Genomic DNA, 72,089 nt, shown 5'->3' with positions numbered 1-72,089 from the left:
AATGCCAATGACTCAGGTATGAATGCAGATTGTTAGTTGGTATTGTGTACTAAACAGTGTGGTATACAGTGTCATGATTTGTTACTGCACAAGCAAAGTCACACCTGTACAAATGACTTGTCATAATAGATGTATGTTTACAATTATGTCCTATCCTTTAGCTTTGAAACTCACATATTTGCTGAGTTTCTGTTTAGCTCAACCTCAATGGCAAATCACAGACAGTGTCAGAGGCAGATGGGATTTGCAGGCATCATGAACAGTAACTCATCATTCTACAGCCCTCTTAACACATAAACTCCCAAGAATCTTAAACCCCCATCAAGTTCTCCCCTCCGTGAATCTTATACCTCCAATTGCTGTCTATTATCAGGTCTCCTGAAAGACTTCTCACTTTGATAGACTGAGATCCCATATTATTTCCTAAGTTTGAGGGAGGTAGTATTGTTCTTTCCTGTGCTTACTCTTTGACGCACAAAACAAAGGTGCAAGGCTGAAATAAGACAGATTGTCTCTGAATGTGAAGTAGAGCATATCTGCTCTGGCCCCACTGACCACCCAGGCATGAACTGCCCTTAATATCTATAATACATGCCTTCTGGTAGCAGGTATAAGTATGTTACTCTGAAGCTAAACCTGTCAGTGGTTACTAGTACAGTACAGCAGGGAATTCCCACCATTACGATTGAGTGGTGTGCCTCTCTGAATGTACCTCTCTGATTATGCAAGTAGCCTGCCGTAAATTTGTGAGATTAAAATTGAGATACCTTGTTTCAGACAGGAACACTCTAGTCATCATATGATTAGCCTACTGAGTTTCCAGTATAAGGGAGGGACAGAAAAGTGTACAACGGAAATTACACCACACCTCAACCTTATGCTATGTTGAAGACATATTTTTCCATGCTCTATTGAACATCAGTAAATCTGCTTCAGATATCAAATATTGTCATACAGCACTAGAGGGCATGATTAAGATACATAAAGAATTTTAAGTGTGATCTGTTTGTATTGTGTTAAGCCCATACAGAGGTTGATGCAAGACGCTGACGCCATTCACCATGTCAGCAGGTAGGACTGGAAAATGTTTGCACACTTGCTCTAGAAGTGAGTATACATACCATTTTGTGTGAGAATAGGGTCCTGAATTGTGTTTTTTTTCTTTGATTTTTAGCCAATTAAGGATCTTCAGTAGAAGTATTGTGTGGTTGTAGCATTTAAGCCACGTTTACAAGGTTATGGACTCTCCTGAGCTTTGAGAGTGGCAACTATGTGTATGTTGCACTCCATAACTTCAATTGGACATCACTACAACAAGAATCCTGTAAAAAGCTGTGAAGCAGCGACAGCAGGAGGGATTCCTGGCCACCCAGAACATGCAAATCCTACTTTTGGTGATGGTGTTGAGAAACTGAATTATTGATTGAGAAAGGTGTTAACCCTTCTCAAGCAACAGCCACAATCTGTGTCAGGGTGAAGGGTGAACCACAAAAAGTCACTAAATTAACCTATACCTACCCTCTGGTAGCTTGACCCAAACAGTCAGGTTTCACTAAGTGGTAATGTGTAAAGTGTTTATACAGCACTCAAACAGTAATACAGTGAAAACACAACACAACACAAGAAAAATCCCACACCAATGTAGAACAATAGAGTAAAATGTAATAATTATTTGACACCGAAAAATATGCAATTTCAAAGATTTTAGGAAAGTATAGCTGTCAAAATCACAAAGTGCCACTCAGGATTATCTGCTTGTGCTAGACTGGTGAAAGTGAGAAGTTCAGGCTGACCACGACAGAGCACCGGCCGGCTACAGGGACCAGGGTAGTCTAGCTGAAAAAGATACCTTATAAACATCCGGTGTAGAGTCCAGTTTGCAGTGGAGGAAGAAATGAGAAGCAGGGAGAGCAATGCACATAGTCATTGCTGTAGAGTGAAGTGGTCGGGCGTTGTGGATGTCATCACTCTAGCGTGAAGATCCTGCCAGGTGTTGCAGATAGATGGTGCTGCACTTTCGCATTTATGGCCACCATTGGCTGTCGCTGCTTTAGCTTGAAGTGCAGATCTTGTTGGTAGTCACGTAGGCAAAGAGTCAGGTCCACCAGGGCTTCTTGGTCTTCGCAGGTGGCAAGATTTCAGCACAAACTGGCTCATTCATGTTCTTGAAGAGCCCATAACTTTAGGATTTCTCCCTTTTTCTTCTGAGGAGTGTACTCTGATGCCAAGCAAGGGCCCAGGACCTGAGTGGGAGTTCCTTGGGGATCAGGGACTCATTTTAGCAGAGGCCAGCAGGGCTCAGGCAGGTCCAGTTGCAGATCCAGACAGGTCCAGTTGCAGCAAGTTAGCTGGGCAGTTGCAAGGACGACTCTGGAGCTTGTTGCGTCCTTGTACCTCAGAAACAGGAGGTCAGCCAGCTGACTCTTGATGTCACTCTGCCTGGGATTAAGGGAGCAGGTCCAGTCTTCCTTCTCAGAGAGCAGGACAGGCCTAAAGCAGCAGGGCAGTTCTCTGCCAGCTTGGCTGTCCATTCTTTTTTAATATACCTCGATCCAGGAGTATACTGAAGAGAGGGTCTCTGGGTCTTATTTTTATACGTGGTGCCAGCTTTGAAGTGGAGAAAACATTTGGTACCCCTCACTCCCCAAAGATGGTTTTGAAATTTCCTTCCTCCCTGCCCTGGTTCCAGGATGGCTGGGGTGACAAAAGGGTAGTGTGAAGACACCTCCTTTGACATGTAAGTGGGGTTGTGCACAACTCTGCTCCTTCCATCCTTGCATGATGGCCCATCCTGCTAACACCTAGTCCCCCTTTGTGTTACTGTCGGAGGAATACACAAAGGCCACTGTCCAACTACACCTAGTCATGTGAACCAGGATACAGACTGCAGGCGCCAGATGGTAAGGACAAAAATGGGAACTTTCTAAAAGTGACATTTTCAGAACTGTGATTTAAATCCCACTTTACCATTAAAAGTAGATTTAAATCACCATTCATTTCAGTGTAAACATGACATTCCTACCTGCTCCCAATCAAACGCTATTGCTCATTAAATGTAATAAGGTAACTCAATGTTACCCTATTGGAGACAGTGGTCAAACATTAATTTAATACTTTTTCCCTACCAGGATGTGAAAACCCCAAAAGTACATGCCCAACGTTTTCAATACGCTGCACCCTGCTCGATGGGCTATTCAGGCATATATATTAAAAGGGAAGATTTAGGCCTGGTAAAAAGTTTATTTTGTTGTCACTGAGACAACCTAAGTGGGTCACACAAGAAGTGCAGCAGGCCCTAGTAGCATGTAACTTACAGGCTCAGGATCCATTTAGTACCACTTTGCTGGAAACTTATAAAAAATTAATGTGCTATTTAGGTGTAAGTCAACTTTATCATGCTTAAAGGAAGGGCACAAGTACCTTAGCACTAGTTAGCAGCTGTAAAGTCCTAAAACCACCAAAAAAAAGTTCAAACAAGAGGAATGAAGGGAAAATGTTTGAGGATGCCCCTCGTGAAAAAGGGATACGTCCAAATAATTGCAAAGGGCAGATCCCATTAAAATGTAATCTGAAGTTGCATACCATCTATATGTTCCTGGGAAGCTGAACTAGTGAGTCAGGCCTGTCAAAAGAAAGAGGTGATGTTTCATCTGGGCATAGGAGGAGGAGTCTGATCTTTGTAATGTTAAAGCAATCTAATTTTAATGTACACAGTGCTGGATATGTTTCAAACAGATTTCAGATCCCTCTTGATTTAGGTGAAGCTGATGAAACCTCACCAACATTTGATTAATTCCGAACTGAATTTGTAGCACACCTGTGCATCATTTGATATCATTGTATATTATTTTGACATTTTCATACCACTCTTATTTCTGAATTTCAATCTTGTTTATTTTGAAATAACCAGCTGCTTTAAAAAAAATACATTTGTGTCCTTGCTTTGTGCACCCCTCTTAAAATACAGTAGTTGGTGCATGTACATTTGTGTTTATGGAAATAATGGCTGATTTTGTGCTTAATACTTAAAAGCATAATTATGTTTACCTGGGTAATGAGAAAGTCATGTTGAGTCCTAAAAAGGGGGGACCCGCATTTTCACACTGTCCCTTTGAGCATCACTGGGAGGCAGTCTCGATTGCCCTGAATGCTAAGGGGAATGCTACTTTGTCTTTCACATTTTTATAGTTGATGTTATGCTATCACGACATCGGTCTCAACCTGCTCATAGAGCTCAACAACCCAAAATTCTTTAAAATGGTTAAACTAAGGCCATGGAATTCCTTGCTTTTCAGACAGGAAAGCTAAGTGAAGTGTTAAGTGTCCCTGATATACCCCGATAAACACATACCTGGATTAATACTGCTTTCCCAGATATATTTTATGACCACATTTTGTGGTGCTGAGTGTTTCTAGGCCTTGAGGTCATAGGTGATCTGGTCATGGTGATTTTCTTAGCAAGGTTTGTGGCTTTAGACTCTTCTTATGCAATCCAAAAGCATGATGCTTTAGATATCTAGTCATACGTGAGTATTTAACAAAGGCAGCTTTTTCCTAGATAGAGAATCCACACATATATTTTTGAAGACCTAGTGCCTGATTTAGAGTTTGTTGGATGGGGTTACTCTGTCGCAAACCTGATCGATATCTGTCCGCCGTGTTACAATAGCATTATACCCTATGGACATCGTAACACTGCAGACGGAATATCCATCATATTTGTGATAGAGTAACCAGTCCACCAATCTCTAAATCAGGCCCTTGATCTTTTAGGCATTAGTACTGTACATTATTGTGGTTAGCAAAATATGCAAATGAAGGACAATGCAGCAAGTGGACTTGAAATGCATGCACAGTACTAAAAACTGAGGGAAAAAACAAGCTACTCATGCTTATCTTTTAGGTTTTCACTGCAGATGATCTACATATGTAGCACTACCAAACTTTACTTCTGGTAGCTTTAACACTGGAAAGATTTAGCAAGTGGAAAAAAATGGAGAAAGCTGGTCTCCAGAATGTCAGGAGATGGGATAGTGAATGCAAACTTAACAGAAGCTTGTGATGTGCCTTTATCTTTCAAGACTTTTGGAAAGGTAGCCATGCTCAAAATTACGACTGATTTCTTGTTACATTTATCAAACGTCAACTTACTCTTAATACTAGATGTTGTTCAGGAAGAGGTAATTAAGATCCTTATATTTATGCTTATATTTATACAGTTCATGAGCCTGGCTTGGAAAAACAAATTCCACTAATACAAGGTAGTATAAGGATTTTATGAAGAGTTATTGGATCAAAGAACTCCTAGCTCAATGCACAAACATGACCAAGATTCAACATAATTTGGGTGGGCTTGTTTGGCTAATGGCATAGTCTGTAAAATATAAGGGCCAAAATTGCATGACTTCCAGTCTACATTACTTGAAGCCCTGTATTTTGTACCTATATATTGGGAAGGAGGAGAGTCCAGCACAAGGAATCAGACTGTAACTTGTCAAAGTAAAACACTGTTTCAATAACTTCAACCTGAGTTCAACACCATTCTAGCTATGGCACAGAGCAAACAGGCTTAACTAAGGAAATCATGTAAACTTTTTAGCTGTAACATAATGATTAAAATGTCAAAACAAAACATAATAAAACATATAAAAATAACATAATAAAACAAATAAAAAAATGACAACCAATTTGTAAGGACAAAGAAAAATCTAATCACTAAAATAACACCAAAACAACATAAATCCAATAATGGGAACAAAAGATATTAATTTTGATAGATTAGAAAGTAAAGCAGCAATCACTAGTCACTGTTCACAGTTCACCAGGACCTCTGTGCAACTTCAGGCCAACCATGAGGGAGCACAGGTCGGATATACCAAGCAGGTTAGTCCCTGTCAAATCCTCTAGTGGGGGAAGATTGCAGGCTGTATCCAACAAAGTCCTCTAAAAGCTGGATAGCCTCTGGGCGAAGTAGCAATGAAGCTGTGGATTTGGCAACAAAAGCTCCAAGTGGGAGAAATTCAGATTTTGTGGCTGACAAAATCCTTGCAGCGGGTGGATACTTTTCCCACCTTTGCCCATTTGCGATTTCTACCTTCAGACTTAGGCCCTCATTATGAGGTCATGAGACTGCCAGCCTCGCCATGGTGGTTTTACTGACACAGACCCGGTGGTAAGGACTGCTAACTCATGATTTGTGGGGCTCAGCAGAAGTCAAGCCTCCGCAACCCCGCCTGGCCCACCGGTGCAGTTGCACTGACATGGCCAGCAGTGTGCACCTCCAACCCGTGGCAGGCCTCAGCCTGCCAGCCGGATTACAAGGCTGTAGACCGTCAGGCTTTCCTTGGCAGTCACCCTGCCACGAAAACCCTGGTGTTACCGCACCTGGTAATAGGAATCCCCATTCCTGTCACCGGCATACACATGCACACACCCCCCACTCATCCACACACTCACAAGCACCCCCCACTCCTTCACACATGCATGGATTCACATACACACCCCTCAGCATACACATACATCCACTCAGACACCCCCACTCACTCACAAACACGCACTCAGACACCCCCATACATGCACACATGCACCCACACACACAGACGCCCTCACCCCTTTCGGACACCCACTTACCTTCTCTGTTAAGGAGGTTGTCCGGAGGGGATGGGTCCTGGTGGTCCTGCACCGCCAGCACCACCACACAAGCAGGACTCCGCCAAGCTGTATTACAGCTTGTAATACGGTGGGCTGAGTCTTGCTACTGTGGCAGTGCTGGCGATGTGACCGCCTCTTTGGAGTCGAACTTCTGTCCAGAAATGGCTGGAAGTACTCCAAAGGCTCCTAATATGGCGGGCAACAGACCGCCAGCAGTGGCGGTCTGTTGCCTGCAGCCGGCTTCGACGGTCTTCCAAAAAGACCACCAAAGATGTAATGAGTCCCTTGGTGTTTTTAGGAAGCTCAAAATCCTCCAGTGGTGTAAGGCTCAAGATGCTTTTGACAAAGTCATATTGAAATCAAGTGTCATTGCCACGAGGTCCTGCTTGTGCTCTGGAGATGTTGGAAGTCTAAACATTTTCTGACTCCCAATTTTTGAGAATTTCTGGAGCAGCTCCTCTAGATCACTTCTCAGGCTACAGTACTTAGGGGGCACAACTAACTCTAGCAGGGGTCACCAGCATGGTTCAAATCAGTTACAGTTGTTACTGGTCAGCTGGACACTTCTGGAAAGGCAGCTTGTTGTTCCCTCATAGGAGGACATCCAACTGACCCCTGCAATCCACATCTTAGTACAGGTGCAAACAGGAGAAGTTCCAGCTCTTCATGTCTCCACAAAAGTATCAAACAACAGATACTGCCCTCTTCTGTTCTTCCACTGGTCCAAGAAGTGTTTTGATGAGCTGTGACTGAGGTGCCAGGTTTATAGGCTTTACTAGCCTATGGGTGGGGTGACTCCTGGATACTTTCTAACCAACAAGAAAAAAGATTCCAAGGGGATACCATTTCTACAGTGCACTATTCTGAGGCAAATCCAACATGCAAGAATCTTTCTGCCTCAGAAAGTAGCTTCTGTGCCAGCCAAAGTTGTATTTAGGGAGATGAGTGATCCACTACTCCTCAGCTACATCAAAATGGGACCAAGTCCCACTCCCACTTGGCTGGTGCAAAGCTGACTACAGGGGGCCTACAAAGCAAAAGGCTTCTCTTCTCCAGGTCTCCCCTTGCGCCTAATTATGAATGGACAGGCCTCATTAATGTTCTTTTCAAGTTTATTTCAAAGTATTTTTATTGACTGTTTTAAAGAAACAAAAAAGATATCATCAGATGGCAATACAGGATACATATTAGAAAATGTGGGTAACATTTCTTGATTTCATGTACAGAAATGCTTAACACAATGAAGAAAAATAAGGGAAAGCATAGCATATGGGCAGGTAAATATTGTAAGTACAATAAAAACAAGTACAAAAAGTAAATCAGGACATTACAGAAATAGGAATGACAGTCCTATGGTTGACAGAGGTAGCAGATTTGTATTTGAGAAGGCAGTCATCTGATCACAGGCAAGGGAGGATGTCAAGGGAAATAGTGGTTATATCACCATTTCATTTTGGGATGGGGAATCTTATGGCAGTTTGGTATTCGCAAAATAGTTAACTAATGTCTTCCAAACAGATCTGGAATGTGGTAACCAGGGGGAGGTTTGGAGAGATATGTTATCGGCACCTTATAAGTAAGTAGTTCATTTCAACCAGGACTTAAAAGAGGTGGCAGCAGTGTTTTTCCAATTACTGAGGGAAGACTCAGAGGCCGCAGATAATAACATGTCCAACAGAGGACTATCATTATATATTTTGATCGGTGGGTCAAGAAAGTCTTGAACGAGTGAGAGAAAATCTTGTTTCAATTGGAACCCAAACAGAGTTCGTAGAAAGCTGAATGCACATTTCCAGAAATGGGAAACAGTGCTACAATCAAAGGGTAGATGCATGAGATCGCCAGTGGCTTTATTACAGTTCTAACATGTCCAGTCTGTTATTAGAGACATCTCATGTAGGCGAGATAGAGCCCAGAACATCCTATGCAGAAGACAATATTTCATTTTGGATAAAAAGTGAGTGTGATTTGTGGGAGACTACTGATTCCCAAATCAGGCCCCAGTCATTTGGGGAGATAGTCCCAAGTGTGTCCCTTCTCTAAATTGGTTATAGTGGGTAGCTGTGATTTATTTTAGGTAGTCCCTGCAATTTTTAATTAGAAATGTTTGAGTTGCCCCCAAATATAGTCTTTGAAGATGTCCATGATTTTTGGAGGGTTTATATGGGTAACATTCAGTTTATCTTTAAGTGCATCATTGCTCTTATTGGATTGTTTATGTTTCAAATATGACACTAGCATTTACCCGGCCTTGTTTGCCTCACAGAATTTTAAGCTTTTATATTTGTTTATCCAATCCCTGGCTTTTTCATTCAGAATCCTATCACATTCAGATTTTTTAATATTAAGATTGGAAAGGATTTGGGTGTCCGGATTGGAGATGTGGGAAGCCGCTAAGGTTTTAATCTCTTTCTCAAGGTCCTGGAGACTTTTATTGTGGGCCTTATTCAACTTAGATTGGAGTTCAATTAGTGAGATCCTAACCATAGCTTTGAGTGTGTCCCAAAATATAGTATGTGAAGTCTTTAAGTGTGACTTGTCTATGAAGTAATTCAGTATAGTATTTTCAATGATCTCTTTGAAGACTGCATCTCTAACTGACTCATCATTGAATCCAGATTTTACAGTGGTACCCAAAAGGGATAGGATAGCGGCTGAGTGATCAGAAACTAATCTTGGGAGGATGTCTGTTTGGTCAATCAGATATGTGTGCGCCTTAAATATCAGAAGATCATCTATTATTGAGTATGATTTGTGTGGACTGGTCAAGAAAGTGTATTCCCTGGTATCAGGATGTTGCAGTCTCCAAAAGTCATAAAAGCTAAATCGTGAGCAGAGTTTGCAGAGCGCTTTGTGGGATTTGGAGGGTTGCAATGATGATTTTGACTGTCTATCAAGAGTAAGGTCCATGGTGAGATTGAGGTCCCTGCCCATGACAATCAATCATCAGTAGGGAGTTTGCTCAAAGGATCAGTTAGCACGTGTTGGATTTCCGAGGCATCAGTGTTTGGGTCATATATGTTTAGGACATGGAAGGAGTTCTTGTTCTTAGATAGTTAAAATCCATCTTCCCTCACCATATATTATTTGTTAATCCACATATAGGCCTGAGTTTTTCTTGATCGGTGTTATCACCCCTTCTTTTCTTATTGACAGCAGAGGAACAAAGAGCAATGCTAAGCCAGTTCCATCCAAACAATGCTAACTTTTTGCAGGTAATCTTGGACTCCTGTAAAGGTTTATACAGGTAGTTCTCAATTTTTTATGCTTGATCCTTGACATTTAAGGAGATTATTTTAAAATTCACATCCAGGGGTTGTTAGCCAGAATATAGGAGCGTATAAATGATTATGAAATGTATGGTTGGAGAAAATGAGTCAAAGTTATAGTTAGAAAGGACATGTTGGGTTAGTGATCTCCACATACTATGAGGCTCTTTCTCGAATATAGTAAAGTCAGTATTTATATCTATAGGTGCATGGATAGTGGAGCTTTGACACCAAGGGATAGACATTAGCAGGAAAAGAAAGTGACTGCCAAACCAGACCATATGTCAACAGTAAAAAAGAACAACATACATAAAAACACAAATGAATATAAACAGAAAAAGAAACAAACCTGAACCCTATTCCCACACCCATCTCCCAGTAAACACACCTATAATACTGAGTGTGAGGGAGACCACAGCAGGGTGAGAACCCAGTTGCCATAGGTATGCAATACTAGACAGAACAAAAGATAAAGCACTGGATCTGCAGTCTTGGAGAGCATGATATGCAAAGTGGTTGCGGGAGCTGGGAACTGGAGTACAACTAAGGGCAACAGAGGCCCATAATTGAGGAGTACACATTTTTACAGTATAACAATTACATTACCGGCATTGAGAATGTATTGGGTGGAGAGTGAAACCTATCCCACTAATACTTCAGGATTCATTTGCTAAGAAAAGTAGATATTGCCATGCCATATGTGACAACTAACATTTGTGGGTAACTTGTAACATAGACACAGCTGGAACAAGGCTAGCACAAACTTTGCATGTTGAACATATGTGTAAAGGAACAGGTGACACCCAATAATATAGAACTTGACAATCAGATACTATAAATGTGTACCATACATATAAAGCAATGGACATTTGGTGTTGAAAAGATTGTTATACATTATGAGCATATGTGTGAGACTTTTGTGAATGCAAGGCACATATGAACTTATCTGTCATGTCAGTTAGAAGAGCAATGGCTCAGGTCAGCATATATCAGCAAAGTAGAAGAAAAGTAGAATTTGGTTCTACAAGATAACAACAGCTGAAAAGACACATAACTATGGCTTGTTTGCCGAAGGTTGGTGAGAATCCATTAAAGCACCATCCCTGTCACTTAGGAAGGTTTGCAGGTCTTTGCACCCATTGAAATGTGGTGGTTCCCATCAGCAAAGACTTAAAATTTTCCAGAACCTATAAACGAGAACTGGAGATTTGCATTCCTGAGCCTAGGTTTGACATCAAGAAAATATTTTCTAACTTCCACCGTGGACTTGGAGTAGTCTTGTGACATTAATATTTTGTGGCCATTTCACATGAAATGGTTGATTTTACACATGTGGGTTAGAATTAGTTCTGTATGTTGAAATCTCAGCAGGCGATAGACAATCTGGAATGTAATTTTCCTGTTAGTGGGTTTGAATGATTGAACATGATGAACCCTTTCTAGTTCAAAGTCTTTTTTAAAGGTTAAGCCTTTCACCCCTTGAAATCCTTCTTTCCAGGAAGGAGATACAGGAGTCTGATGAGTCCTCTGAGCCTTTAAGCACTCCAAAGATATATAAATTCCCTCTGCGATTTCTGTGTTTCAGTTCAACCATGTCTCTTTGCGGGGACTTGGTTGTGGTTTTCAGTATATGGGTATCCTTGTTTCAGAGCGTAGTGTTATCCTCCAAGAAGATGATTCGTGTTTCTGCGTCGGTCACTTTGGTGCTAATAGTGTTGATGTCAGATCTGATCGCACAGAAGTCTTGCTGCATTGCATCTGTATTGGTTTTGGTGGACTAGCTAGGTCATGCACCTCAGCAAGTTTTTTAAGGATCATATTCATGGTGTTTTTAATGTCTATTTTCCCTTTGATGGGAGTGTCAGGCAGCGGAGGTTGTGCTTTGGAGCGTTTGTGGCTTGTTTTGCCTAGGGGAAGATAATTTGTGGTAAGCGCCAGACTTTCACAGTGGATCACAGGTGCCAAGCCTCAGAGAGAATAAATGCTAGTTAGTGTGCAACTTTAGGGGGCACACTAATCTGTTTGAAGTTCAGGGAGACATTCACAAAGAATTGAGGCTCCAAGAGATTGGGTACAGTATATCAAACGTTTGGCGATTCCAATAAGGGAAATGTGAATAAAGCACTAGCATGTAGCAAGCAGCTGGTTATTTTTAGTTTGCCGTAATGAAGCCCAAAGTAGTGACTGGGGATGCCTGCTTGTGCCACTAGGGCCCCTGGAGTCCTCACAAGAACACACAAGCCAGGGAGTGATGTTGGTTTTGCAGCTCAGTTAAAATAATTCGATCACAGCATTGCCACAAATACAGACCGGATAACATAAAGAAGTGTAGGGCAATCTAAGTGTATTTTTACTGTACAACTGTAAGATCTAGCAGACAAGCATCCACATAGCGAAACAAAGAGTAATTTCTTCTTTGGTGGTTTTTAACAAAGAATTGTTTCTTCTCTAATGGTTTTTAGGATGCCTCATGGTGGGACACCATCTTAGGGTCAGGCAGAACGTGAAGAGTCTATGAGACACTGTTAATCTCCAAGAGTAACTTAGGGCCTGATTTAGATCTTGGTGATTGCACCACCAAGTCGCATCAGAGGCTGAGCTGAAGACCACCATGATGGAGTGCTCTTCCTAGCTGTCAGGCTGGTGGGTTCCTGTTGGCTGTATTTAGATGTTATGGTTGGACAGGTGGTGTTGCGGACACAGTGACCATGGAATAGAAATAAACCACACACAAATTCTACCCTTCAAATTTGTACCTGCCTGCATCACACACAACACAACACACCACATACACACCATTATCCACTGCCATTCCACCACACTATAACACCTACATGCTGCAAACTCACATACACATCCATCCATCACACAACATATACAGACTAGTGACACTGCACCCACACATGACAGAACCACAACAACCAACACCCTCATCTATACAAAAATACGCACATACAAGCACTCCTACACAAATCACAACAGTGACCGCCACACAACAACATTCACCTGAGTGTTGCACGCAGCAACATAACACACAACACACGCAACAACACCCATCCCATGTGCAAGTGGCGCTCATACTTTCACAACCACATCACCCACTACACCTCCCTCTGCTAATCACATCACACACATATATACATGTTCTATCTCACACACACAACTCAAGCACAACTTGACAGGTGCACACATTGGCACAGTTGGCAAGTGTGATTGTACCGTCATTGCGGTGCCAGCAGTCATTTGGCAATGAATACTGATGCCATAATGACAGTTGTGAATGTGTTTGAGATGTGTTGTGTACTAGTGAGTTGCCACCCGTGTCCCTGACATATGCATGGCACAGTAATTAAAAAGAAAATTTACTGTAATATGTTTATGTCTGTAGTGGTCCTGTGCTCATGTGCAGAGCCCAACTGTACACAATGTGGGTTCCCTACCTTTGTGTCCAGTGACGGGGGCATGTTTTCTCTGAGGTTCCATGGCAGCAGCAGCAGAGGGTCTTGTCTAGTCGTGTGTAGCTGGAAATGGAAGGAGAATTGGGAGTAATGGTGCGTAACCCCCTTTCCTTCCCAATCCACCAAGTAAAAATTGGAGGTCGGACCACCACTTTTTTCTTGACGGTAAGGCACATCCAAATCGGGTGGGTTAAAATCTATTGGACCTCCAACATCTAAATAATGTGGTCAGACTGCCAAAGCGGCAGGCAGGTTTGAGTCAGAAAACTGGAGGCAGGACCATTACCACCAATATCTAAATCAGGCCTTAGTTTGCGTTAGGGTCAGAGAGGCTCTAGCACTTCTAGATTGGAAGCAGGGTTGTCAGAGAATAGATCTTAACAATTTTATTCAGTTTTCAAGTTTACAATTGTTGGCACATATAGCCTCTAAGGCTAATAGAACATCAAAAAGCGTAATGAGGTTCTCACCTGTAGATAACATTTAGGAACCAATACATCGACCACACTGAATTCAAACCCTTATTTGTATTCAGGGGATTTGCCCCAGCCACTTACCCCACACTTTACTATGTTTAGAGAGACAGTCCCGCGCCTCATAGATTGGTTGTTCATGACAGTCGCACCAGTCTACTCCTCTGCACCATTGTGCAAGGGTAAGAGAGGTAGGCGATGTCCAACATGATGCAATGTCCATTTTGGCTACCATCCAGGCGGTCCCCAGGAAAATTGATTCTACTCTGGTACCCACAATACCCTCCATGACACCTAACAGAATCCCCAATGTTCACAGCGGAACCTCCAAGTATATCTATGAGATCCTTCACTACTGCCGACCAGAACCTTTGGATTGGAGGGCAAACCCAGGCCATGTGATAAAAGTCAGTGGGCGAACCCTCACATCTGGGGCGGGCAGGGTCTGGGAAGAGCCCTGCCCAATGTAGTCTAGCTAGCATGAGGTATGCCCCATAGAAGTTGTATGTTTGTGTTAGCCGTACTCGGAGGATATGGTTATGGTCTGAGGAGCCATTAAGGCGTCTCATCATTCTTCATCATCAATCGGCCAAGCCAACTTTCCCAGCACCCCTTAAGATGGGCTAGGTCACTTGGTGTGTTATTGACCAACATTTTATATATTTGAGAAACATCCCCTCTTCCTTGTGACCCCATGCGGAATTTGGATTTGAGCGGGCTATACTTGGGTAGGGAGTCTTTGTGTGAGAGGTGCGAATGTAGGGCATGATGCAGTTAAAGGTATCTGTAGAACTAGGTCTGGGAGAGTTGATATGTAGCTTGTAGATCTAGAAAGGAGTGCATTTGTGAGCCAGACCATATATCCCCGAGCTGCAGTATACCTAACAAGTCCCATCTATCAAAGCCCTTCAGTGCTGCCACCTCTCGCAGCCAACTGCCATGCCAAACAGGTGTTTGCTTGGTCAGAATGCCAGCCCAGTGGGTATGACGCAAGGCTGCTATTCATGGCAGAAATATTGTCTTGGTCACCATGACCATGTCGTTAGGAATCGTGGAGCCATAGAGAAAGTCTAGAATCATGGGAAATGTAAAGTGATTAAGTTCAAGCCTGAAAGCTAGATCCGACCAACCTCCATTGAACCGGGCATTGGTTAAAAGAGCCTAGGGCCCTTATTATGAACTTGACAGCAATCACCGCTGACCGCCGTGCTGACGGTGAACAAAAGACCGCTAGTGGCGGTGAACAGCACACCACCATATAATGATGCGAAAAAGACAAACCTCCCAAAATCTTGCAACCTCCACCCACAACCAGGGCCAAAGACGGTGGAAAGGCAGTATACCTCACCCCGCCACTGCCATGCTGACAAATCCTCCGCCCACCAAATAATGATGCACAAATCAGCTTGGCGGACAGTGAAAGTCGAACGAAAAGCACACACCTGACACATATCCACAACACTTTAAAACACACACATACACAACCCACAATCCTTTACAACACCAATAGCATGACAGATATTGACACCACAACACGCATACACTGAACTAACCATCACACAAGCCACACACACAAAAACACCACCAAAACTCATACATTGCAGACCCACCATCACAAGCCACACACCCAACCACACAACAGCACCCTCATCAACACACCTACAAAACACCACCCACAACACACACCATGGCACCCCCTAAGCACCCCTGCTTCACTGACCATGGTGAACAACTACTCAGGGTCAAGCCATGCCTATTCGGGGCACAGGTGCAGCAGACACCCTTGGACAGGAAGATGGAGCTATGGCGGAGGCTAGTCAACAAGGTCAACGCAGTGTGAAACAATCCACTCACAAGAGACGACATCAGGAATAGGTGGAACGACCTCCGGGGGAAGGTGCGTTCCATGGCATCCAGGCACGACATCACTGTACAGAAGACTGGTGATGGTCCCCCCTCCTCCCCTTGAATACACCGACTGGGAGGAGAAGGCCTTGGCTATCCTGCACCCGGAGGGCCTCACTGGACTCACTGGAGGACTGGACTCAGGTAAGCCAACTACAATACCCTAACAGTCACCACACTTGTAATGCATGTATCACCCCAACCCTCTCACTACCACCAGGACCCCATACCCTACCCAGTCCACAACACCCACACACTCATGTCCATGTCACCTGCATGCCCACAATCCCCCATACAAATCACCATCCAACCCCCTGTGCACAGTCACCAACCCATGCATGTAATCTCAGGAGCACTACAACACCCAGAATGCACCACCACCCCCTCACTAAATGGATAAAAAAGAACACAAAGGGACCCTGCATGCCACTACATGGGAATCCAACCACAAATTACTGCTGACCAGAGCTGCAATTGACAAGAATGTGCAGGACACCCACATCTCAATTCTCTCACACACAGGCACCACCACCCATACCACCCAGACGGGGACGTTAAGGAGTGCCAGTCCTCCACCTGAAGACGAAGGCCCCACCCAGAAGAGTGCAGATGGATGTCTGGACACAGAGGAAATCCTTCTGTATTAGAAAGAGTTCTAAAAGATATATTATTGTTTTGTCTTCTACTAAAACAGGATAAAATATACTTGCTTTTTAATATAAAAAAATATATATAAAAAAATATAAAAATGAAGAGTTTAAAATCAAATAAAATTCATAATAAGATGACATAGGTCGTTTTGGAGGAAGTGAAGGAAATGAAGAAATAAAGAAAAAACTGACAATGTTGGAAATTATTGCAATTAATAAAAAAATTAAAATAAAAAAAAATATTTTAGCCTTTTTCCCTCTATTTATATTTTTCTATAAGTTAAGTCATTAGTTTAATTTCTTTAATAAAATTAAAAATTACCATGATGGTGATTATTGATGATTTTAATTTTGTCACGGCATTTTATATTTAATATGGGTGGAGGATGTATATAGAATATTATATTGATTGATATTTTATGTATTTGTATATTTTTTATAGCCCTGAAGAAGTCCGTTTGGACGAAACGCGTTGGCTATGATGGATTAGATATTGTCATTGTGGATAAATAAAGAACAAAAAGTTTTCATAAGAACTCTATTGAATTATGTGATTTTTGAAGAAATGTGATAATTTTGTGATAATTTTGTGGATATCAATGGACACTTCGATGTGCTGGGTCTCCTTTTCAATAATTTTCATATATATTGATAATCAAAGTTAACAATTGTGTTTTAATTTCACATTTTATTCTCTTTATTGCAATTTCTAATGATGGTATTAGCATAAGAAAAAAACCCTACCCCTAAAACTCAGTAGTTATAATGCCACTCATGTCTCTCATACCACATACATACACACTCTCTGCCTGTAAGTGGTAGACCATTTCTCATTGGTCTCCATTGTCCTCGGTGGTGGTTAATTTTTCACACCTTGTACGTTGTATGCATGGGGGATTAATATTTTTCAGAGAGATTTTGATAGGTGGATATATTATCTATAGTAGACAGAATCATCTTACCAAGTAGACAGCCTGTTAGTAGATCTTTTGGCTAGAGATATTATATTGTTATTCCATTCTCCTCCCTTTTATGTCTATGTGAGTCATTTATAGTAGGATCTACACAATATATAGTGACATCCTTACACCTTATTTACACCAAAGTAGGTACCCTCTCTCCATCTATTGCTATCAGTGAGGCTGGTAGCCGATCACATTATGAATAGTATTAAGACCTTTGGGTTTAGCGACGATGATCTGTCCAAACTCATGGGACAATCTAGTTTAGGTATGAGCGGTGGAACAAGTTTAGAACAACCTAAAGAAAGTTGGTATAAATTGGTAGAACTTAAGAAAAAAGCTAGACGTACAGAACTACATGCGGATTTTATATTAGAATATCTGAGAGCGGGGTCATTTCCAGAACATCTCTGGTTTATTAATTTGGGATTTAAAAGTTTTTAGAGAAATGGTCACTAATGTCTAACCGACGTTCACACGATTGGATGATTCTGATAGTTGAGACAGCCAGAGAGATTGCAGAACTATTAACTAAGGAAATAAGAATATTGGAGGATGAATTAAGAACTAAGGATTCACTAGAGGAGGCAAAGAGGTGATTAGAAGAAATGATTTCAGAAGTTGAATCATTTAATACTTACCTCATTAAAAGAAAATCTGATAAAATAAGGAAAGATATTAGATGGTTCTCACAGGAACAGGCTTATCCATTTCTATAGGAGAATACAAGACAGAATGGATCAGAACAAGATCAACAGTTCTGGACCAATATAAAGATAGTTACCTTCTCGGACACCTCTGAATCGGAAGGAGAGGGGAATTCCCATCAGTTTGATCTATTTGGGAATAGGACAGGGCCCAATGAAGGTCAAAACCGTAACACTTGTTTTTTGGCCAGGAGAGGAACTTTCAGAAACCAACAAAGAGGGAATCAGAACACAGACAACTCCCAACATGTATTACAGACCACGAGGCAACAGTATGAGAGGGACTAAATGTTATCCCGGTATTTAACCTGAGCCCCTCCAAAATGGACCCAGATACTAGGACCTTGCTCATGAAAGGACTTTGCTTAATCCCGAGTACCCAGATGACTAAATTTGAACTACTGAGGGATCTTTTTGCTTTCTTTATGGATCAAATCTGTTTATTATTTTTAAAAGTATGAACATAGAAAATACAACACATCTCAGGACAGTAGATGAAGTATATCACTCCAGCAAAGTCCCATAAAGACAAACCCCCTGAACATAAAAATAAACATACAAACACTGCTTCCCCTCCAGAGTCCAAATCATCTCATTGTCTCTCCATTCCCCTACCCCTCCCCCCCAAACTACAGCCCTTCCAGATCTCCCCTCGCAGCACTCTTGCCCAAGTTCAAATCAATCGCAGAACTCTCAGATAGGCTGGACATGTCAGCTCCGTAAATTCCGAGGATAGGATCTGAAGGAATGGCTTCCATAATACACTCAAACCCCCCATTCGCTGCTGAGAGGCCAAGGTAAGCTTCTCCATAGCAAGGATAAACCAGAGTTTCTGGAGCCAAGCCACCCGTGTCGGGACCCTGTCTGTTCCCCAGAGAGCTAGAACCTGCTGCAGAGCCGCGTTAAGCACCAGGGCTATCTGCTTCCCCCTTAACGATCTTAGAGGAAAAGTAAGAGGATTGGGTAACCCCAGTATAATATACGATGGGAATCTTGGAATCTCAGTGTTAAACGCTGTATCGATATCATCCAGTATGCTTCCCCAATAGCGGTGCAGCTTGGGACTGTGCCAAAGCAAGTGCATAAGGGTGCCCGTCGCTCCGCATCCCCTCTAGCACAGGTCTGACTTAGTAGAATTCCATGAGTGGATACGCTCTGGAGTGTAATACCAATAGGAGGCCACTTTATATGCTGTCTCCGTTCCCGCTGCATTGTAGGCTGTGTGATGAGTTCTATAGAATATACTGTCCCACTCATCATCTGCAAGTTTCTTCTCCAGCTCCCTCTCCCACCTCAGCTGTCCCTTAGTCTTGGGCGGTCGCGTCTCCCCCTGCAGGAGTCGATAAAGTTCCAAAATGACACCCTTATCGTTCTTCTTTACCAACAACCACTTCTCGAATGGTGTAAGGGGCCTCTCAATTAATGCTCTATTAGCCGGCAAGAGGGCCCAGTGCCGGATCTGATAATACATCAATCTATCTGCCTCCAGCAAGCCATACATCTCTTTCATCTGCTTACAGGACAAAACCCCCTGTTCATCAAAGAGGCTTTCCACTCTCTTACAGCCCCCTTCATGCCAGCGTCGTAAACCCTCTAGATTGAGTCCTGGCTCAAAGTCAGGGTTCGCACCAATGGGAGTCATCGGGGAGGGAAACGATGTCAGGCCCGCACGACAGGCCACCGCGTCCCAAATTCGCATTGTTGCTCCCGTGACCGGGGAAGAGTAAAGTCCTCCTGCCCTGTGCCGACGTCGGAGCCAGGGCTCCTTCCAGATATGGGAGCCCGCTACCGCTTGGTCCATAAAGCACTAATGTTTCTCCGTAAGCGGGCGACTCCACTCTAAAAGAAAGCGCAGCTGCGTTGCCTGGAAATATCGCAAGAGACACGGGACCGCCAGCCCCCCTCCACTCTTAGGACGATATGAAAACCCGTCGCGAGAGACGCACGGTCGACCCTCCCAAATAAACCTCAGAACCGCCGTTTGTAGAGTAGCGATCGCCCGAGGAGGTGGGGTCAGTGGGAGCGTCTGAAACACATATAATATACGCGGTAAGATGCTCATATTGACCGCCGCCATCCTGCCTAGCCAAGACAGCTTATGCCTCCCCCACAGTTGCAGGTCTCGCTGCATCTCGTGAACCAACTTCGCATAGTTCAGACTCGCTGTCTTCTCAGCAGACGTCCCCAGCTCGATCCCCAAATAGGATAGACGTGAAGACGACCACTGAAAGGGGTATCTAGCTCTCAATTCTTGTTCATGCTCCGAATGCACCAACAGACTTAGGATCTGGGATTTCTGCATGTTCACCTTAAATCCCGAGACCTGGCTAAACTCCGCTAGTATCTCCATAAGCGCGGGCAACGAGGTCCTGGGCTCCGCAATAGTAAGGATCACATCATCTGCATAAAGGGTAATGAGATGGTGGTCCCTGACGAATTTCACACCGGAAACCAAAGGGCTGTCCCACAAACATTGCGCTAGAGGCTCCATATATAGCGCAAACAAGAGGGGGGAGAGCGGGCATTCCTGTCTAGTCCCACGCTCAACCGGAAACGGCAAGGAGAGCACGCCATGTACTCGAACCGCAGCCCTAGGGGACCGATAAGCTCATCGGATCCAGGACCTAAACCCAGGACCCAAGCCAAAACGCTCCAGCACCTGGAAGAGGTATGGCCAATGAACCCTGTCAAACGCCTTCTCAGCATCTATAGACAAAAAGAGCGATTCCCTACGAGATCGACCTATTTTATCTAGCAAATGTAGAAGCCGCTTCATGTTATCACCACATTGTCGGCTTGGAATAAAACCAGACTGATCTGGATCGATAAGACCCGGCATATAAGGGTTGAGACGACACGCAAGAATCCCGGTGAACAGCTTGGCATCAATGTTCAGGAGCAAAATTGGCCTATATGAAGCGCACTCTTCTCGGTCCTTGCCTGGTTTATGTATAACAGCAATGGTAGCGTCCAACATACTAGGCGTCAGGACACCCGTCGACTGGAAGGAATTAAAAAGCCGCACGAGGAGCGGGGCAAGCTCCGCACAGAAAGTCTTATAAAATAATGCTGTAAACCCGTCAGGGCCAGGGGACTTCCCTACCTTAAGGCGGGAGATAGCTGATATAACCTCCTCTGCTCTTATCGGCTGGTCCAACAGGGATGCCTCCCTCTCCCCAAGGGGGGTGACTGCTATGCCCTCCAGATAGGAATCTAGGGCCGTATCATCCCGTCTATCCGCCGTATACAAACCCCGGTGGAACTCCGCAAAAGCCTCTGCAATCTGGTCCCTCGTGTGGACCTCCCCTATAGAAGGTGAATGGATTAGCTTTATCGCCGCTGCCTTTCGTTGCGCTTGTAGCCGATGCGCCAAGAGCTTTCCGCATCTATTGCTCCCAATATAGTATTTATGCTTCAGTCGCACCACCGCATACTCCGCTCTATCCCAATCCAGCCGTTTCAGCTGCTGCCTCATTTTCTCCAGCTCCCGCCAAATTCTAGGTGCGCCGGTGGACTTATGGGAGCGCTCCAGTACAGCCACTTTCTGCTCCAACTTCTCCCTTATCTCTCTCCTCGCCTTATTGTCTCTTGCAGACAGTGACATTATCTGGCCCCGTATCACAGCTTTTAGAGCCTCCCACACAGTCCCCAAGGACATGCTGCCATCATCATTGAAGCTAATGTAGTCTAAGATCGCGCGCCAAAGCGACTCCACCACTGCTACACTCTGAAGCAAGGAGTCCCTAAAGCACCAGTTCGGAGTACCTACCCAACCCATATCCATGGCTAGCTCCACAGTTACCGGAGCATGATCGGTCAAGGCCCTAGGCTCAATCGTGGCCTCCCGGACTCGGGGCATAAACTTGTGTGAAGCCAGGAAAAAATCAAGCCGTGCATAAGTCCTGGACGCTTCCAAATAAAAGGAGTAATCTCAGAGCGTGGGATGTAACTTCCTCCACACATCCTCCAACCCACATTCAGCCAGCCACTGATGTCCCGCCTCAGATAACGCCCCAGCCTGCCCAAAACGTTGGGCCGAGCGGTCAAGCTCATTGTCCATCACCAGGTTAAAATCTCCGCCTACCAGAATGGCACTGTCCAGCGAGCTAAGGATCGGGGAAACCACCTGTCTCAGAAAGGCCTTCTGCTGGGCATTCGGAGCATAGAGAGAGGCGACAGTGAAAAAGAAGGGACCAAGCCTCACTCTAATAGCCAGAAATCTGCCTTGCACCTCGTGTACCTTCCTCACTATTTCCCCAGCAAAGGTCCTTGAAAGCAATATTGCCACCCCATCATGCTTCGTGGCCGCCGAAGACCAAAGCTGTCTAGGGAACCACCGTGAACGCATGCAAAATGTGTCCCTGTGCAGCAGGTGCGTCTCCTGCAATAAACAAATATGACTCCCAGATTTCTCTAACCTCGATAATATTGCCAGTCGCTTGGTCGGGCTGTTAAGCCCACGGACATTCAAACTTAAGCACTTAACTGTCATACATCTCAGGGAGAAGCTTGCCAAGGGGGGAAGGAGCACCACGAAGACGCCCAGGCCCAGAGCAGGACCTCAACCACTCCAGGTCACGCGGCCACACCATTGTAATCCATAAACACCAGACCCGCAGGGAAGCATGCCAACATATAACTATAACGCACAACAGGTGCTCAAAGCAAAAAAGTCCTCTCACACACATCACCAAGAGGAAAAGTCACAGCAGGGCCGTAGGACCACACAGACTCGGTCACCGAGTCCATCGACTCCGCCGCCCAGGCCTCGCTGTAAGGGCCCATATCTCGCAAAAAGCAGCCCACAGCCGACCAGTAGCTCCTCGTCTCTCACCGCCTAATTACTTGTCCTGGCTGCCACACTGCTCACTGCCGATTGACGCTCCGAGATCTGCTCCGACACAGTAGGGCGCCGCTGGTTCCTCCGTCTCTCCTTCCACCACCAACGTGGGCGAGTCCTGTCGGTAGGCCCCAGCTTCATATCCGGGCCCAGGGTGTCTCCCTCCAGCCCCAGTATCTTGGTCGCCTCCGATAAAGGTTTCACCTGGCGAAGCTGCTCCTCCCAACGGAAGACAAGGCGAAATGGGTGGCCCCACGAGTACGACACCGCATGAGCTCGTAAGTGCTCTGTAATAGGTTTAAGCTCACGCCGCCGCTGCAGAGTCCGGATCGAGAGGTCCTGATATAATTGGAGCTGATGGCCTCTAAAATGGACCTGCGGGAGGTTGCCCGTTTGGTGCAAGATGCTCTCCTTCAGTGCAAAGTTGTGAACACACGCCAAGATGTCCGGCGGGCGATCCCCAGTTCCCCCGAATCGGCCCACACGATGGACTCTGTCTAGGATGATCTCCCGAAATTCCTCTGGGTCGAGGATAGAGCGGAACAACACCACCACAAAATCTCCAATGTCCTCCTTCTCAGCCCTGGTCGGAACCCCTCTAATGCGGATGTTATGTCTGTGCGACCGATTCTCCAGGTCTTCTACGCCATCTGAAGGGAGTCCTGCTGCTCCCGCAAGCGGAGAACCTCCTGCTGCAGGTCCGCCACCTCTTCCCCACGGGCTGTTTCCCCATCTTCAACCTGCGCCACCCGCTCAGCTAGGGTGGTAAGTTCGACCCGTAATTCCTTAACCTCCTGAGATACGTCTCTGCGGAGTTCCTGCAAGTCGCTGCGGAGAGCTTCAAACAGGGAGGTAAGGAAAGCCTTCTTAACAGGGGCCGCCTCGTCTTCTGCTGTCTCCCCCCTTGCCTCAGGGGACCTCACGGGCGGCAGCTCCTCAGGGCCCCCTCCTGGGGCTGGACGTCCCCCAGTCAGCATGTCTCTCACCGACCGGTCCCGCTTGATCTTGGAGGTCGCCATCCCCCCGCCGTTTAACTGTGGAGACACTGGAACCTCAGCCGGACCTCTGCACGGCGCTACCGGGGGCCGTGTTCTTCTGGCCAGTGGCCAGTGCCAGTGGCCGGCGACCTTTCACACCAAAAGAGGCCCCGCGGCCTTCACCACCAAGCAGACCATCTCAGTTTAAATAATATGATGTCTCCGCGGGCCGGTCGCACCGCCGACCAGTAGCCAGTCTCTCTCCGTGCCCCCAAACTCCGCCTGCGCAGTGCCCCGCAGCCCAGGCACAGCTCTGCCTGCTCACTGTCGTCCCCAGGGCCTCTCTCCAGTAGGCCCACCAGGGGTATGCCGCCGCTCTCAATTTCGACACTCTGCACCGCGTTGGCCCCCGCCGCCGGCTCTTCTCACCAGAGGGTCACGGCCTTCACGAGGTGCGCGGTTCGCCCAGCCAACGGATCACCGGGCTCCAGGCCTGCACCACGGCGAGGATCACAGCCCTCCTCCTTCGATGGTCGCGGCTCCGGCTCAGGATGCGCCGCTTCCGTGCGCGGCGGTCCGGCCGTGGGCGACTTCAATCCGCCTAGGTGCCTCTGGGTCCCGAAACGTCAGGCACCCCAGCCGGGCCCTACGGGCCCCCAGCTCGGGAGTCCCAGGCAAATTTAGAGGCCCGGGCGGCGGAGCTCAGACCAACGCGTCCGCTCACGCCGCCATCTTGGCCATGCCCTCTTTTTGCTTTCTTTAGACGTATCAGACTCCAGAAATTTTTTGAGGGAAGACCAAATAGTATGAACAGTAATTTATTGGGATTGAAACCAGTATCTGCTTTTATACCCAGTCTAGATGTGGTCCCCAAGGTAAAAATCTTTGAAAGGGTTGTTCTTGACTAAACATGTAACATGGTGAAATCTATACTGAAACCACAATATAATTTGTCTAGGACGAGTATAAGGCACTTTGTGAACTACAAAAACATAAACAGGTTACTGTTAAACCTTGTGACAAAGGGGGAGGCATTGTCCTCCTTGATAGAGATAGCTACAAACACAAGATGCAGTTGATGCTGGATATTCCAGAACATTATAGCAGGGGTAAAACCAACTGGGAAATTCTGACTAGACGTAAAATCCAAACAATTTGCCAGGAGGCGTTGACAGAAGGCCACATCTGTGACCAAGAATATGAATATTCGATCCTCAATGAACCAGGACCGTGGTTATATATGGGGTGCCTAAAATTCATAAAAATGAGGTAGATCCCCCCTTTCGCCCGATAGTATCAACAGTGGGTCGATTACAGAACATGTGGAAAATGTCCTTAAACAGAGAGTAACAAATCTTCCAGCATATGTTAAAGATGGTACACCGTTTGACTCAGACTCTCAAATTCTAGTGACCATGGATAAATAGGCGCTCTACACAAATATCCCTCAGAAGTAAGCCTTAGAAGCAGTTTCTCGTACATTTGATGAGGAGGGTATGACAGACTATTTAAGATTTGTAATGAAAGGTCTTAAGATCGTACTCGAAGAAAATTACTTTGAGTTTGACTGCAATATTTATCACCAAAAGAAAGGAGTCAGGATGGGGACATCTTGTACCTCAAGTGTAGCAAATATATACACGGGCTTGTTTGAAGAGACCCATATATATAATGAGATAGCGCCCTTGTATGAAAATGTCTCATAATGGTCCAGATATATAGATGACATCTTCTTTATTTGGTCAGGACATGAAGAACAACTTAATGAATTCTGTGCCTGGATTAATGCTTGTGACACTAACCTTAAATTCACCATCCATAAAAGTATTGAAAGAGTGGAGTTTTTGTACATCTGGATAGGACATAAGAACCATGCTAAAGAGGTGTCGCTGTATGTTAACCCATGGCTATGAATACCATACTACATTTTGACAGTTTTCACCCTAGATTCCAGAAACAAGGTATGCCTTTTGGTCAATTCCTACGGATTCGCAGAAATTGCATGAACTTAGAGGACTATGATAAACATGGAAATGTACTGCAGCAGACGTTGCTGATGAGAAGCTACCCAAAACGACTAGTACGGGGGTCCTATAAAAGAGTGAAATAATTTAACAGAGAAAGCATGTTTGAAGGAAAAAATAAAAATATGACAGAACAGGTGATATGTGTAGTACAGCATTCCAATTTAAATTAGAAAATTAGAAAAATTATTGGGACACATTGGCATATACTGAATACCAATCAAGACTTGTCTCTACTTGAAAAACCACTGTTTGTGTTAAAAAAGAATTAAAATATCCGTCACAGGCTAGTCAGATCCGCCATGCCCACAGGCTGGGACATTTGTCAAAAATCCATCATGGGACAACATCCCATTAGGGGCAATCATAAATGTGGGACGTGTAATGCCTGCTCATGGGCCATGGTATCAGATACCCTGATATGGAGACAAAAAGAATTTAAGCTTGATGAAATGAATAATTGTAGAACATCCAATTGTGTTTATCTGATTTGTTGCCTTTGCAGACAAGGATATGTCGGAGAGACTGGGTGAGAATTATGAACTAGAATTTCTGAACATAAGTCCAATATTCAAAACAAAAGGGAAGAAGCTCCCTTGGTACAGCATTGGGAGTTTACTGGACACCAAGAAGATGACCTTAGGTGAACAATTTTGGAAAAAACTTTAAAACACCTGCACTAATGACAGTAACAAAATCCGGAAAAACTGAGAAGTATCTTGGATCTTTACTTTGGATACTTTTGAGAATGGTCTGAATGAATACATAACATGGGAGAGTGAGATAAATTAAAACATTTAGAGATCCCTTATCGGTACTTATACATGTACCCAAGAGTGTCAGTGGGATGGTTGCATCCCCACTGGAACAATCCTTTTATACGGTGTTGATTTATGCCCAGATCGGCATTTTTCAATTATTTTCAACCAACCCTTAGACATCGTTATGGCAAACTTTATTTCATAGTGTAATTTGAAGGTCAACTTCTGATGCACTGTACGCATACTATGTTGATATAGTTTGGTGCCCTCCTTATACAGCTTGCTGTTTACGCTTTTGAAGCTATTATATTATGTGATATTTCCATTCTCATATTTAGAATATCTCTGTTAAATGTATCTTATGGATACGTTTTGGAGAACTTTTTCTCTCTCTAGATGTTTTTTGTCCCAGTAGAGAAAGGCTGGACACCTGTTTTTCTCCTTATATCTAGAGAGAGCAGGGTGAGCTTCTACATACATCTTTCCCATATTAGGAAGATGACTGCTGGAATGTGGCGCCCTTTTAGTGTGGTTCGAAGGTATATAATAAATTAGCATTGCACAATTAGAATATATTAGCGTTATGGATGATCCAGTCCTTACATGCTGGTCATATGAGGTTGAAACAACAAGTAATTACATGGCGTTTAAAAGACAACATGTTTTATTTATTTCAATTGTCGAATTATACAATAGACAGTCAAGCATAGCATTTTGCCTTAGTACCAGTAATGCACTCGATTGGTATATCCCCTGAGAGCAGTCCGCTATATGATGGTGGTTAGATTTGCATTGAGTATGGATATCAAGCTCTTCCGGCCTAAATTATACGTCATGTCGTTACGGGCCTAATCAACGTAAATGATACTTTTAAACGCGACCTCGAACGGCAGAAAAAACTCCAGTGAAATGGAGGACAGTGCAGCAAGATAAGTCCTAAAGGTAAGCCACTGTATGGCCGCTAGAATACTGATCACGACTGACCGGTCTTTGTGCCATTGATTTACCATGGCTAGGTGCAAACAGTGAATGTGCCCGCTTATATGACCTGGAGTTACAGGGACTAGAGATGTCCGCTATGGGATCCAAGTTTTGAAATCTTTAAGCATGTTGGTATTATTTTTAATTTACAGATCTATTGCATCCGTGGCAGCAAACTAGACCATAAGGTACCTGCATATATAAAAAGGGAATGTCAGGAATGAGCTGACACATGAAATTAAGGTTGTTTAACCCAGTGACTGATAAATTAGCTGTGAAGTAATATGCCAGGCTCTATATGAGGCACTAATAGTGTTTTTGTGTCTTGCAGATTCTCTACTTCGCTTTAGTTCCTGGCGAACCCAGGCAACTTGTAAACCATTGAGAAAGCACATATAGCCCCTATTGGGATGTATATATATAATTGGAGATGGGAAGTGATAGAAAAACTTCCTAAAATTCAGAAGTACAAGGTAATTGCTATTACCTATTGACTTATGGAAATTGTGGGAGAATGCTTTTAGTAGCCACAGATAGTGTGCTGGAATAAGGTGACATTGTATATATTAATGTGTCACTATGGCATACAACCACCTTAATTCAATATGGTGATGGTCTCTGTCTATACACTGGTTTAACTTTCAGGTGTGTATTTAGTTTATGTTTGTATTAATCAAAGCTAGGTATTTGTCTTGTGAACTTCATAGAAGTTTATGTCTATTTCTATTTTTTGGCAATGATTATAAATATGACCTTATCTAGCAGGATTGATGTGAGCCATAATCCGTCCCCAAAGACTTGCTAAATTGGAACCACACTGATGAAGGTGGCCCCCTAACAGGAGTGACACCGAAACGTGCGTAGGCACTGTGTTCCACTATACATCCAACCAATTGTTCTCTATGGGAAGTGTGTGTTATCATTAACACAATTTAAGTCTCTTGCCTATGCTGGTCTTATGTTTTCTAACTATTTAAATTTTTGCACTTTCTATTGTATCTTGAACATGTTACAATCCATACTTTGATTGAGAATGGTGAAATCTATGTACCATAATTTGTAATATAAGAATCTGTATCATATGCATATTAGAGTTTATGGTGATTTAGGAGGAACCCCTTAAAGGGTCTAGTTTTGTTTTTTGTGTAAGGTTTTTTTACTATATGGGCTTTAGAACAGTGAGTCTGGGTGTGTATGTATGTGGTATGAGAGACATGAGTGGCATTATCCACTACTGAGTTTTAGGGGTAGGGAGTTTTTCTTATGCGTATACCATCATTAGAAATTGCAATAAAGAAAATAAAATTTGAAATTAAAATACAATTGTTAACTTTGATTATCAATATATATGAAAATTAATAAAGAATATGACAACCTTTGATTACTTTCAAATGTATTATTATTAATATAATGAAGATGAATATTTCATGCATATCAGGCAAATGAAAGCCTAGATTTGCGAGACAAATACACGATTCAAAAGAAAAAATGTATCAGTTACTACTATTAATCAATTCATAATATAGAGAAGGAATAGTAGCTACAACTTACTTTCATATGCGATTTTTCCCTGAAAGAGCTACTATATTCTGTCAGGGGCCCTGTGGTTTTTCAGACCTCGCCATGCTCACCCACATGCACTGCACCCTCAGTCACTGCTGCTGCCCCCATTCTTGCAGTCACCACAACAGCTGACATCCAGTCATCCACGCCAGGCACCACACCTGCACTCACCATGACTACATTCACAGACATTTACAGCACACTCACCAGACCTGCAGACACCCACACAACATCCATATACACTGGCAGCATGTCTTCTTCCACTGTGTCCACCCTCCTTCCAAAACAGTCAAACACCCACACTCATCCACACCACACACATCCACCATACATAAGAATACTAAACATGCACCTGAATCCATGTCCAGCACACCTACACCTTGTACCACCACTCCCTCAACCTCCACCCCCAGACCTGGCTCCAAAACCTCTCCAACTGCACCTAAGAATCTTTTCCTCTCTCGTGTTGACCTGTTTAAACCCACTGGCCCACCCCGTCTTGTCCCAAAATGGTCTTGTGTCCCGGCCCAGTCCACTCCCCACTCCTTCCTCTTCAAACCCCTTCCCATTCCCTTGCACCTTCCCTAGGGAGGAGGAAGCCCCATGTTGCCACTCTGCTACCCTCCGGTCCAGGCCCACTCCCCCTCCTTCCAATGGCAAGCCCAAACCCTCTCCACCTCCTAAACCTAAGCCCAAGACCCCCCCCCCTTCAAAACCCGATTCATCACCCTGCCACCCCTGTCCCTGAGATGCCTGACTGCCCCATAAATGCCCCTTCTCAGTGGAGTTTCCTTTGCCAATCGTCGGAGTCAAGAGTAGCCAATATTTGCCCTTCTGAGACTTGTACATATGGTCTGGCCTATGACCTTGTTTGTACATTTAATTTTAATCCAGTTGGAGTAAATTTGAGTGCCCAGCAGTCCTCTTGGCACAGCATTGACCCGTTGTGCAGCATTTCACTGTGGGGGTGTGGTGTGCACAGGCGTGTGCATTGGTGCAGGCATTTGTTGGCTTATGTTTGGTAAGTTCATCTTGTTATGGTATGTATGGCTTGGGATGGTGGGAGGGGTTGGGAGTGTGTTGCAGTGTGGGTGGAGTGGGTGTTTGTTTAACTGTGCCATTTCCTCCCATGTGTACTAGGCTGCAGTACTTACCTTCGTTGTCTTTATCATCGGTCACGGTCCTAGAGTAATATGGCATGGAGGAGCACTGGGATTATTTCCAACTCTCGCTCTGTCAGCGTGTTCTGTGTGCCTCCGGTGAGTGTTTCCCTTTATATGGGTTGTTTCCGCCAAGGTTTGTGTGATGGTGGTTCCTGCCCCGGAACTGATGGCAGTGTGGTGTTTCATTATTTGGTGGGCGGGTAGGGCCTTTCCGACGGCTGAAGATGGCCTATGTACTGCCATTTGATAAGTTTTGTTTTGACCAATGACTTTGTGTTTCACCACTGCGCATATTAGTTGCTCAATGTTCACCAGTAGCACATGGTATGTTTTGTTCAGTTGAGCCGCCTATGGGCTTTGACATGGCATTAGCCATTACTTTCTGTATTCAGTTGAGCCGCCTATGGGCTTTGACATTGCATTAGCCATTACATTCTGTATTCTGCCTATTGGCTTTGACATGCTGTATCCAGTCTAGCTGCCTATTGGCTTTGACATGATATCATATATTACATTTTGTATTCAGCTTAACTGCCTATTGGCTTTGACATGATCTTATACATTGCATTTTGTATTCAGCTCAGCTGCCTATTGGCTTTGACATGATATTATACATTGCATTTTATATTCAGCTCAGCTGCCTATGGGCTTTGACATGATATAAGACATTGCGTTTTGTATTCAGCTTAGATGCTTATTGGCTTTGACATGACACTAGACATTGCATTTGATATTTAGGTTAGCTGCCTATTGCCTTTAACGTGGAGTTAGACATTGCAGTTGAGAATCCAAGCTGTATTTTTCCAAGCTGTGTTTTTGCACCAGAGAACCAAGATGTTTTTCTCACAGTAGACTAGACATGATAAGAGAGAGTACATGGGTGTTGTTTTTTCTTCGCTTGAGCTTGGGAACAGGAGTAGTCTTGGAGACCTGGCCAGTCTCCAAAAGGCTTGCTCAGTTTCCCAGGTCTGAGAGGAGGGGGCACACCTTTGTAACGAATGTAACAGGCTGCAGAGAGTCAGATTCGAATCTGCCGGACCTCGTGCTGGAGCTTGGCGCAGGCTGCCAGCAATCCCGTGTGGGTAGATGAATCTCTCTTTCTCGCGGCTGACAGGGGTCATCAGCTTGCAGACCTTAGAAAGATGAAGCTGTAGATAGTTCCCACACGGTGAAGTATTTGTTTTGCTTTGCATTCAATATCTTATAAATATAACCTGCTGTGTATATTGCAAACTGATATATTTTGTTTGATTAACGCGGACTTGAAAGCTACTAATTCGTCATTCATAAATATTGTGGTTGGGGAAGAATTAACAACAATAAAAGTCTTCTTTGACCTCACAAGTGCATTTCTAGTGTGTTATGTTAGTGCTTAGAAACTAGATAAGAGGAAAGCACTACAGCCTACCCCAGGAATACCAAAATGGTGGTGGGTGGATGGCCCGCTGCCTTTTTCTCATGTGCTTCTTTATTTTGCGGTCCGTACCGCCAGCCTGTTGGCGGTAGTTACTGCCACCGCCAGTGGTGCGGTGTTTACAGCCATGTTCATAATGACCACCTAGATCTTACTTGACAAAGAGAGCGCAATCATGTCCTTAATTCCTTGCATGATCGCGCTTAGGTCTGTCTACCATTCTGTTTCTTGGTGTGCGGCCACACCGGAGAGTCACAGTTTTAGTAGAAAAAACTGCAGGTAAGCTCTGTTAATACTCACAGTGGGCAGGTTCGCTGGCTGTACTCGGGTTTTCCATTATGGGTTCCGTCTTTTGTCATTCATGGGGTGATATGGAGACTGTGATTTTGCCAGTTTGCACACTGCATCGGCAGGAGCAAAAGGATCAAGCTGCCATTCATCCCTCCATGCAAGCCACACCCCAGGTCCCTTTCAAGTTAATGAAGCTCCTTTGCAATCCTCAGCAGTAATTTCTGAGCTTCTATCTGTCACACACCTCACACCAAGGTCTTTCTGTGATAAGGCCTAAGCCAGTGTTTCTGTCCTGGAGACTCAGGCAGGTAAAGTGTAACTTTTTACAAGTCACATTCCCTAAGTATCACAATCTGTTTACAGCCTGTGGAAATCCGTTTGTATCTACCAAGTTCTAAATCAGGCCATGACAATTCATTTGAAATGTGATAGAAACATCATTGAAATTTTTGAACCGCAAAATGGCAAGCTCAAAAGTATCTTTTAACCTTAGTAACAACACCATGCTTTGATGGAGAATTACAGGCTGTGAAAAAGATATTGACCCAGAAAAGTCAGAGAACTCATGTTTCATGACACATCATGCAGGGTGAATGAAACTTTAAGGGATGAAAAATTTAATTGGGAGCAGCAACTTCAGGCCCAAGAGCTGTCACAGGATTACCTATCAGGGGTAATTGCAAGAAAAGACTATAAAGATTTTTGGAGCATGGTGATAAAGGAAACCAACCATTGTAGTGTTAATCAGGAAAGAAGTACCCCTGGGCTTTTTGATTAAGACACTGTATGACCTGCAAAACATAAATGTTACAAAATAGCAAATGTAATATGTAGGCTTGATTTTAGCTTTCAAAAAGGCATTTCTTACGTTTCTAACTGTATAAACCAGCCTTTGTTTGATTCTGTATAAGCTTGTCCTACATCAGAATAAGGTGCAGGGTAACACAGAGCACTGAAAATAAACTCTGTTTGCATGTTAACTAAAATACACTCCACAATGGGCATATTTTGAATGTGTGTAATCACTTTTGTGACTGCAAAGCATTGTTCTAGTAATAGCCAGCAATGGTTTTATTTAGATTCTCATGAGTGTATAAAGAATTAGGGAAGTGATGGGGTGAGATCATCTTGCACTTTAAGTGCAAACTTAGCACAATTGAAAGAGGACTGTTCTGGAGTGAGAGATTGAATGGATTGGGGAAGGTAATTTATGTGGGATCATCTAATGTTTTGAGAAGCCGTGGTGCAAGGGTGCCTGTGTTGCATGCAGAAATGTTTTTGTGCAGGAAGGGAAACCTGCAGAGTAGAAGCCAGTACACACATGTTGGGAGTGGGGAATGACATCACACTGAAAAAATCAAAATGATTAAAAGCATTACAGAAATGAAATATAACGCAGACAGCAACCTTATGGAAAGGCAGCAACCATATTGAAATAATCAAATCCTAAATACATAGACTCATAGCATTTTTGCAATCATTTTTTTTATATGGTTTGTATTGTGACACAATTGTCCTGTGGGTTGCATAATACTGCTATTATCCTGTATCTTGCCCCACTCGGATGAGTTGTCACTAATTACAAAGTCTCAGCATATTTGAAACAATAGCCAGATTTGCATTGGTGGTTATATCCACAGGTTAGAAAATGCCAAATTGAAACAACATAAGTCTGCTCTATCTAAAATTCTCCCAGTGCAAGGTGCTACAAGATAATTGCATCAGGGGCTTAATGTTAGACCAGAAATCATATCAGGGACCACATTTCATCCAAATTATTTAAACCATTAGCAGCTGAATTAAACCTCTCGATCATTTCAGCCTCTGCTTTCACCAGGTAGGAATTGAACCACACGTGGGACTGTATTGTACCTCAAAAATGACTGACCAATTCAAATCATCTTCAGAGTAACTCATTGTTTTGTAGTAGACAACCAATGATGCCCCCTGGGCAAGACATTTAATCCAAGACCTGTGATGGAGGATATGTGTCTTGTAGGTTGTGTTGTTTGGCTTATATATCCTCCAGAAAGAACTAGGTGGATTTGTTTTAGTGACAAAGGTTGCTTTATTGCCAGTGATACATATGTTTATCACTTTGTATTGTGAAGAAGCAATTCAAACAACCAAGAAAGAAAATGCCCACCGAGCCCTAGGTATAGTCAATCACCACACCACCTTTCCTCACACCTCCCCACTCTCGGTGGTCATATGTTTATGAAAGAATAACTGTATCTTGTTTAGCCATGTCCCTCCAGGGACATGACAGGAACAATGGCCTTTAGGAATCCTCTGTCTGCTCCTGTTGTCCGCTGCTTCCCCTCCTGCCCGTCATCCTGGGGTCCTGCGTCTTCTATCTCGCTTCTTCTATCGTCCTCTGGTCCTGCGTCTTCTCCATCTCGCTTCCCGAACTCCTCCTCTTCTTTTCCGTGTCTGTTACATTGTTCTTCTGGGCTCCTGTGTCGTCTTAGCCAGTGGTGTTTTTCAGGTCGACTTGCTTCCCCTTTTGACCTGATGTTCCCCAGAAGCAATCGTGCCAGACGGAGATTGGATGTTCCAATGTTCCCCAGGGTACGGACTGGTGTCGTTGGTTTGGCCTGAAATGTTGCTCCATGCCTGCATCGTCACAGTGATTCTGTTACAATACCTTATCACAATGGCATTTTACACAATACACATTGTTCTTAATATTACAGTTGGAAAATTTGGTTGTGTTATGTTCAATACTATTAAGTATTATTTGTTTTGCATCACTGGTAAATCTACAGGCTAAACAATTTTGACACCTGAAATTCCCTACTATTGGTGGTAAACCCAAACAACTCTGAAATATCACTCATTTTCTGCCAGTCCCGTTCTCTCTGACTAGATGGTGGCGTGAGTTCTTTAGTTTCTTGAGGGAGAACAATGGTTTGGGAATATCAAAATCTGATATGATATTCCAATTTTTCTGGATAATACGTTTCACACGTGTCAATGAGTTATTGGTAGTTTCATCTTTGGGCAACAAACGTGTTTCACGGGAAGTATAACAGGCTCTTTGAAAACATGCTTTTACCAGCTTTTTTGGGGAGCCTCGGGCAATAAATTTGCCGACTAAGATGTTTGGATTCCTAAAGTAATTATGCTTTTTCTTACAATTCCACCTAATATGGAGGAACTGACCAAATGGCAGATTTTTTTTAAGAGTCCTCAGGTGACCTCTTGAAAAATTTTAAGAGAGTGTTTTGGTCTGTAAGTTTGGGATAAATGTTAACTACCAGCTTGCTTTCATGTGGTTCAATCCATAGGTTGAGGAAGTTGATTTTTTCCGAGTCATATTTCATAGTGAATCACAAGTCCTCGGTAATCTTGTTGAGCCATTCATGGAATCTGACATGGTTCCTCATTAGGTGTTTGGCGGCCCCTCCACAGGACCCCCAAACTCACAGGGGGGACACCACCAACATGATGGAGCAGACAGTGCGCATTCCAACAGTGCTGGGCAGTGGGGCCCCCATCACTTGATCTCTGTCACCCTTTTCATTGCGGTGTCCCCGCCATGAAAAGGCTGGCAGACAACAAGGTTGTAATCAGCCAGGCAGCACAAAGTTTAGGGCCGTGCTGGCTGACTACAACTAAGACCGCCATTGCCCTGTCAGGATCTGTGATCCTGGCGGGGACGGCGGTCTTTAGGTGGGTCCGCCTGACTATCCTGTAATGTGGCGGTTGGACAGCCACAGCTGCGGCGGTCCAATAGCCACCACAAGGCCTCGTACTGAGGCTGTAAATCTGTAAATCTGTGTGTGGTCCATATCAAATAATAAAAAAAATCATCAATATCAAGATACCAATTTTAATGAATGATCTAGATGGGTTATCAGTACCATAAATCCACTTTAAAAAAAAAAATGAAATTAAAAGGTTGACCAGTTCTGTGGAAAGCTATAGCCCATCGCTAAACCTTTAATATGTAGAAAAAGGTCATTTTTAAAAGAGAAAAAACATTTTTAGGCTCATAGAGGCTAGTTCTGATAGAAATTCTGTAGGGGCTTATGTGGTTGTGTTCTTAAATTTATCACCTCTGTGATCAAAGAAATACCTAAAGCTTGCATTTTTCTTGATTCCTCTTTGTGAGTCTAGTTAGTATCTTTTTTGCATTCAGAGCCCTCATTTGATGTACAATCCCACAGGGATATAGAAATGTACAATCATAGAAGGATATAAAGAGAGTCCTTAATTTTTTCTCAGACACTCAGGAACGATATGAAGAGTTAAGCTTGTCCCTATGATTCAGTGCTGGTAAAGTAAATTGATGACCTAATGATTTTAGCAAACACAAGAAAAACTGACTTGATAAAATTGCTTTAATAAATTATTTGGCAGAAAGTGGGCAAAAACTATATCCTGCTAAGTTGCAATACTGTCAAAAATAAGTCATTTATATGAGACACCAAATCAAAAAAGGAGTGAGCAAAGTGTACAAGGCATTTCTACTATTTTTAGAAATAACCCATGAGTGACACAGAGAGAAGTGAGGATGTTTTTGAGAAAGGTGGATTCCAAACTTTTCCCTGATTACAAAAACTTCTACAAAGTTTGACTGACAATGATAAAGGGACTCAGAGGATGAATGCATGCAAGCCTTCTTTGAGTTAAGACACAATTTGTGTCAGATGCCTGCCCTAGGAATGCACATTTACAAGAAAGAGTTTTATTTATTCTTTCAGAATGAGAAGGATGCACACCATCTGTGTTAGCTTAGCAGCATGGTATCCTCCTGTTTTAGTCACACAGGTTGCTTTATTGTCACTGATACAGGTATTTGTCACTTTGTATTATGCAACACTGAATTCAGTAGCCACCACTCTGCCTAGCTCCATGAAAAACATTGCAAAAGCATAGTTGGTAACTGTACAGGGTGAGGCCCATTGAGATGGAGTACCCAATCATTGTGCTTGTTCCACATTTAGTAAAGACATTGCTAACTTGCACCAGGCACTCAGCAGCTCATAAATAGTTGATTGGCTAAGTATGAGCAACAGAAAAGTTTTCCACTACCTCCAATACACCTATGTCCACTGGTAGTCCAGGCCACAATCTTGAGCAGGTTTAATTATGGAAACTCAATATTTCTGGGTTCTCCTGATTTCCTGTCAAAATGCATGTATAGGATCCAGACTACTGCAACAAGATTGACATTGGCCCTCCCTTGTCATTCTTCAGCTTCTAATGCCTTGGACAATCTGCACTGACTTGCTGTCCACAAAAGTATTACTTTTAAAAGACTCTGGTGGTCCTTACAACCCTGGCGGACAGTGTTAAAGCGGTGGTAAGACCGCCAACAGGCCGGCGGTAAAAAATGTGGAATTATGACCGTGGTGGAAACCGCCAACAAAGACAGCCACTTTGACACTCCGACCGCCACAGCGGTACAGACAAACAGCGCGGCGGTCGCCGCCAACAGACAGGCAGAGGACAATGTACCGCCCACAGTATCACAACCTACCAATCCGACACCTTTTCCGGGGCAGATTCACCGCGGATAAAAACACGGCAGAAACAGAAATTTAGAATGGAAAACACTCACCTCTACACAATCCACGAGCCGCAACTCCATATTCTCCCTGCGATAGTCTTCCTGCTCCTATATGAGGATCATCAACGCCGGCGGTGAAGACCACAGTGAGTACTGCACCTACGACATAGGGGAGGGGGGAGACAAAAACACAGGGACACACACAATCAACATCCCAACCCCCACCCCGACCCTCACCCACAACAACACACACACCAATGCATAGCTATACATTACAGTAACACCCCCCAACCTCCCCGGAAGAATGCAAAGACAAAAGGAAATTAGTGGAACCATTGTAATATATTAAAATCAAGTAGGCAAAAAAATATATATATATACACCATAAACAAAATATACACCACGATTAGTAGTGCAGGTATTGCACCATTCATAGTCCGTGGACCACTGGGCCCAAAATGCATGGGCGAAGCCCACACACGAGTTACCCGATCAAAACGGAGAGAACACTGCAGGGGCATCAGATCGAAATACAACAGGCACCTCAGGGGGAAGGGAAGGGGGGGCACCTCAGCCGGATGAGTGCACCACGCCAGATCCACGAGGGGGCTCCATGCCCATTGATGTATCCTGGCGAGTGCAGAGCCACAGTCTCTCAAGTCTCTGCAGTGGGTGGTTTGCCCACTGTACCATCCTGGGAAGTGCAAAGCCACAGTCTCTCAAGTCTCTGCAGTGGGTGGTTTGCCCACTGTACTATCCTGGGGAGTGCAAAGCCACAGTCTCTCAAGTCTCTGCAGTGGGTGGGTTGCCCACTGTACCATCCTGGGGAGTGCAAAGCCACAGTCTCTCAAGTCTCTGCAGTGGGTGGGTTGCCCACTGTACCATCCTGGAGAGTGCAAAGCCACAGTCTCTCAAGTCTCTGCAGTGGGTGGTTTACCCACTGTACCATCCTGGGGAGTGCAAAGCCACAGTCTCTCAAGTGGATAACAGTCTCCACTGGTTCTGGAGGGGGCCTTGTGCCCAGAGTGCTTCATCCTGCCAAGGACTGAGGTAGTGGATGTATCTCTCCACTGGTTCTGGAGGGGGCTTTGTGCCCAGAGTGCTTCATCCTGTGCAGGACAGACGGAGTGGATGCCTTTCTACACTGGTTCTGGAGGGGACTTTGTGCCCAGAGTGCTTCATCCTGCCAAGGACTGAGGTAGTGGATGTATCTCTCCACTGGTTCTGGAGGGGGCTTTGTGCCCAGAGTGCTTAACACACCCCGTGACAGTTCCAGTAGCGTCACTGCCCCTGCCGCAAATGGGCTAGCGGTGCATTCCATGGCGGTCTTTGCCCTGTTCAGCGGTCCCTGGCCTGTTCAACGGTGCTTGAGTTGCCAGTGTCAGACCTGTTCAGTGGTGCATTCCATGGCGGTCTTTGCCCTGTTCAGCGGTCCCTGGCCTGTTCAGCGGTGATTGAGTTGCCAGTGTCAGACCTGTTCAGCGGTGCATTCCATGGCGGTCTTTGCCCTGTTCAGCGGTCCCTGCCCTGTTCAGCGGTCCTTGACAAGGCGGTCCTTCATTGCCCAGCAGGGCTGTTGCTGGCGGTCCTTCATGGATCAGCTGGGCTGTGGCTGGCGGTGGCCTCCTTTCCAGTGACGATGGGGCTGGCCTCCTGGCCAGTGACGATGGGGCTGGCCTCCTGGCCAGTGACGATAGGGCTGGCCTCCTGGGCAGTGACTCTGGCGGTGGCCTCCTGGCCAGTGACGATGGGGCTGGCGGTGGCCTCCTGGGCAGCGGGGATGATGGCGGTCTTCTCCGCCGTGCTGATCCTCCCAGACTTTGGAGATTTCTTCTGCCCCTTCCCCACCTTTGGAGGAGTCACAGCTGAGTCGACACTCCCCCCGGGACCCTTGTGAGCGGCTTTGCTGGCTGGAGTCTTCCCCCTCTCCCGCCGGGCACTGTCCAACTTCTGGTGCTTCACAGGGGGGGACTGGCTGTGCTGTGGCTCCGTGTCACACTGGCTGTCCTGGTGGCCGGTGCACTCCACATACCTGTGACAACAGGCACCACTGGTCCCGGAGATTTTTTGGCTGAGGTGCTGGTTGTAGGAAGTGCAACGTTTGGGGATCTGGGTGCAGGTGTATGGGCTGGAGGCTGTTGTGAGGTGGATGGCTGTTGGGTGGGTGGGTGCCTTCGTTTGTGTATCTTGGGAGGGGGCGTCACAGACACACTGGGAGAGGACACAGGGGACGTGGAAATGGTAGTGGGGGTGGTGACTGCACGTGAGCGGGGTGTGGTGGTGGGTGTTCTGGTGCGGGACGTAGTGGCTGTAGTGGTAGTGCATGCATGTGTGAGTGTAGACGAGACTGGGAGGGAGGAGGGAGACGAGGAGGAGGGGGACACAGTGGAGCCAGTGGATGTTGGTGTGTCTGTATTTGTGTGATGCTTGCATGAGTGCCTGTGGGATGTGTGGTGCTTATGTTTGCCTGAGCTTCCCTTGTGTGATGAGGTGTGTGCAGGCTGGTCTGATGGTGTGCTTGGGATAGGCTGGGGTACAGGGGATTGGGTCTGGGTGGAGAAAGTTGGAAGGGAGAGGCAAGATACAGGGACAATGGCTGCCATCAGTGCTGAGGCCAGAGTTTGCAGGGTTCGATGAAGGGCAGCCTGATCAGAATGAATGCCCTCCAGGAATGCATTTGTGTGTTGCAATTCCCTTTCTACATCCTGGATGGCATTCAAAATGGTAGACTGCCCAACAGTGAGGGACCTGAGGAGGTCAATGGCCTCCTCACTGAGGGCAGCAGAGGTGACAGGGCAGGGGCTGAGGTGCCTGGGGCGAAGGTGATGCCCACCCTCCTGGGTGAGCGGGTACGGGGCGAAGGCTGTGGGGCTGCTGGGAGGGCGGTGCTGGTAGGGGGGGTGGCGGCTGTACCTGTAGAAGTGGGGGGCACAGATTTTGCCGCCACCACAAGGGAGCTCCCATCGGAGGACGAGTCCGTGTCGCTGGTTGCAGATCCTGTGACCGCCGCGGTGCTCCCCTCGCCCTCCGTCCCACTGGTGTATTCTGAGTCTGTGGTGTGGCCCTCCATGGCCATGTGGGATGCAGCTCCCTCGTGCTCCGGTGCCACTGTACCTTCGCCGGATGATGCTGATGCACACAAGAACAGGGAGACCACAAAAAGGGGGGGGCGACAGAAGAAAGACAGGTTGAGTGCATGGCTTACCACTACCGTTGGCAGGCAATACAGACACAGCAGCCCCCTGCACTACGTCGCGCTGTTGGGCTCTACAGATGCAATTCCTGGGATATGGCCTACATGGCTATGGACGACATCTGCACACATAGATGACACAGGGGCATGAATACCTGTACTTGGCACTCTACAGAGTTGGGGTGGGGTGCCACATGGCCTGCATTACGGAGGGGCCTAGCCTACGGAACTCGCCCTGGCCTAGGGAAACCCACAGGCCTCCTCCCCCACCCAGACACCTTCACTGCACGCAAAGTCCGCTGAATGATGTTGTACTCACCCCCTTGTGTCTGCTGTGATGCCCTCAATCGCCCATCCAACTCAGGGTAGGCCACCGCCAGGATCCGGAACATCAGGGGGGTCATGGTGCGACGGGCACCCCTCCCACGTTGGGAGGCCATCCCCAGCTGAGCCTCCGCCGTCTTCTTGCTCCAGCGGTGAATGTCCTCCCATCGTTTTCGGCAGTGGGTGCTCCATCTGTGGCGGACCGCCATTGTCCGGACGTCCTTGGCGATGGCACGCCAAATATCCTTCTTCTGGTGGGCGCTGACCTACATGACATGTACAGGGGAAGAAGAGAAATCATTACCAACTGCACCGTCTAAGTGAGTGGCCCACATCCCTACCCTTGCCATGTGGCACATGCATTCACAGTCCTTCATGCACGCAGAACTTTGCCCCCTTCATTCTTACAACCAGCCCTCTCCACACAGGCATAGCCCATACAACGTGCTCCCTGTGTACTTACCTGTTGGTCTGGAGGACTGTAGAGTAGCGTCTACTGGGGGTGGACCTCGTCGACGAGCTTCTCCAACTCCTCTGCAGTGAAGGCAGGGGCCCTTTTCCCAGACGCACGAGCCATTGTCTCTTCCAGACCGAGGTCACAGCAGCACTTGCAGTGTAGGTCGTCTCCTGTCCAAGATCAGGTATCGAGTGATTGAACAGATAGAAAATGGCGGTCACGTCCACGGCGGTGCGTACCATCACCGCCGGCGTACATTGTCATTGGCTCCTGGGACCCATAGGGTCCAATGTTAACCAATGCAGCATTGCGCCGCAGTCTTCGACCGCCTACCGCGGCGGTGTACAACGCCAGTGCAGTTACCTCATATCCCATTGTCCCAGTTTCGAGGTCAGGCAGCCGCCATTTCAGGGGCCCACATGGCCTAATTACCAACTGCGTCACACATACCTAGGCCTTGTCTCAATTCACAAATACAGGCCACATTTTGTGTATGAATGGTGTTCTGTGTAGACTGTGGGTACATACCTCTGAGTTGTTTCACTCTGTGGTCGCTGTTGTCCTTCCTAGGCACCGTCCGCTGGGACATGTGAGGAGATGGCGGAATCCTCTGGTGTACTGACCACTGGTGGACCTGTCGACAATGGAGGAAAGAAGTTTGATCATCACCTACAGGTTTGACCGTGCCACAATCCAGGAACTGTGTGCCCAGTTGGAGCCAGACCTGATGTCAGCAATCCGCCATCCCACAGGAATCCCCCCTCAAGTGCAGGTGCTATCAGTGATCCATTTCCTGGCAAGTGGGTAATTTCAAACAACAGTGGCCATGGCATCAGGGATGTCCCAGCCTATGTTTTTGTAATGTGTTGCCCAGAGTGTTGTCTGCCCTGCTGAAACACATGCGGAGCTACATAGTTTTCCCTCAGGTGGAGGATTTGCCTACAGTGAAAGGTGACTTCTATGCCCTTGGACATATCCCCAACATCATAGGTGCCATTGATGGGACCCATGTAGCTCTGCCCCCCCCACAGGAGTGAACAGGTGTACAGGAACCAGAAGAGTTATCATTCGATGAATGTACAGATGGTTTGTTTGGCAGACCAGTACATCTCCCAGGTAAATGCTATGTTCCCTGGCTCTGTGCATGACGCCTACATCCTGCGGAATAGCAGCATCCCTTATGTGATGGGTCAACTCCAGAGGCACCGGGTGTGGCTATTAGGGGACTCTGGTTACCCCAACCTGTCATGGCTACGACCCCAGTGAGGAATCCCAGGACCAGGGCAGAGGAATGCTACAATGAGGCCCATGGGCGGACTAGGAGGGTGATCGAACCACCTTTGGCCTCCTGAAGGCCAGGTTCAGGTGCCTGCATATGACATGTGGATCCCTATTCTACTCACCAAAGAAGGTGTGCCAGATCCTTGTGGCCTGCTGTATGCTTCACAACTTGGCTTTGCGACGACAGGTGCCTTTTCTGCAGGAGGATGGTCCAGATGTTGGTGTTGTGGCAGCTGTGGAGCCTGTGGACAGTGATGAGGAGGAAGCAGAGGAAGAAGACATTGACAACAGTGACTCAGTTATCCAGCAATATTTCCAGTGACACACAGGTGAGAATACATTCCAGCCTACTACAAGTACTATAACACTTCTACCTCTATCCTGTTTGTTGATTTCAACCAGTATATGGTCACTGAGTTGTACATTTCCCTTACGGTTTTACAGGTGTCGTTTCCAACATGTGTCATTCGCTTAGATTCCTCATGGACTTGAGATGTGTGACATAGGTATGTTGACATTACATTTGAAAACACATTTTGTCACTGTCATTGCTAATACACATTTTCGAAAGCACAGACTGACTCCAGATTGTTTTGCGCTTCAAGGGTGTTTATTGAAGTGCTCAATATTGGAGGGGGGTTGTAAAATGGTGAGGGATGATGGTGGAGGAATGTCCATGGCAGAGTCCAGTCTCACAGGTGCATTGCCCATATGGGCATAGGAAGTGGAGCTGTGGCAGTTCCAATATGGACAGGTTTACAAAGTGGGACAGTGGTTTGACAATTAGGGTGGGCTCATTTCTTGGTGGGGGTCTTGGCATCGTGCTCTGTCTTGTTCCTGGATCTCAGGGACCGTTTGCGCTGTGGTTCTCCGTCTGCAGGGGGTGGGGTGCTGTTGTGGTGGTCCTGTGGCGGTGCCTCCTGTCCACTAGCGCCGGCGGAGGTGGTGGGCAGTTCATCGTCCATGCTAGTGTCAGGGGCCCCTTGGAGTGCCACAGTGTCCCTCCTGGTGTTAAGTATTTCCTTCAGCACCCCTACGATGGTGCCCAGGGCGGAGCTGATGGTTGTGAGTTCCTCCCTGAACCCCAAATACTGTGCCTCCTGCATGCGCTGGGTCTCCTGAAACTTGGCCAGGACCGTTGCCATCGTCTCCTGGGAGTAGTGGTATGCTTCCATGATGGAGGAGATGGCCTCGTGGAGAGTGGGTTCCCTTGGCCTGTCCGCCCCCTGTTGCACGGCAGCCCTCCCACTTCCCCTGTGTTCCTGTGCCTCCGTCCCCTGGACCGTGTGCCCACTGCCACTGCCCCCAGGTCCCTGTTGTTGTTGGGGTGGTGGGTTATCCTGGGTTCCCTGTAGTGGTGGACACACAGCTGATTGACGTGTCCTGGGGACGGAGGTATGGGCCCGCTGGGTGGGTGCTGTGCTGGTGTTACCAGAGGGTGGAAGGTCTGTGGTGGCCTGTGCCTGTGTGAGGGGAACTGACTGTCCCGAGGCCCACAATGGTCCGGGCTGGTCATCTGGATCCAGTTGGACAGAGCTGCTGTCATCACTGTGGGCCTCTTCTGTGGGTGGGGTGGAGATGTCTGGACCCTCCTGTCTGGTGACGTTGGGTAGTGGTCCTGCAGGGGTGTAAAAGCATGATTATTGCATCTGTGTGTGTCATGGTGTGCAATGAGTGGGTGACTGTGTACCCCAGTGCTAGCATTCCTATGTGGGGGCTTGTGTGATGATGGTTGAGGGGGGTGTTATGGGTATGTCCAGTGGGCATACTTTAGTGATGGGTGTTCATGCTTTGTTGTGTCATGCAGGGCTTGGTGTTGGGATGTGTGGTTTGTGATGCTGGGATATTTGTGAGGAGTTGGGGTGCTGGGGGTGAGGGTGGGGTATGTGATAGCATGCATGTTGTTAGTTGTGGGGGAGGAGGTGGGGGTCCGCCGCCAGTCCGCTGTACCGCCAGGTGGTGTCTGGAGACCACGGAATGCACCTTCCCCCGTAGGTCCTTCCACCTCTTCCTGATGTCGTCCCGATTTCTTGGGTGCTGTCCCACTGCGTTGACCCTGTCAACTATTCTTTGCCATAGCTCCATCTTCCTAGCTATGGAGGTGTGCTCCAAATAGCTGTGGCTCTACCCGTACGATTTCCTCCACCATGACCCTAAGCCCCTCCTCCGAGAACCTGGGGTGTCTTTGGCGTGCCATGGGGTGGTGTGGGTGGTGTGTGGGTTGGTGTGTGTTGTGATGTGTGGGGGTTATTTAGTGGTGTGTTGTGTGAGGTGCGTGGATGTTATTTGGGTGATGGTGTTGTGTGCCTGTGGATGCTAGTTTGTGGATGGTGGTGTCTCTCTCTGGCTTTCTCTCTGTAATATTGGTAGTAGGGGTTTGTGGGTGATGTGGGTGTGTTTTATATTGTATTGGGTGTGTGGGAGTGGTGTGTGTATGTGTATCAGGTGTGTGTATTTCAAATTGTCCAATGTGGTGGTGTTTTGGAAATGTGTGTGTATTTTGAGCGCGGCGGTGTGTACCGCCAATGGAATACCGCGGTTGAAAGACCGCTGCGTGGATTCGTGGGTCGTGATAGCATGGACGTATTTTTATTGGCGTGACGGTGGAGGTTTTGTTTTCGCCAGTTTATCACTGACCTTTGGTGTGGCGGACTTGTGTGGGTGTCTGGATTTTGTCGGATTTAGACATGTGGGTCGTAATAGCTGTGGCGGATTTCCGCGGCTGCGGCGGTGTGTTGGCGGTCTTCTGCACGGCGGTAAGTGGCTTTTACCGCCAATGTTGTAATGACCCCCTCTGGGCCTAATTATGACTTAGGTGGACGAAAAAGCCAATCCGCTGAAGTCTCTATGGGTAGGTTACCCCAAGTGTGGTAGCCTTCTAGTCTGGCCCATTAGGGGTTTCCTGCTGGGTCAGCCGGCGGAAAGCGAGTTTCCGCCTGCTGGCCCAGCAGGAAACAGCCTACAGCATCGTCTCCGGCTCGTAATAAAGACGGTGACAATGCTGTAGTGCGTAAGGTACAGCAGCTCCTGTCAAAATGTTCACTGTCTGCAAATCAGACATTGAACATTGCGACTGGGCTGGCCAAGGGGGCACCTGCGGTGCTACCACCATGAAACCACTGACAGAGAAGGAAGTCGTAATCCCCAAGGCAGCGCTGCTTGCTGCGCTGTCCTGCTAGATTAGGACCGCCAGCACCACCACATCATTGTGCAGATGAAAAGTGGTGGTGCTGGCCGTCCAACTGCAACGGTACTGAGGCGGTTGTAATGTGGCTTTCGGACCACCACATTGGCAGCGGTCCGACCACCACTGCGACCTTGGCGGTCTTTGGACTACCAGGGTCGTAACAAGGCCCTCTGTGGTGTCTACAAGGCAATTCATCAGGTAAAGTCAAATGTAAATTTATCTCTAATCTTCCCAGACTCATGTTGCATTCTTCTGATACCAATCTACTAATTGTACCAAAGTGTAATCACACATGCGGAGGGGTAAGATCTTTCTCAGTTAAAGCCTGTAGTCTTTGTAACAATCTTCCATTCCCCTTCGTCCTATCACATAAGAAGTCTTTGAAGACTTGAGGCCTCATTTACAAGAATCTGATGCATTGATGCGTCACATTTCTTGTGCCTGACGCAAATGCCCTAACGATGCCATGGATGCACTGTACACAATACAAGTGCAAGTTTTCACTGATGCATCAAAAATTCTGACGCATCTGTTGGTGCTAAAGTGATGCATTGCTAGAGTTGTCTAATAAAATGGATGCAACTTCAGCAATGCATCAGAACACAGAGGAGAGTCCGATTTTAAAAACCCTGTGTCAGTCCTTACGCCTCGTCTGAGCAAGGGTAAGCATTTTGACGCAGTCAAGTCGCAGAGTGACCCAGTGAAAAGTTGTAAATTTATTTGTGTCAGTGCTGCCTGGCTGTTAACATGGGAACTCCTACTCTGCATACTTTATACCTGATACAATGTGCATAATGTGATGTAGGCCTCTACAAACTGATGCATTGTTGTTTTATACTCCTTAATCATGTGTAGGTCTGGTTCAGTTTGACATTAAGATGTTATTAGCAGCAGGACCCTTTTCTAGGAAGCAGCAGCGCTTTACAAATGGATAAATAAAAAGGTAAATAAAAACAAAATAGGTCTTGGCAGCAGGGAATATTTAAATTGGATGTTGTAAACCCCTGAATTCTGTTACAATCTTGCCTGTGCCAAAAGGGAATGAGGAGATGAAGCAGACGATGATCATCATGATTGTATTAATGTGACAGACTTATGTAACAAACCAAGACCATACATTCATGATGTACCACTTGAGTTGGCTGATATTTTTTTTATTTGTGAATGGTTCTTGTCTGAGAGTCCATCATGGAAACCTTTGAGCAGCACATACAGTCTGCACAATGACACATAATTTTGAGGCATAGTTCTTGTGGAATGTAGTTTAAACACAAGTAGCACAATTAATTGTGATTACAAGAGCATGCTGTGTAGCCAACAAATTGAGTGTTACAATCTACCCAAATAGCAAATATGGCTTCGGAGGGGTCCATGACATTGGGCAGTTGTGGTCACAAAGGGGTTTTATGATCATCTGGCCCTCCTATTAAAAATGGACCCCAAATTCTAGATTTACTTTCTTTCCTTCAAATGCTGAAGAACATTGCTGTTCCACACACGAGTAGAGATGACAAAGTCTCATTGGGCAATAACTTTGCTGATGAAGTTGCAAAGTACTGTGCTCTTGTATGTGGTGCATCAGAGATAAAAGAAAATTCTGAAACAATATAGAGTAAAATAAACAACCTTTTGTCGATGTCATTTCAAATATTTGAAGAATTGAAAGATTTGTAGAGTGTATGAAGATGAAAGAAAACATTGGGAAAAAGCAGGATGTTATCAAGACAACAGATAGGAGGGTTGCTTTGCCAGATTCACATATATATATATATATATATATATATATATATATATATATATATATATATATATATATATATATATATATATGTTCTGAAAAAAATACAGTTTTTCCACCCAAAAATTTACTAAGTGTCTTTTTTGACATTTGCATATTAAGGGGATTAGCTATCTCAAGTAGATACTGTAATCCATGCAGAGAAGGGACATAACTGATGTAAGATGAAAAACATGAACATATAAGCATTGGGAATGGTGCTTAGTGAGAAATGTATCACTCAGCACTAGTAGAAGTATTACACACTTTTTATGTACATAAATCATTCCATTTGTCCCAGTCTGGTTGATTCCTCTGGGGCACTGTGTCGAGTTTTTCATGCACTAATGGGAGTAATATATGCAGTTCTGAAGGCCTCCTATAGCACATCAAAGCAAACTCTGAATGCCGCCTTGAGTGTATTGGCTTCACTTTCTAAATCTCCTTAGGAAAGCAGTTCCCAGCTTTGAAGGGCACTTCCAGTGCATTGGGCCAATGTGTGACTACCACCATCATCGTACTGTGCCAGTTTTGGAAGCCTGGCTTTATGTCATGGGATGTAGCCCTGGTGCACTTCAAGTTCCATGCTGGGAAGTTTTTACTTTACTGCCTGGTTGTTTTGAAGCCATAACTATCCCTGTTTATCCCATTTGTGTCAATCCCAGAGCTGCTACAACCCTAAGCTCATTTGTCTTTTTGTTATATCTCTCAATGCATTCTGCATTTGCCATCTCATGCCTTGTCTTTACAGGCTTTCTCCCCTCCCGCATTTTCATCCCTGATGCCCTTTCCCCAAACTTTACCTTGCCACTCACTTTATAATGTTGGCTGCTTTTGGGGCTATGCTACTAATACGATGTGCAAAGCTCAGTATTTGGTACCATTTTGATGGCCTTGTCCTTCTCAAAGGGAGTGCTCCTTCTTAAAATCCTCATCCTTTTTAAAATGTGCAATTCCTGGTACTTTCGCCCCTCTTTTCCACTGACCAGTGCACCCCTCTCTCTACCTTACATCCATGTGCATAAGAATTTCCATATCACACATATACCTCTTTTACAGACAGAGGGGGTCATTATGACCCAGACGGTCGGTGTTATAGTGGCGGTAGTACTGCCAACAGGCTAGCAAAAGCCAAACTGCCAATGTACCACACCGACCGCCACGGCTGTAACGACTGCTGGGCTGGAGACTGCAGTCTCCAGCCTGGCGGCCATCACTAGTCCACCCACGGTAATATGACCCCACCCACCGCCATGGTTTCGGTGGCTTTTTTACCACCACGAAAACCATGGCGGTAGGCTCTGTCAGTGTCAGGGGATTCCTTCCCTGGTGCTGATAGGGGTCTCCCCTTCTCCCTCCCCAGAGTCCTCCCCACCATCCCTCTCCCCCTTCCATCCCCCCGACATACACACACCTACACACACAGACATACAGACGCAAACACACACGTATACCCACATTCACCCCCGCATGCAGACATCCATGCACACACACATCCACACACACTGACATACATACAAGCACACACGCATTCACACATCATAACATACATGCACACTCACATCCATTCATACACACATGCATTCCACATGCACCACACCCGCATGCACGCACACAGACACAAACACACACACGACATCCCCCACCACCCTCCTCTGTCGGAGCACCCGCCCTACCTGCTTGCAGGGGGTCCTCCGGCAGGAGACGGGACGCGGAGCTGCTGCCAGCAGCAGCGTTTGCCAGCAGAACACCGCCAGGCCGTATCATGGCCGTCCGCTGCCATGACCGTAGTTGGATTTCCGCCAGCCTTCTGGCGAAATTACAGCTACGGTCGTTATATAGTGGTCGGCTGGTAGCCACGGGGACGGTATCTTGGCAGCCGTCGCCAAGGCGGTAGGCGGCAGTTGCCGCCTATCTCATAATGAGGGCCATAGATACTACAGAAACACTATGGTGTCACACCAGCCTCATTGCAGAAAGTGATGGCTTTTGGCCAACCACGCACCAGACACTCACCATAGCTGAGACGTGAAAATGGTACTACGTGTAGTTCTATGGCTGACCCAAACACCTAATACCTTGTCCATCTGTCCATTTCTCATTTGGAAAGGCTGGTAACTCTACCTGGTGTTCCTTCAATTTCTTTCATCAATAAATGAGAAACTCTCCCAATTAAGCAAGGTAAAGTTTGGATTGCTCAGATCAGCGACTTCAATATTCAACAGAGCAAAGTGTGGAGAACAAAACACATATGCCAACAATGCCCTATCCCAACAGTATTAACCGCTATGAGACAACAAACATATACATGCAACAGACCACATTAGACAAGATGCTTTCCACATAACCAGTAAAGCTCAGACAAGGCTCATCAAGTGGCTCGAAACAGTATTTTTCTCTAACATATGCCACATACAAATATCCAACAGAACACCTAGACAAAACAGCTTGCATACTTTCAGCATAGCAGAGAAATGCCAAACAACTGGCCATCACTAATCACAGAAACACTTCCAATCAGGATCAACTAGAGTGCAAAATAAACAGAACTCCTAGCATGCATACAAAAACAGCTGAGATATGTCATTTTAGAGTGAAAGCTGTGCCTTCTGAATTTAGTTCATGAGGTCCCCATATGCCTTTGAAGATTCCCCATTTCTGTGGATATCTTGGGTCTTCTGGCCCTTTCATCAAGTGGCTCCACATATAGATTAGATGGTAAGGTGTGATGATGGAAATGTTATGTACAACAGAAGGATCAGTAGTAGCAATGGACAGAGTATTTCAGATTTTGATGGACCGTGATCTGTTTGATAACTGTGACTTGACCAAATTGAGCATGTTTCCTCCAATACCGATTCTGTAATTTAAGGGTTTTAGGAGCATGTCACGATGAATAGCAATGAAGACTGCTAATAATTGAAGAAGGACAAAGTGGAATTGTTTTAATCAAAGAGCGATCTTGAGTGTTATCAACAACTTAGAAGATGGAGGTTGTGGTGCTATGTTCAGAATGGAAGCAAGATTGGGGTTCTCCTGAAAGCTAGGATTTGTTAGCACAATTAATTAATTCATTGGTGGCACATTGTTCAAGAACCCTAGAAAGAAAAGGTCTGTTTTGATTCTGTGGTTACTGAGCACTTCACTGTTGAGATTAGGTTTCATGAGGTGATGGCAAACATATCTAACCTTAAAACACTTGTCAAATAACTTTGATTTAGAGTGGAATTTATATTCTGAATCCTTAAGGTGCAGAGAATATCTGAATGTTCTTTGGTCAGAGAAACAAGATGGGTTAAGTCAAAAAGCAATATGACTTATTGCTAAAATTGTTTTTTTAGCATATTTGTGATAATTGGGATCAAGACCAACCATGATATGTTCAGAACTTTTTTAGTGGACTAGGTTCTCCCTCTTTCAGAGGGGAGATTATTTTGACTATTTCAACTATGACTGTCTTAATGTTTTTTTGAGAAATGGAACTTGGATTCTATAGGGGAAAGGTCTGTAGGACTCTGTTGATTGGCTCTGTAGTATTGGGATTGATCTCTGGAGTGTTCAGGTAATCTTCTTGGCCTCATTTTGAGGAAGGAGCATTACACATGGTATAGAGTTTGCTTGCAAGTCTTTCTGTATGATTAAAGTTGGAAGAAATGGGGAGTAGTAGATTTTTTCTGTCTCCTCTGCAGGCACAAGAAATGTGCACTTATTTTTTGCATACTTGTTTGAATAAATTGTCAGTTTTGCCACCTTCTTAAGTTTAGTGGTGGTGGAAGCAAGCCTGGCCATAGTGTGGGATCTCCATATTGTATGTCTCAAGAGTGGAAATGATAGCATTGGGCTATAGCAGTGATTTCACATACATTTTAGAGCCTTATTGCCAATGCAGGGAGTTATTCTAGCAATACCTACCACACAGCATGAACAACCACCCTCTCAACAACACCACAGTAATACAGAGATTCAACTTCTATCATCACTGGAAGACATAGCTACAACTGTCTCAGGGGCACATAGGGATGCACCACCTACCACTGTAAGGCGACACAGTACTACTAACCAATACGGAAACACCTTAGGGACCTCAACAACTTATATTCAAAAAGTATCAGCCTTGACAGTTTGCAAATTAAATATTTTTCTTCTAAGGCAAGATTTGCACCTACCTCAAATTACAGGAATTAGAAGCAGACTGAGATGCTCATCTCACACCATTTTGCTACAAAATTAATTTGGTCTTCTCTTACTTAGGACAAGCTAATCTGGAAGAGGACAGATAGTACATCCACTTTCTGATTGACTCATCCAAAGTGACACCATTCTGTGTAATTTTGCCTTCCAGATCCACAATACCGAGAAGAGGTAAATTTGGAAGTTACATGGACTAATGTTGAGGCAGGGAAGGGCTCAGGACTGCCCACGTGTTCTATAGTGAAGTGGCAAGTACAAATGGAGACCATGTGAGCTGAAAAGAGGGTGAGAGGGTGTGTCTCTTGTTCTGTTCTGCTCTGTAGTGTTTTTAATCGAGATGTAAATATGAGGACCATGTGGATAACAAACAGTCACAGAGTATGAGCTAGGATTCCTTCTTGGTTCTATAGTGTTAGTTATTGAGAAGTAAAGCTCTGGTTTGAAGCTAGAGACCATGTGGTTAAATAAGAATAATTAAGATTTAAATCTGTCACTCTTCTATTGTCTAGTTTATCAAGTTAGGAGAAGAGCTTGGGACCAATTAGACTTCCAGACAGTGGTAAGGGATGGACTTGGCGCTCCTTTGTGTCAATAAAGTATTGCCACATGACAGGTAAAACTGAAGCCCACAAGGACCAAGAGGCAGCAGTAGTGAATAGAACCAGTAGCACAGGACTGCTCTGTAATGCTAGAAGCGAGGGGTAAACCTGGACTGTGTGTTACAATGAGAGCATGTGATTAGCAGGGATCCTTCCATGCTCTGAAATAGTCTTTCTTTACACTGAGCCTAAAAAGTTAGTGTGTCAGAGAGAGTTTACCGTTGTTTGTACACTGCGAAATCAATGGTCCCTAGGCACTTTGTTGAAATGTTGGTGTCTGTGAAAGGTGATATAGACTGCACTGTGAAGAGAAATGCATTGCATTGTCAACTTTCTCTTTTCCTCTTACCCTCACACCCTATTCAGCTCATTGTGTAACCCTGCATCTGCACTACTGCCACTTTTCACAAGCAGCTTCACAACCTTATACACTCCTCCAATTTCAGGGTTCTGTATCTTACAACTCACCATTCAACCTTATCTCAGGCCACAGCCTACCTTTTGACTATGTGCCCATGCCCTCCCTTCTTCTTCTATCTCCTTGGTTCCCTAACCTAGTTCCCTAACCCGCAACCCCACTCACCAAGCCCACCCTGGGCTAGAGCCAAAGCAGTCTCACTCTTTGGATGCCATCCATTCCCCTGTGCCTTCCTTTGTCTTTCTACAGAAGGTGCCACATTCCTGATGCGTCATTGAAATAGGGGAACAAGGACACTGCAGCTAAACTGCATACTCTTCAATGAGAAATCCATTAACACTAACAGTCACAACATATTTGACCTACTATACGAATCAGCACATGACCTCATTCTCATCATAGAAATGTGGCCTAATAGGACTTCTGGACTCACATGACATGAAGCCACGCCATCTGAATACAGCATGAACGTAAACAGTTTTGGCAATATTGGTGGTGGTTTAGCAGTTGCCCACAGGATTCTTTACAAATATCTCATATTAAAGACTGCACCATACATGAATATAGTATTTATATAGTGCAAACCTAGCCAAAAGGCATTGCAGTGCTAAACATGGTCAAAGACAAGCATTAAGCCAACAGATAATAGGGGAAAGCTGGATTGGGGACTGTTAATACATTGTGATTTAGCGTTCTTTAAAGAGGTGAGCCTTCAACTCTTTCCAAAATTGGAGAAGTGTTTGGGCGGTCCTGATATAAGCAGGAAGTTGTTACAGATCATGGGTGCATAGAAGGAAAAGGCCTGCTGTCTTCTCTTGGTCTGCTGTCTGATGTGTCTGCAAAGATAAGCAGGGGTGCTTGTTGCGATATCTTTGTAAATGATGTAGCTGGTTTCAAAGAAGATGTCGTCTGGCAATGGGAGCCAATGATGTTCCATTAGGATGTGGGTGATTTGGTCATATTTCTACGGCCCTGAATGAGACATGCTGTGGCGTGCAAGATGCCACTAAGCACTGCCAGTGTGCAATCTAAGGAGGCATGGAGTAAGGCACTGCCACCATTCAAATGCAAGAGTATTAGGGCTTGAAAAGCAGGTCTGAATTTGCTTATTGGAAAACTGATTTGACTTTCTTTGGAAGAGAGAGCTTGTACCAGACTGTCTTTGTTTTTTTGGCAATGTGTTCCTTTAGGGTGAGGTTGGTATCAAGGTTTTTCCAAGTGACTTGGCATTCAGAGAAAACTGGGATTCAAAGCTGTTCATGTCATTGAGCCAGATTTGTACTATATCATGGTTGTTGTTCTTTGAAAATATCAGGAATTCCATCCTAATTGTGCTGTGCTTCAAGGTGGCACTGGACATCTATTTGAAGATAATGTGTGACCAGTGCTTCATGTAATGGATGTCTGAAGTAGAGTAGACTATCAAGTATAATTGTGTATCATCAGTGTATTGCTGAATGTTGATGCTGTTATCTGTAAGTTGAGTCAAAGTGGCTGCACGTAAAGGTTTAAGATGAGAAGATATAATATTGGATCCCTGGGGAGCTCCACAGGTGATAGGGATTGTGTGTGACCTAGAGGTGCCAATTTGGAAATATTGATGCAGCTTGGCAAGGTAGGAGGCACACCAGTAAATCCCATTCTGGAATCCAGGGTTTGTATGAGGATGGTGTTGTCAAATCTGTCGAAGGCAGCTGAATCGTTCGGCAGTATCAAGACGCAGGGGTTTTCATTATCAGTGGTCAAGATGGCATTACCTACCATGTGTAAGGTAGCAGTCTCAATGCTTCAGCATGACCTTAAGCCAGACTTGTGGTTCTACTGGAGATGGTCAGCATTTTTGTGATCTTGGAGTTGGAAAATAGACTGATCTTTCAATGATTTTGCTGATATATGGCAGGAGAGTGATAGGTCAGTAGTTGGTGAGGTTCTCCGGGTCTAGTGTAGGTTTCCATAGAAGTGGGATGATCTGGTCTATCTTGAGAGCTTCTACGAATATGCTACGAGCAAGGGAGACATTGAAAAATGTAAGCGGGGTAAAGAGCTTCATCAGAGAGAGCTTGAAAGAAGGATGATGGTAAGTGTTAGAAAATGTGGTTTTTGGTTGGCAGTCAGGTTACCCCAGTCAAAGCAAGGACCCTCCCCTCACTTTAGTCAGGGCAAAGGAGAAACACACCCTGTTAACCCCCGCTAACTCCCTTGGTAGCCTTGTCATGAGCAGAAAGACTTAACCCAGAAGCAATGTGTAAAGTATTTATACCAACACACACAGTAATACAGTGAAACACTACAAAATGGACACCACACAAATTTAGAAAAATTGTAAATATTTATCTTATCAAACAAGACCAAATACGATATAAATCCACAATCCACAATTAAAAATATGATTTCAGCAATTAAAAACACAAAAACAGTGCCTAGAAGCACCAGCTGCAGTTTGATGTTGTCGTGATGGAGTCGTTTCCCACAATGCAACACTACTGGCACCGTTTACGGAGTCACATGGACCCCAGGTACAGTACCTTAGCAAAAGTGTGGAAAACAGGCCAGTGCATGGACTCGGGGAGTGAGGCGTCGCTGGATCCGAGGCAGTGTCAGTTCCGGTGCTGCGAGGCGAAGGAGCAGAGGCATCACAAAGAGGCATCAGTTCCTTGTTATGAAACTGTGTCGTCTGGTGTTGTTTTGCAGGATTTCACCAGAAATTCACTCTCAGGGGCCCAGGAACTGGAATTGCACACTCTGACAAGCTAGAGTCCACAGCATGCAGGCTCAGAGACTGATTGGCAAAGCCTTTGCTGTCAGTGAGAATTCAAAAAATGGAGGGAAGCTTAGTCCAAGCCCTTGGAGATACCTCTCAAGCAGGAATGCACAACAAAGACCAGTCTTTTCCCCTTTCACAGGCAGAAGCAGCAACTGCAGGATAGCCAAACAAAGCACAGTCACAGGCAGGGGCAGCACATCTCCTCGGCTCTTTTCCTGGCAGAGGTTCTTCTTGAATCTTGAGGTGATCTAAAGTCTGAGGGTTTTGGGTCCACTTCTTATGCCCCTTTCTGCTTTTGAAGTTGCCCAACTTTAAATAAAAGGCTCTGTTGTTTACAGGATCCTGCCTTGCCCAGGCCAGGCCCCAGAGACACACTAGGGGGCTGGAGACTGCATTGTGTGAGGGCAGGCACAGCCCATTCAGGTGTAAGTATCCACTTCTCCCTCCACTCTAGCCCAGATGGCTCATCAGGATATTCAGGATATTCACCAGCTCCATTTGTGTCACTGTCTAGAGGAATTTCACAAACAGCTCAACTGTCAGTCTCACCCAGAGACACAGAATGGTTTAAGCAAAAAAAATGCCTACTTTCTAAAAGTGTCATTTTCAAACTAACAATCTAAAAACCAACTTCACTAAAATATGTATTTTTAAATTGTGAGTTTTGACACCCCAAGCTCCATATCTCTATCTGCTCTCAAGGGGAACTGCACTTATCATTTAAAAGCAGCCCCCATGTTAACCTATGAGAGAGATAGTCCTTGCAACAGTGAAAAACAAACTTGCAAGTATTTTACTGTTAAGACATGTAAAAACACGGCAGTATATTCCCTACCTTTAATATGTACTGCACCTTGCCCAAGGGGCTACCTAGGGCCTACCTTAGGGGTGCCTTACATGTATAAAAAGGGAAGGTTTGGGCCTGGCAAGTGGGTAGACATGCCAAGTCGATTTGGCAGTTTAAAACTGCACACACAGGCACTACAGTGGCAGGTCTAAGCCATGTTTACAGGGCTACTCACTTGGGTGGCACAATCAGTGCTATAGGCCCTAGTAGCACTTGATTTACAGGCCCTAGGCACCTCTAGTGCACTTTACTAGGGACGCACTAGTAAATCAAATATGCCAATCATGGAAAAGCCAATTACACATACAATTTCACATTGGGAGCACTTGCACTTTAGTACTGGTCAGCAGGGGTAAAGTGTCCAGAGTAACAAAAACAGTAAAAACAGAGTCCAGAACACAGCAACATTCTAGGAAGTAGAGTCAAGAAGTTACGGAAGTCCATGCCAAGGATGCCAGTTCTAACAGTCAGACATTATCTTCATCAAAAGTGGCTTTTAGACAGTTGATTATGTTAGCAAGGTTTGGGAGGGATAGGAATTTGAAGGCTGACCAATACAAATCATATGGAAAAGGATTAGTTTACTGAGAAGATGAAGGCTTGGGGTATTCAATTTGCTGTCAGATTTTCTGTGTTTTTGCACTCTTCTGTGGAGTGAGGAAAAGGTATGTCCAGCAGGGGGGTTGTTGCAGTGTTTGATTATCTTAAACAGTGTTCTGCTTCTGTTGGTGGCTTCTTTCATGGTGTTGGTACAGTACCTTGTTTTAGCTGCTGTGATTAGTTGTCTGCGTGTTGCTTGGAGTGCCCGTAGCTTCATGAGGTCACCATGAGTTCTGTTTTTCTTCAATTATCCTTCCAGTCTGTGAATGGATGGTTTATTGCTAGCAAGGTTCCTAGCCTTCTAGGCTTTGTCTTGCACTTTTATGTTGTAATTGGGGTGTGGGTGTTCACATAGTTTTCCAAAAAAGTGTTGAAATTGTTTAGAAGGATGTTGGTATCAGACATAGAGTTGATAGGGATAGAGATGATTTCAAACATTAAGTTCTCTGTGGAGAAGTCTTTGAAGTATCTGAAGGTTTGGGCTTCTCTTTTGTATGGAATTTAGTTTATTGGCACGATGGGGAGCAAGGAGAGAGGGATGGCAAAGTGGTCAATCAAGTCTAGGGGAATGTGTGGTTTGCATTGGATTGATGGTGATGTTGAGAAGACCATTAGCAACTGCAAATCCTACCTATTCTTGCTTTTAAGAGGTATCCATACTCAAACCTTCACTTGTTCCTTCCTCTTGACCGGCAGACCACACCGCAGCATTGCAATTTAAGTTTGCCTTACTAGATGCAATTACCAAGATTCCTCTAATCATGCCAGCCTATACATTTAAAGAGACATTACTTTTCTAGACAGCAACCTACATAAACAACAAATCATCAGACTGGCGGTGGAAAAGATTAGGCCTCTAAACACTTGACTCTCACCTCCAAAAAACTCTAATCAATATGCAATCTCAGTATGAACCTGCCTTTTACAACTTCATTTCCAATGCACTGGACAACCAGAGTCTAGTCTGACAGAATATAGTGGGCAAAAACATGGAGAGACATAAATATCGTGTCACAAATATAGTTTACCATAATATCGTGTTCCTATACTCATAATGGTAACCACTCATCTTGTAAAAAATATTGTGGAAGAGAAAATCAACCTGAGAGAGGTAAGAATATAATTTTTCAATTAGAAAATTGATTTTAAAGTACTTTGGGGGTCATTCTGACCCCGGCGGTCATGGACCGCCGGGGCCAGGGTTGGCGGGAGCACCGTCAACAGGCTGGCGGTGCCCCGCAGGGCATTCTGACCGCGGCGGTTTGGCCGCGGTCAGAAGAGGAAAACCGGTGGTCTCCCGCCGGTTTTCTGCTGCCCATTTTCCGCTGCCCAAAAGAATCCTCCATGGCGGCGCAGCTCGCTGCGCCGCCATGGGGATTCTGACACCCCATACCGCCATCCTGTTCCTGGCGGCAGGATGGCGGTATGGGGTGTCGTGGGGCCCCTGGGGGCCCCTGCAGTGCCCATGCCAATGGCATGGGCACTGCAGGGGCCCCCGTAAGAGGGCCCCACTTTGAATTTCACTGTCTGCATTGCAGACAGTGAAATTCGCAACGGGTGCAACTGCACCCGTCGCACCTTCCCACTCCGCCGGCTCAATTCAGAGCCGGCGTCCTCGTGGGAAGGTTGTTTTCCACTGGGCTGGCAGGCGGCATTTTGGCGGTCGCCCGCCAGCCCAGTGGAAAACCCAGAATCACTGCAGTGGTCTTACGACCGCGGTGCGGTATTCTGGAGGGGGGAACTCTGGCGGGCGGCCTCCGCCGCCCGCCGCCCGCCAGAGTTAGAATCACCCCCTTTATGTTGAATAGTTAACTAGTTACAAATAATATAATGTTAAATAGATCTAATCATATACCTAAATATGTATGTATACATACATACTCACATACGAAAACTCGGAGAGTTTTGTGTTCATGTGAACAGTTCATGAACATTTAATGTTGACTTATTTTAATGATGCATCACACACTCATTGTGGGATTCAACACAAGTTATTATCTTCATTTATAAAAATTCAAACCTTTTAAGGCTAACGTGTTTCACAGCTTCTGCCACTTCCTCAGGGCTGAAACACAAAAACACCAGTGTAATCTACCTTGAAGCGACTAGGTGAAGAGAAAGTATAACGTATATGTGGTGTGTGGGGTTCAATCCCATATGATTTAAGGTCAGGTGGAGGGAAGTGAATGTTAAGATGTGAGGTAGTGATTTAATAGTAGGTAGTAGATGTGGATTAATTTAGTGGACTGTTTAGGAAATGAAAACTAGATGGTGTCAGAATCAGAGCACGGGCGGTCAAAGTTCAATTCTTTTTTAATGATATTGGGCCATAGAACAGTGTGTTACATGAGAATACTTTGTAAAAAACCCAAAGGTTACAAATAGTTTGTAGTTAGGGAAAACATTGTTTCTCTTCAAAACAAATTTTGAGTAGGTAAACATTTGAGACTGCAACCATATAGTTACACACTAAGGCCCTTATTATGAGTTTGGCTGTGCTGGCCGCTGCGGATTCACTGCCACAATGTTGGCAGTCAAACCACCATATTACAATGCATGCAGTTACATAGACGAAAGACCGCCACGGTCCCACCACCACTGCCAGTAAATATTGACTGCAGCAGGATAGGCCAATGCACTTTTAAGAGGGCGGTACTCTAGTGTTACTGCCGGACCTATTGCGGTGTCTTCCCACATCTGGGCTGGTGGAAAGGGAAGGATTTAAGGCAGAAACTCACCTGTACTCAACTTCACACATCCTGTGCCGTCATGGAGCCGATAATGAATCTACTGCTGCTGCTTGTGCTGTTTGATGATGCCCAATACAGACACTATCATGGACGCAATTGACGGTAAGCTAAACTCTTACCCCTTTTTCATCAACTCCACAGCAAATAGATGCCCCACCATGCAACTGGTAAGGGGTTTGTGGTCCCTGTGCCAAAAATATTTTGTGGGCCCCTGTATGGAATTGTTCTCAATGAATGAGCCAATCACAACTCTTTCATGCCCTCTTTGGCCAAGTCACTGACACTGCACATGCACATTCAACAAAAGTCGATATGTGTACGCATTTCATAATCAGGGATCGTGATGTGTACATTAATTTGTGCCGCACACAGCACCTCGTCATCAATATCATACCTATTAGTCTGAGTGACACCCTCACATTGCTCAAATGCTAGGTCTTGTGATATCAAAGATACATCTGCATGTATGTGTTATGAAATTGAAACACACCTTCACTGCTAAATCTCTGTAATGGACTCTCACATATCACCCACATTTCAAGCTACTGTTAGAGACATGGGTTTCAGAATAATCAGTGTGAGAACCATTCAAAGGTCATATTGTAAAGACTCTTTGCAGATTAGGTTTGCCTGTACGAGGGTGCTAGGAGACTGGGGCCCTGGGCCACAATCTACTTTGCTCATGCCTCAAAGTCTCTATTTGCACAGGGTCTGTGGCTTTAAGTATATCAGGGACAACCAATAGTGTAACCAAATGCCATGCATATGTGGGAAAAGTGACATGCAAGTCATGAAAGCAAACACATCGTATGACATAAATTTAGATAAAGTAGGTGTAAGGTGCAGACATGTAAATGGGCACATATCCATTAAAATGTATACAAAGGTATGGCAATTAAACACCCTGCATGTGTGGATAAACAAACATCTGCTTGCACACATTAAACACATATCCATCCTACATCATAGGGAGAAATTCTGCTCCAATTATATTGACTTTGACCTAGTCAAGATGGAATACATACCATATGACATACCACCCAATGCAATGTCGCCCCAATTGTATTACATCCCAAATATCTATCCATTGAACATTTACCCTTGTCCTGGGTGACTCCAGCACTGGTTCTAAGGCCTGATAATACCAAACACATAAAATGAATCATTAATCAGGGTGAAAGAAACACAACTATAGTCATACATCTCAAAGTATAAAGCTAGCAATTTTGTTTGATTTTAAACAATTAGCACATGTAGTGAAGTAAATGTCAATGGCCAGTCCAAGATAACAATTTGTGGTCCAGCACATTGCTGTGTGACTAAATTTGCCCGTCATGACACTGCACTGGTAATCTCCCCAGGGAGGGGCATCTAGTGGGCAGTCTAGGCACCTCAATGATATCACTTGGGAGGTGTGGGGTCAGTGATGGGAAGGGAGGGTTTGGTTTTGGAAGGGTGAGCCTGACTTTGGGAAGGGTGTCCTTGGTTTTAGGAGGGGTAGGCCTGTCTTTGGGAGGAGTGTTCTTGGTTTTGGGAGGGGTTTTAGTTTTCTGTGGGGTATGGCTGAGTTTAGTGGTGGAGCATCAGTTTTCACAGGGGAATATTTAAATATGGAAGGGGTGGGTTGGGGTTTCACAGGGGAGGATTTAAATATAGAAGGGATGGATTTGGGTGTAGAAGAGGTCCTTTTGGCTTTGGGAAGGGGTTGGTTTTGACAGGGGTAAGGGCAAGGGCAAATAACTAACTTTCTTTGGGAAAATGAGAATTATGTTCTTGAGAGAGTGGAGTTTGGGAGGTTGAGAAAGTGGAAGTATCAGGTGTTGGTGCATGTGTTTTTGGTGTTGCCGTCTGTGTCTCTACAATATCATGTTTATGTTTTGTAGGTGCCTGTTGTGTGGGTAAGTGTGGGCGTTTATGTTTTTTGTGGGTGTGATGTGGACGTGCTGGGTATGCAGGGGTGGTGGATTGGTTTGGTGGTGAGAGTGTGGTTTATGGGGGAATGCTGGGAGTGGTGGATGGGTCTGTGGGTGTGGTGTCTGGGGGAATGCTTGGGTGGTGGATGGGTCTGTAAGTGTGGTGTCTAGGTTAATCCTGGGGTGGTAGATGGGTCTGTGGGTGTGGTATCTGGGGGCATATTGGGGATGGTAGATGGGTCTGTGGGTGTGGTTGTGGTGTCTAGGGGTATGTTGGGGTGGTGATTCCGGTGAGTGGTTGTGTGCTTGTGTGTTTTGTGGTATTTATGTTTGCGTGTGCTGCTTTGAGTTATTGAAGTGTGTGCGTGCTTATGTGAGAGTGTGCTAGGGACAGACATGGGAATAGGGAAGCTGGATGGGGAAGAGGCAGGAGGAGGGGTGGAAGTTTTGGATAGTTGGAAGGCTGCTGTGAGTGAGATGGTCACAGCCTGAAAAGATCTCTGTCGGGCAGACATTGCTCTGTGGATGCCTTCTAGGTAGGCCACCGTCTGTTGCAGTTGGCTGCCCTGCACCTGGATGACATTCAGTAGTGCCTTCTGACCCACAGAGATGTTTCTCAGGCAGTCAATAGCCTCCTCAAGCAGGGCAGCGGGGGTAACAGGGGCAGGGGTAAAGTACGTGGAGTGAAGGAGATGGTTACCCTCTTAGGTAAGCGCTCCTGACCAACTGGGTGGGGTGTAGGAGGCTTGCCTGGTTTGTAGTGGGCACCAAAGGTACTTACACCTTATACCAGGTCCAGTTATCCCTTATTAGTGAAATGTAGGCAGTGTCTAGAAGCCATGCTGTCTAGGGATAGCTGTAGCTGAGCAGCCAAGGCTTATCTAGGAGACATGTAAAGCTCATGCAATACCACTGTAGTCATACAGTACTTACACACATGAAAGAAAATACTCAGTGTTACAAAAATAAAGGTACTTTATTTTGGTTAAACAAATGCCAAAAATACCTTAGACTCTATACTCTATCTACACAGTATATACACTAGAATGCGGTAATAGCTGTAAAAACAGTGAGAAAACAGTGCAATTAGTGAAAATCACAATAGATAGCAATAGGACTAGGGGGAACACAAACCATATACTAAAATAGTGGAATGCAAAAGTTGGTTTCCCACCTAGGCAAGTGTAGTGTGTAGAGGGGCACTGGGAGTGTAAGAAACCACCAAAGGTAAGTAATAGAACCCACCCCAGAGCTCAGGAAAGCAGGAATAAATCACAGTAAGTTTCCTAGAACACGTAAGAACACATGATAGAAGGTTTTGCAAGAACCAGAAGAGACTGCAAGACACCAACGAGGGATTCCTGGACCTGAAGACCTGTGGAAGAAGGGGACCAAGTCCAAGAAGCACTGAAGAGTCCAGGGAGAACAGGAGCCCCTGCTAACCCAGATGAAGGTGCAAATGAAGAACCACTGGTGAAGAAGAACAGTCAGTACTGCACCCAAGAAGACGGATGCGGGTTCCTGGTTGGTGCAGATGATGTCCCATGCCGGATGGATGATTGCAGTCTGGTTTGCGGCGCTGGATTCCACCAACAATCCTTGTCACACGCAAAGCTCATGGTTAGTGGAAAATGGTGATTCCCCGGAACAGGAGGGACCTGGTGGCTTCTACCCAGGAGGGGGAAACAGAGAGGGAGTCTCAGCAACTCAGAAAGCCTTGAGAAGACCAGGCAGTATGCACAGGAGTCCCACAGCACGGGGACAAAGAGGGTGCAAAATGAGGCCCACGCAGCACTACACAAAGGGATCCCATGCCGCCGGAGAACCACTCAGGAAGCTGTGTGTCACAAGAAGGAGTGCTGGGGGCTGGAGCTGTGCGGTGCATGAAGAACATCATGGAAGGTTGCACACAAGCCTTATCAACTGCAAAACACGTGGTGCATGGAAGTACTGTCTTGTGAGGGGAGGCAAGCTCTAATCTCCACCAAGGTAAGATACCTGGATCTTAGGACCGTCGGGACCACTTCAGCCTACCACTCATGCTGCTGGATCTACACACTTCGTCAGGAGAGGGGACCCACACCAACGGTCGGCCCTGCAGAGGGATGCCTGCTGCAGGGAAGGCTGAAGACAGGCAGTCCTCGGAGGATGCACGACTGGGAAACAGTTGCAGTTGTTGGCAGAAGCTGAAGATACAATGTTGCAGAAGTCGTCTTTGCTTCTTTGTTGCAGTTTGTAGACTTCCTGGAGGGTCCAGATGCAGTTTCGTTGGTAGAAGGTGAAGTAAAGGATGCAGAGGATTCATGCTGGAGTCTGAGTTCCAAATCTGAGAAAACACCCAGAGGAGAGACCCTAAATATCCCTGAAAGGGTGATTGGTCAGCTACACAGGTAAGTACCTATCAGGGGAGGGCTCTGATGTCAATTGCTGGCACTGGCCACTCAGATGTTCCCAGAGTGCCCCACCACCTTGGAATCCAAGATGGCAAAACCCAGGGACACTCTGGAGGAGCTCTGGGCACCACCCCTTGGGTGGTGATGGACAGGGGAGTGGTCACTCCCCTTTCCTTTGTCCAGTTTTGCACCAGAACAGGAACTGGGGGTCCCTGAACTGGTGTAGACTGGTTTATGCAAGGAGGGCACCATCTATGCCCTTTAAAGCATTTCCAGAGGCTCTGGGAGGCTACCCCTCCCATGCCCATAACCCCTATTTCCAAAAGGAGAGGGTGTAACACCCCTCTTTGAATGGAAATGCTTTGTTCTTCCCCCTTGGCTCGATCTGCTTGAGCAACAGGAGGGCAGAAACCTGTCTGTGAGGTTGCAGCAGCAGGGGCTGCCTGGGAAACGTCAGAAGGCTGGTGTGGCAGTACTGGGGATCCACTGTGAAGCCCCCAGAGTGCCTGGAATGATACAACCAATGTTAGAATTAGCATTGGGGTATAATTTCAAGATGCTAGACACCTTACATGGCCATATTCGGATTTACCATTGTGAAGCTGGACATAGGTAATGACCTATGTCCAGTGCATGCTTAAAATGGCATCCTAGCACTCACGAAGTTTGGGAAAATCTTCCTGGATGATGTGGGGGCACCTCTGCTAGTGCAGGGGTGCCCTCACACACAATTACTCTGCACCCAGCCTTCAGGGTTGGAAGACCTGGCACATGGGTGACTTATAAGTGACCTGGTGCAGTGTAAATGGTTGTGAAAGGGTGCATGCACCATTTCACACAGGCTGCAATAGCAGTCCTGTAGAAGCCTTTCTATGGGCTCTCTATGGGTGGCAAAAGTAATGCTGCAGCCATAAGGATCCCCTGGAACGCCAATGCCCTGGGTATCTAGGTACCATATACTAGGGATTTGTAAGGGGGCACCAGAATGCCAATTATGAGTGGAATACTCTGTTAACAGTATACAACAATCAAATTAAAAGGGGAGAGAGCGTAAGCAATAGGGTCCTGGTCAGCAGGAACCCAGTGACACAGTTAAACACACTGACAAACAGGCCAAATTTCATAAGCAATGGGGTCCTGGTTAGCAGAATCCTAGTGACACAGTCAAACACACTGACAAAACAGGCCAAAAATGGGGGTAACCATGCTAGAATGAGGCTACTTTCTCACATGGGGAGCAACAGGGAGGGAAGAGATATATTTGGGGTGGCAGACAAGGATGGTATAGGAACTGGTCTGCTGGAGTTTGTCTCTGATGATAAAGTCGCTGAGTCTGTGTCCTCTATGGAACTCCCTTCACCCTCTGCGCCATTGCCTCTCTCCATGTCTGTTGTGTCAAGACCAGAGATAACATCGCCAGCTGCTTCCCCACAGATGTTGGCCCTGTATTCTAAGATTACCTGGGATGAAATGACAAATACAAATGGGTCTATTGCATGTGACAGAACTCACTTTACCAACCGTTTTGATCACGGAACATTATTAAAATGTATAGAAGACTCCAGCTACAAGGTCCACTAAAGTGGCTTCAACATGAGCAAGACCACATGCATGCATGCTATATGACCTGTAAACAGTTGCTTATATTAAAGTCATAATCACAGACAGCTCCAATTGCATGAGTGAAATTGTCTGATCACAATACCCATGTAACAAGTAGGATATCTCATCGCCTTGAATAGTTTGGCTCTTGTATCACACCTTAGTATTGTGATATTATCAAATAATATGGCAATGCCAAATTCATTCATATGAATTCAACACAAGGACCTGCAATCTGCAAATGGTCAGATACCTAATACAACATCATGATGAAATGATGGTCAACTAATAAGGCTATGTTGCAGCAATATGTACAGTAGCAGTAATAAGGTGACATGGAAAAACTCATGTCACACTGTTGAATTTTCCCAATGGTAACTTCCTATATGCACATTGTCAGAATAGTCTCATGGAAGTTGTACTTATGTAACATCGCTATGTATGACATATAGCACAGAAAAGGAGACTGGACACAAACTGTCCAAAATGTCTGTGAACTTTGTCTATAAATAGCCACAGCATAATGAATCAGCTGGGCCTATGGAAATCCCCAGTCCACATTTGTACTGGTGAAAACATCATTTTCACATTGCACAACTAAAAGCCAATAGTCCATTGTAGGTTGATAAGGCTCAGGGAATCTCCTTTACTTGAAGAGGTGGTTTGATCTGTTTCTTAATGGAAAGTCACATCACTGTACCTTTTTGTCATGCAAATACATATTCCATTGTATTAGACACTCACATATTATTCCTACATTTTGGCATGTCACTCCCTGATGCATGTCAACAGTCAGTGAATAAACATGTGCAAATCACTTAGCTGAATACTTCCACATTAATGGCATGGTAATTCACATTGTGAGAAATTACTGTAAGTTTACCTGTCATGTCCTTCATTGCTTCTGCAATTGGGGCTGACTAATGACAATGAGTAATGGCTTAGGGTATGTGTGACCCACCAACCAATGTTTATACACTCCTGTCTGTGCTAACACATGAACTGTATACCCATCACATATAACTATTTTCCAATACAGTTTGTCCTCCACACACATATGTGATGGAATCAGACATCAACCTATGAAGACATGTAGATCATGTGTGAAACAGTAGTGTAAATGTTACTACAAAAGTGAAAGGTACACATGCCAACATGTAGGCACTAATACTGATGGCACCAGTGATGTTTGCTATCTCATGTAACAGGTTATTGCTCAGTGACTGCACCCAAAATGCACTATATGCTATGTCACATGTAAGAGGGCCACCCTCACATGAGGCACAGTAGCAAGGTAGCATCACTCTTGACACACTGACGTCAAGTGGCCTGTTGGCCACACATGTCAACCAGAACAACAAACAACATGAGCTGATTAACCACTTTACTCAGCCATGTGTTTTCTTAAGACAGTAAATTGGTCGTTGACTGAACTCAGCTGTGTACGTGGTTATAAGGACAATGGGTAAAGCACTCAAGCATGCACCTGCTACCAGCCCTACACAAACAATAACTTTTCTTATGCGTCGCTCATGGGCCACCCCCAATATTGATGGGGAGATGCCTGCCTGTAACACGCAAAGTGGGCATTGTCACATGTATGACTCTGGCTAGGACTCATCCCGTTGTAGCTGCTGTGAGTCCCTCAACCACCCACCAAGCTCTAGGTAGGCCACCATCAGTAGGTGGGCCATTAGGGGTGCCAGGGTCCAACACACACCCCGTCCACGTTGGGAGGACAGCCCAGCCAGACATCTTTGATCTTCTGGGTCTAGCATCTCAGGGCCTCCCACCTTTTCCTGCAATGAATGCCGTGCCAGAGATAGACCCCCAGGGTCTGCACCTTGCAGGCAATGGCTCTCCAAATGGCTTGCTTCTGATAGGTGTTGACCTGTATGGACGCAAAAGGTGAAAAAACATATCATATTTGCAAATTTTAGGACATCTGTTTGGTTAAAACACTTTGTACACATCTAGCACAAGCATTATTAAATTGTTAACAAACTGCAAGTGTAATTCTCACATGCTGAAAAATACAGGGACATAAATACACACTTTATTAGTCATCCGCTGACTATCCTCAACCCTGGTCATGGCCTAAACTGACTAAGCCAGCCCACTAACATCATGTAGCCCAGGGCCAACTGACATGTGCTGTGATGTGAGCTACTATAAAACACAACACACCATTGTGACCATCTAAAGGGTACATTACTTGTGCATAACTGTACAGACACCTTTACAGCCAGGCCTGTTGACTTGTTGCATAAAGGCTAGTGCCATATTATAGGCTACATCCTAAGACCTAGGTCACAATGAAAGGGTTGGCATGTGTGTCACTGAGAGCTTCTTCTCTGGGGATCTGTGGACGTGCAGATTACCACATGGAATATCATACTACTTCTGACTGTATTTGTCACTTGTGCAAGAGACCTGTACAGTGCAAACATGAACTATGGAAAAGTGACAACAGATCAGTGGGTTTTTTGTGGCCTGTCATTAGTAAATGTCACACATTGACAATGTCAGGGCACTGCCTCAGTCACCATTCCAAATGTAGTCTATGCAAAAGCATTCAGGGCTACTTTTGGTTTAGAAGATTAATTGTGGGAACGTCCAAGGATTTGCAGGTCTACAGGGAGATTACCCTGCGCATCAGTTGTATTGCCACAGTAACTGTGCCCTAGCCTGGGCCATGGCCCATAATGGGCAAAACATTTTGTCAGGCCTTGCTCTCTGCAGGCTGAGCACACTGAACCCACATGATTATCACATGTACATCACTTGAATACATAAAAGTACATCTTGTGACCATCTAATATGTGGGGTCAAACTTGTGTGTCACTGTGAAGGGGTTACACACAACACACAACAGATGAGGTTAGCTAGCTCTCAGACAACATTTTGGCAAGGCCTGATCTGGGCTGAGTGATATGTGGGACTGTACACATAGCTAACATCATCCTCAACTGCTTCCAACAGTATACATACATAGCTCATGCTGTAATGCAAATACATTTATTTTCTCATTTACCATTATCTGATCATCAAATATATCATATTTAGCCTGAAAAGTGTACTCGTATATATATATATATATATATATATATATACATATATATATATATATATATATAAATACATGTATATATATATATATATATATACATGTATATATATATATATATATATTGATATATATATATATATATATATATATATGTATATATATATATATATATATGTTAATGCAACACAAGGAGGCTCTAGGGCTTATCACACACCACACAACACAATGGTTTAAATGCACAAAGTAAACTGCTCAACAATCAATTACATGTTTTCCTATTTATGGGCCACATAATGTAACTACATTAACCTAAAAATCACTCTGAAACTCAGAGGCACATGGTAGCCCGGGAGAAAGGAAAGGATGGAGTTGAGCAGAATAAAATATGTATATGAGATATTTACCTATTCCTCTGGTGAGCCATAGAGCTGACCATACAGGGGAAGAACGTCTTCAACCAGTTTCTCCTGCTTCTTTGGAGAGAAGGCAGGGGCCCCCTCACCTGCTTGGCCTGGCATGATTGCTTCTAGAGGTGGCAGGGGTGTGACTTGCCGGCTAAGATGGCGGGCGCAAGTTAAGTGCACTCAGCGGCGACACCCCAGTTATCCATAGATTATACAGATTTGGGGAGCTGATCGGAACCTGCACCAGTGCCCATTCGAATATAGGACCCCCCTGGGTGCGTGGTGGGGCCTTGGGCCCTTTAAGTGGTGATGACCTGCAGAGATTTGTTTTACCACTCCCCAGCAGCGGAGGAGGGGAGCGGCTGAGACGGTGACTGCCGCGGGACCCAGAGTTGTGCGCTGGAGCACGAGGTCCTACGGGTGGAGGGACACTGCCCTGTCCGACTGGCCTCCACGCCCTGCGAATCTATAACTAACCGTCCAGAACTACCAGACATTCTTTCAGCTGAGCCCTGGCAGTAATAGACTGGCGAAACCCCTGTGCAGCTGGACACTACGGAGAGGGACGCTGCTCGGGCTGCTGCTCCTGGACTGTAGGGTTGCCCATGCAAGCAGGCCTCCTGCATGGATGATAACACACGTGTTCCCATGCCTGGGATCTGTGTTAAAACACAGAGCCCCCCCAAACGACAACATGGTGGGAGCAGGCCACCTCCACTCTGGAACCGGAGCCAAGCTGTAGACACCGCGATCAGAGACTCTATCCCTGGATGGCAACAAGCTGGATGCGTGCTGGAGGCAGTGGATCGTATAGGCACCTCGTTAGAAGAAGCTCAAACCTTGTTGGAGGGCAAAATTGATAAGGTGGCCAGTGATTTTACCCTCCTGCACGTGGGCCACCACAAACTAGCTGATAAATCCCACTCCCAAGAGGGCCAGCTCTAGGACTTAATGCCTAAGACGGACCAACCGGAGGCTTTGCTGCAAAACGCACCGGACCAGATAGGAATACTGGAGCACCATGTAGAAGATGCAGAGGGCCGCACCAGATGGAACAACCTCAGAATCATAGGCCTATCGGAGGGTGCTGAGGGCCCAGACGCAGTTGCCTTCACTGAGTCCTGGCTTGTGAAGCTGATGCCGGAAGGCTCATTGACGCCCTTTTTCTTGGTTGAACGAGCCCTCAGAGACCCTACAACGGCCCGCCCACCAGGCGCTGGACCGCAACCATTCCTTCTCTGGCTTTTACATTATGCAGACCGGATATTATACTACGGGCAGTGAGAACACTCCCTGCAATCCGAGTGCACAATAATCCGGTTATGATATTTCCGGACTACACCATTGCCGTACAAAAAGAGCGTGCATTCTTCTTGCCAGTCAAGCGCAAACTCCGCTCCCTCAGTCTGTCATATTCCCTTCTCTTTCCAGCCAAGCTGCATGTAGTACCTGATGATAAAATGCATTTCTTCAACGCACCAGAGCTGACTTGGGACTGGCTGGAGTCTTCGGAACTGGTCAATCGGCGAGACCCTGACATAACCGGGCTTGGAGTCCCGGGACCAACAACCCCATAAACGGAGGCATCGAAAAAGGCGTGTGGCTGCCTTGGGAGAGGTGCGACACGCTCCCGACCTAGAACAAATTATACAAGAATGCCCATGTGCATTGCGAACTGTGGCAGCCATCAGTGTCCTTTCAGTTGCCTCAGATGGAGAAGTGGACTTCACTAATTCTAACGGAGATGAGGGCTCCTCTCTCGAGAAGTCCTCTGAAGTTGGGTCATTCCACCACCCAGCGGTGACACCTCAGACAGTGGACGAATTACTCTGACTCTACCCAATAGTCACACAATTTACTCTCAAAGTTAGTGGTAAAGTAAAATTTTAAATGTACTACTCGAATAATCGTGGACTGATGCACCGCATATCTCAATTTTGCCTGTGACTGTGTGTGTGACCTGACGCTGCTGACCTTGCTGTTCTGAATGGCGGCCCGCGGGCCTCTGGGCGTTGTGCCTCCATATGTCCCCTTCCCTACATGCTGCACTCTACTGCTATTGACTCCCAGCATTTATGCTGGACTAGGGGTTGCGCCCCGGCTATTACTGCATATCCCTCACCTTGCCTACCCCACAGTACCACTAGAGGGGTCCTTTTCCTTGTACTGTTTGCTCTGAATAGGTGTACTACTTAGTTTGGGCAGACACCAGTTATCCCTCTGCTCTAATGGTATTCACTTACGTTACTATTGGGCCTGTTATTGGTCCTCAGTTGTTTTTGTTTCTTTTCGTATGGAGCGTTTGCCCTGCCCGCTCCCCACTTGTGGCCCAGCTACTGGTCGGGTGATGCTCCCTGTCTCTGGGGTGGGGCCGCTGGAATACTGTTCACCTCCTGATCCACCATGAACCCTTTCAATCTCCATACATTGAATGTGCGAGGCCTCCACATGCAGCACGCAGATATTCCATATATTCATATCTTAAAAGGCTTTTAATACACATACCGTTCCTACAGGAGACTCACCTTGCACAACCTGAGGTGGCCAGACTGCAGCAGTGCTGGCGCGGACAGCTTTATGCAACAGGTTTCTCCTCTTATGCCAGGAGGGCACTCATTTGGATAAAACCCAGCCTTCCCTTTGTAGCTGAAGATCATATTGTGGATGCGCAGTGGTGTTACGTGCTGGTGCGCGGACACCTTGCTGGCCAAG

This window comes from Pleurodeles waltl, chromosome 5 (genome assembly GCF_031143425.1).
Source record: "Pleurodeles waltl isolate 20211129_DDA chromosome 5, aPleWal1.hap1.20221129, whole genome shotgun sequence".
In the NCBI taxonomy this organism is placed as follows: Eukaryota; Metazoa; Chordata; class Amphibia; order Caudata; family Salamandridae; genus Pleurodeles; species Pleurodeles waltl.
The sequence above is the reverse complement of the archived record's forward strand: the minus strand, read 5'-3'. Positions refer to the sequence as shown.